The 56,393-nt window shown below is 49.0% G+C and overlaps 1 protein-coding gene across 4 annotated transcripts; it reads right to left on the minus strand.

Moving 5' to 3' along the window:
• Positions 1 to 5,115: 5,115 nt before the first annotated feature.
• Positions 5,116 to 56,001, minus strand: B4GALT1 (beta-1,4-galactosyltransferase 1). 4 transcript variants are annotated; one of them, XM_082843465.1, is made up of 7 exons: positions 55,572 to 56,001; positions 28,643 to 28,878; positions 14,903 to 15,090; positions 12,318 to 12,440; positions 8,307 to 8,411; positions 7,372 to 8,069; positions 5,116 to 7,335 (listed from the first exon to the last, which is right to left on the minus strand). In XM_082843465.1, the coding sequence occupies exons 1-6, from the start codon at positions 55,993 to 55,995 to the stop codon at positions 7,937 to 7,939; spliced, it is 1,209 nt and encodes a 402-aa protein (XP_082699591.1). In that variant the 5' UTR covers positions 55,996 to 56,001; the 3' UTR covers positions 5,116 to 7,335; positions 7,372 to 7,936. The 4 variants fall into 4 exon arrangements, with proteins under 4 accessions (XP_082699591.1, XP_082699590.1, XP_082699593.1 ...); XM_082843464.1 differs by having other exon boundaries at positions 7,368 to 8,069; XM_082843467.1 differs by lacking the exons at positions 5,116 to 7,335; positions 7,372 to 8,069; positions 8,307 to 8,411; positions 12,318 to 12,440; positions 14,903 to 15,090 and adding an exon at positions 26,897 to 26,973.
• Positions 56,002 to 56,393: the final 392 nt, after the last annotated feature.

The raw sequence follows: 56,393 nt of genomic DNA on the forward strand, positions 1-56,393 counted from the left end.
CCCCTGGACACCAAGTGTCAGCCCAGGGAAGGGACAGGGCTGAGCACTGCGATGAAGGAGCTGTACTGTCTGTGAACCAGGGGCTGCTTCTCGCCTCACAGAGCGACGCTTCCACAGGCAAAAAGGAGCCCAGCTTCTTCTTCAGGTCTACGTGGGTCCTCAGCTCTCAGGGGTCTCCCTTCCTCCCTGTACCCATGACTCAGGCCCCCTGCATCCTGGTGGATTATTTCAGCGTTTGCCACTCCCATATGTCTCCCAGATGGAGGCCGCACTAATGTCCCTGGTATAGGGAGCTGCTGCCACAAAGTATGCCAGATTCCCAAGTGCTCTAAACCTGTAAAAGGAAAACCAAAAAAAACCCAAACAACACAAAACAGAAACCAGGTCTTGGTTCTAGCCCCCTGTCTACACTGCACTTCTCTTGGCAATGCTGCTGAGGCCAGGCTTGAAGCGAGGGCCGTGTCTTCTGGCTGAGGCTGGGCACCACTCGGCCTCAGGCCTCCAGCTCTCACACTGTTTTGTGGAGGGAGAGCAGCTGAGGCTGGATGAGTGGCTGGATCATGGTTCTGTGGCCAGAACCCCGGGCTGGGACTCCTGGATCAGACACTAACTCTATGTGACCTTGTGCAAGTCACATGACCTCCCTGAACGTATGATTCTCATGTTGGGGATTACTGTAATGAGCAACGCAGTGCAAAAAGGGCCAGGTGTGCTCATAAGGGGAGAAGCCGTGTGAGGGATCACAGTGGTGCAGCAGTTCGCCAAGTCCTCCTGTTCCCTCCCTCATTACAGACGTGCCTTTGGTGAAGTGGGGAACCAGAGAGCTGGGGCCTGGGAGCTGGCCTGTCTCCTGCGCTGCTGTCATCAGGGGAAAGCAAAGTCGCTGAACACAAAGCAACAGGACATTTCACAGAAAGGGAATACTCTGAAGGCCCCACCAATGGCCCAAGTCCCCGGCTGGATAACCGCTGGTGGCCCACCCTGACCAAGGCTCTCAGTGTAGGAAGCTCCAGCTGTCTGGGCCCCCGTGGAGCTGAGCGAGGGGGTGGGGTGCAGGGCTCGGCACCCAGCTCTTGGCACCCCACCAGAGAGAGCATCAAAGATAGTGGCGTGCACTCTTACTGGTCACAACCTGCTACCCTCCCTCCTGTGGCACATGCCTCCCAGGCAGGGACAAGGTCCAGGAGGACATGCCAATTGTCTGGCACTCACATCTGGCCCGGAAATGAATCTACGATAGCTGCAGGCTTGGGTCTGTGTCAAAATCCAGATGTCAGGGCCTCCCTCAGCAGCAGGACACCTGGATTCCGGGGCCAGAGATCCACAGGCAGTGGGATCGCCCCGGCTTCCTGCTGGGTTCATAGTCCTCCCAGGGCCCTGATCAGGTGCCTCAGGCCAATCTTGCCCCTCCAGAGCCAGGGCACAGTGCCCCCATCCCCGCCATTTTTTCTGTTGGTTAACATTTTTATTACCCAAGTATAACAGGCACGAATATTTAATGGAACTCAGGAAAGAGTGGCAAAACTGTCCTAACTTTATTTTTCTAAATCCGAGAGAATTGCTAGAAGCTCTCCGGCCGGAATTGATCCCGTCCAGCCTCCATGAACATCCCCAGAGCATGCCACGTCCCCCCTCAATGTGAATAGGGCACAGGCCTCCATCATTCCCCCCACAGGAGGAAGCCCCCGTCTCTCTTCCAAGTCTGGGCACTTTCATGGAATGCAACTCCCCTGGGGAGCAACCCAGCTCATTCTCTCAATGGGGCTAGTACTTGTTAAAGGCCTCGGCCCTCAGGCAGCCCCCAAAACACTAAAGGTTGTTACCCCAGAATGGGAGCCTGGCCACACTGTCTGTGCAGAGAAGGGAGATCATCTCTTCATTTTATCGCTTGTGCATCTGCTCCCACAAACAACTGCAGAATAATCTCTGCACTAAATTATTCAGACATTTTCCTGCCATATGTGCAAATACCATTCTGTAGTTTGCTTTTTTCCCTCAGACCTCTTTCTAATCGATAAGTATAGATCCACTTCATCATTCTCAGTGGTCGCCTAGTACTTCATTGTTTGGATGATCCTCATTTTACCCAGCACAGTCCCCCACTGATGGTGGCTTCTAGGTTTTCAGTGTTACGAGGAATGGCAGGGTGAACACTGCTAGCATGCAACAAACGCTCCCTCCTGTGCTTCTCCCTCAGGGCCGATGGGATAATCAGGAAGCCTGAGTTTGGAAAACCTAAGGGGGAGCAGGTAAAAGGAGTCTGCCGGAGCTTGGAGGGGACTGGCAGAAGAGGGAGATGGCGAAGCCACAGCATCTCAGCCTGCCCCACCAGGTAGAGCTTTAGCAGATTATCCTGTTATGCTCAAGGCCTTCCTGGGAAAGGAGGGGGGAAGGCAGGGGTGATCCTGCTATTTTTACAAATGAAGACTCAGATAAAATGACTTTCTTCAAGGCAGTATGAAGGGTGAGCCTCAGGGACAAGGGGAAACCCAAGACCACGACACTTCCTTCTGGCAGGAGAGACCAGAGGTGGATTCATAAAACAGAGGAGCAAACTGAGGCTCAGAGAGGGGAGTGGACTTGCCCAGAGTGACACAGCAAATGGCAAAGCAGAGAGCCAGACATAATGACCATTGTTTGTATGGCTTCTTCTGGCCCTCTTCCCGGGCCCCCTCCCTAGTGACCTGGCACACAACTTGCTCAAGGGCAGCTTTCTTGGCAATGCCACGGTCCTCTGGTTTCTGGTCCATTGACCCTATCACTTCGCATGACATCCATACACCGCCGGTTCCTCTGCCTCCCAGCCTGGGTACAGGTCCTGGAGCCCAGATGAAGGCAGCAGCCACGTTCCCTGCCCAGGGACTGTGCCAGAGAAGGAAATGAGGCTTGTCTGGCACAACCGGCTCAGCCAGGCAAACCTCATTTCCTTTCTGACAGGGGAAGAAGTTCCAGTTCTAAGAAGAAATTAGCCTCTAGGAATGTCCGAACTCCCACCTCCTGGAAGAAACAGGAGGAGAGTGTGTCTGGGAGTGTGGTGGAGACTTGCCAACCTAGAACTCAGTCATCTTCTCATTTCCTCAACCTCTCCCCCATCCTTCCCACACACAGCTTCCCTCTGTCACCAGCAGCAAACGCTCCTGCCTGGGGAGGTTTTACTCATATATCAATACCTGCATGGGCACCCACCCACCTGGACACCACAGCCCTGCTTCCAAAGGACATTAGTGATTAGGCATCCAGGTCACATTCTCCCATGGAAAAGAGATACTATACTGGGTGGGGGGGGGGCTGGTGTCCACCAGATCCACACCCACGGCTACTGGGCTCTGCCTGGCTCAGACTTGGTTTGGTTCTCAGGTGAAGTGGGAGACTAAGGGCACTTCTCAACGAAATGGCAACCCCAAGAGCCTGGCCCTGGCCCCCTTCCTCCCTGGCACCTTGGAGCCCACCAAGGCAGGGTTCAAGTCCCCCTCCATCACCAAGGCCGCCAGTCCAAACACCTTCACTCAGGGGAGGCAGGAAGGGGTGAGGAAGCAGCACTGGTGAGGTCCTGGGTGTCTCCAGAAGAGGAGCGGTCACTTGCCCTGAGATCCACTCACCCATCTGCCACAGACACGTGCCCTAGAAGAGGAAAAAAGGAAGATCCCCAGCACACCTGGTGTGTGCATGTGTATATGTGGGTAATGTGTGCACAGCAGTCTCTATGTATATCCCTGCACTTTTAAAAATTTAACAAATATTTGTAACATGTATAATGCTTATTATGAGCCAGTCTGAGTGCTTTATAAGATTAATTTACTTGACAATCCTACGAAAGAAGTACTGTTATCCCCATTACACAGATGAACAAAGTGAGGCACAGAGAGGCTAAATCACTCACTCAAGGTCGTGGAACCAGGAAGAAGGAGCAATAGGATTTGAACCCGAGCATTCTGGCCTCTCCTAGGCACATGTCAGCATATATGCATCTGCGTGGATATGTGCATCTTTGGGGAGGGAAGGGTGCCCCACTTAACCCGGACCTTACAGTTTGGAAAGCCCTGTAAGGCAGCAGCACTTTGTCCAAAGGAGTCTCCTGGCTGGAAAGTCAGATCTGAGTACCAGCCACCTCTGCTCAAGCCTGAGGCCACTAGGGCTCCTTCCAGCAGCCACAGGGATGGGTGGAGACAGCCAGATGGCCCTGGTGGGGCTACAAGGGGCTGCCCTTCCTGCTCTGTTTCCCAACCGGTCCCACAAGCACAGCTCCATCCCAGCAGGGCCTGCAGCCCCCTCAGCCTGGACGGCGGGAGTGACCTCTCCTGCACACTGGTTTCCTCCGGCCCATGTCTTCCAGATGCCAATTCAATCGAAGCAGCATGTCAGAGGCTGCTGATGCCTGACCCCAGGGGCGCTGCAGAGGAGGAGCAGGTGGTGCCCAGACTTACTGTCTCAAGTCCTTGGATCACAGCTAAGACCTTTGAGAGCGTCTGGTTAAATTTCCTGGGGCTGACAAGAAAGCTTATTTATCTAAGCTACCCTGTGAACACCTTGTGTAAATGGCTCTGAGAACTATCTCAGAACCATGCTGGCGTTGGTGGAAAACAGCAGAATGTGGCCGGAGAACTGCTAGGGAAACTTCTACTCTGAAGTGGCACCAGCTGCTGCATAGTGAGTACCTGTGAGGTGTCAGTCATTGTGTTTCAGACACGTCATCCCTTTGAAGCCTCAAAAAGTCTCTACGTGTTATTACTCCCATTTTACAGATATGAATATGAGGCTCAGATGGGGAAACGGCTGATCCCAGTGAGGTGCGTGCACCCTGTGTGATCCCAGCGAGGTGCGTGCACCCTGCGTGATCCCAGTGAGGTGCGTGCACCCTGCGTGATCCCAGTGACGTGCGTGCATCCTGTGTGATCCCAGTGAGGTGCGTGCACCCTGTGTGATCCCAGGCAGGGCTGTGGAGCGTGGCCAGGTGAGGCGCCACCTCCTCCCCCCACCCAATCCCCCAGCCTCTCACATGAGGCAGGCACAGGAGGCAGACCTCTGCTTTCCTCACATCCTCCCAGCAGGCAGCCCCAGTCACTGCCCTCCAGCTCTGGGAGAACCCAAACCCCTTACATCAGAAGAGAAACCACCTGCCGTTACAAAGATAGGGTCATTTATTCACGTTATATTACTGGCTTTTAAAGGCAAAAATACAGTTCTGTTTTGAACACCAAGGTCAGACATTCCTCCACTTACAATGGTAAATACATACATTTGCATACACGGGAAATCGAAATACACAGCAAAACAGGTCTCTAGGACAGGGACGCTCCCCTCCCAGCCGTGTGGGGTGCCCCACATCCAGCCCTCAGGTCAGCAGAGATCCTGCCCAGGCTGAGTCAGCACCAGCATTTCCTTTACCCTCTTATGCCACCTCTGCCCTCCAATCTTTCCCAAAGGCCACTTTACAGGGTCACCAGCAACAGAATGGACAGAAATAGAGAAAGTCACAGCACATGACAACTTCATGGTGACAACTTCCAGGTGAAGGAAATGGTCCCTGAACCCTCAGCCCTGAACTCCCCAGTGAGGAAACAGGACCTGCAGCATCTCATGAACCAGGCAAGGTCCAGGCCTAACCTTGGGACCCCATTAGCGCACCGGAAGATCAGCAAATGGAGAAGAGGTGCAGCAGGATTTCCCTTGGTCCTGAGAATGAACCACATACTTGACTATTACAATGGAACATGAAAGAAAATGCAATAGGAAAACAAAAAAGAAAAAAAAGTCAGAATTTTGTTTTAAGAGTAAAGTAAGTAACAAAGAGGTTACTACCCAGGATATTTGTCTCCTCTCTTCTAAGGCACTTTGGAAAAGTCAGGATCTGGGGATAGAAAAAGAGGCCTTCATTCTTTGCACTTCCCAAAACTCCCTGTCAGTACATTCCTGGCTTTATCAACATCACTGTTAAGGAGTGGGGAACTGACAGAAGGAACACTCTTTGCATAGCCCAGCTGCTTCTGCAGTGGAAAATAATTTGTAACCAATACAAAGGCTTCTGGAAAAAGAACCACATTAGCATCTGAGATGCTCAAAGTGATAAAGGCACAGGTTCAGACTGGGGCCAGGCATCAGCTCAGCCTCTACACTGAGGGCTGGTTTCCAGGCTGCCACCAGCTGTAAGGTCCACTCTGAGGTTAGAAAGCTGAATTTTAAGCCCTCAGCCCAGGCTGGACCCAGCAAGGGCACCCAGTGGCAGGAACTGCCTTGTGCATCTCAACCCAGGCCGGCTAAAACCTCTGGCAGCAGAGGTGGGCTTGGGGAAGATACCGCTGTGGGTCAGCCTCCCAGAAGTGGGAGCACCTGCTAAAAACCTGAGGGGGAATGGGAGGCTTTAGGCACCAGAGTGGTCGTGGGGGACTGTGGGTGGTTTCAGCCGAACTTCTTTCTAGATCTCTAATGAAAAGGCACATTCACGCTGGAGAATGAATGTTTGACCCTGAGCGCCACAGGCCAGTTTTAGGGAACAGGCAAGAGGCAAAGGAACAAAAAGGGGGAGGGAGGGAAGAGAGAGGCAGCAGAAGGGAGGAAGGAGAAAGAGGAAGGAGAACCGGTCCTGCGAGGTGGGCCAGGCAGAGTGGCCATCAGAGCCCAGGAGGCAGCACCCAGGGGCCAGAGGGAGGCTTCCTCCTCCTGCCTTGGCTAAGGGCCAGTGAACAACCTCACGGCTGTCATTTACAGCTCCACAGCCTAGGGCCCTAGCGGGAGGTCTTGGGGTCAGTCTGAGGAGGTGAGGGTTCCCTCAGCCCTGCCCACCGGGGGGAGGGGAGGGAGGTGGAGAGGTCAGCCAGGCAGGCCGAGGCTTCTGTCTCCCCCAGGAGTCCAGCTCAAGTAGTGCTGATGTGGAGGCCTAGCTCTCATCAAGGGGCCCAAAGATGACTCTGCTCTTCAGAAAACCTGGCCTGCCAGCTACATCAGAGGCCCATGTGTGGCCACTATAGCATACATCATTTTTTCCCTTAAAAAATGCTCAGTCCCCTCCCCACATTTAAAACACCACAATAAAAATACATGGGAAATTCAAGTTTATATAGCATGCTCAGAAAAATAAATTGCCACGGCTAAACACTATGCAATTCTGGATCAACACAAAATCAAGCTAGCTCGTAATTAGAACCTGATTTGTTCTTTCTTTAAAATACTACAAACTGCTATTTAAAAAAAGGATTTACATTCAGGAATCAGACAATCTGGAGAAAGGCCACTGAATGTGAGAACACCCAAGGCTTTTGCTCTGGTGGCTAAAGTCACCTTGGAATTTACACGTTAGCAGGGTGAAAGGTCCAAGGCTCAAGTTTTAAAATTCTTTTGCTAAGGAAAGACACACACACACACACACACACACACACACACACACACACACACACACAGTGATTGTAACAGTTGCATACCACGGAAAGAGGGTGGGGAGAAGGGGATAAAATGAGAATGGTTGAAATCGTGTGGGTTTTTTTGTAATGTGACACCCAAAAAACATCACACCAATCCAATTTCAGCAGCACTCTCCAATTTTTCATAAAGTAATAATACCACAATTTAAAGCAAAATTCTTACCTATATCACAACAAATTAGCAGTTTTTCTCAGGGAATGAGTCCCACAGTCACCAAATTTGGGGCTGTGTATAGCTCTGATTCTTTGGGGTGACACTGTGAACATGTTGAGAACCCCCCAAAGGCTGACAGTTGCTATGCTTACATACACCTCGTGGGGCTAAGAAGTCACATGCCGAGCCAAGTTGGGGGCAGAATATCCCACTCGTCCTGGTCGTCTGGAAAGGCGTCTGAATGATGAGCCGAGAGGGTCTATCACTCTGATTGGTAAGAATGAGAGGGACCAGCCCAGCAGGTTGGCAGAGACACACAGCAGAGGTCCCTGGCCATTTTCAGGTCTCTTATCATTGCACCAAAATGCTAGCTCGGTGTCCCGATGTCCACTGTGATTTTGGTATACAACGGGTATCTCTGCACGTCCAACACCAGGTAGGTGAGTGTGTTCAAACCGTCAGAGAGCATTGTCTCCTTTGTGTGTGCAATTCGGTCGAACCTACAAGGAACAAACGGGCAAAGGGTTGAAGCCAAAACAAAAATCTTAAAAAAAAAAAAAAACTTTAAACATTTGTACTTTTTGGCCCCTCCTCCCCACTCCTACTCCAATCCTGTCCTGTGGATTGAACCCTCAAGGCATGAAGCCCATTCCAGAGCTTCATTCCTACAGCCTGCCCCACCTGAAAGGGGAAAGAAGGAAACACACACAGGGGAGAGAATAAAACACAGAACACACCTCTGAGGATTAGGTTCATTTTTCTTGTCTCTTGAGTGGCGGATCATCCGACACTTGCCGATCACAGCACTTGGGCGAGATACAGACATGCCTTTAAAAGCTAATCTGTAAGGTGTAAAGAGACAAGTCGTCATTACAGAGCTTCCATAAGGCTCGGGTCCCACAGTCCCAGCTGCAAGACTCTTGTCCTGTCCACCATCCTGTCAGCTGTTCTCACCCAGCCCACACCCCAGCCCAGTGTACAGGCATTGCTTAAAACTCACACACCTTTCCCATAACATTTTCACTGGTTCTAGATCGTGTTGGTGACCACCCTGTGCCAAGCACTGGGGGTGTCTGCCCTCACGGACTTTATAATGTGGTTGTGCTTAGCACACAGGGCCATCGGTGCCAGTATGGAGGGGACGAGGGAAGGGTGGCGATGCGCACAACAGAGGGAGAAGCAACCAACTCTACCTGAACAAGACTAGGCACAGCCAAATCTTGAAGATGAGTGGGTGCTTTTGCCGGAGCATTTCGGGCAGTCAGGACAGCACAGGCAAAGGCAGGGAGGCGAGAGCAAGCACAGTGCCCTCAGGGAGTACCACAAGCTTCTGGGGACTGGTGAACAGGGTCTGGGGTAGGAAGTGGCCGGAGATGAAGCCGGAAGGAAGGGCAAAGACGACATCATGGAGGCCTCCTTAGAGCTTTTAGCATCCCCAAGAACAGTGCCAGTGTCGGACAGGGATATAACACAGTCATCCCTCGGTATCCGCGGGGGACTGGTTCCAGGACAACACCCCCCCTTCACAGTGGATGCTCAAGTCCCTTACATAAAATGCTGTAGCATTTGCATATAACCTATGCACATCCTCACCCTCCCATATACTTTTCTTTAAGCCTTATTTATTTATTTAATTTTTATTGGGGTATAGCTCCCATATACTTTAAATCACCTCTAGATTACTTATAATACCTAACACAGGGACTTATCTGGTGGCGCAGTGGTTAAGAATCTGCCTGGCAATGCAGGGGACACGGGTTTGAGCCCTGGTCCGGGAAGATCCCACATGCCGCGTAGCAACTAAGCCCGTGCACCACAACTACTGAGCCTGCACCCTAGAGCCCGTGAGCCACAACTACTGAGCCCACGTGCCACAACTACTGAAATCTGCGCACCTAGAGCCCGTGCTCCACAACAACAGAAGCCACCACAATGAGGAGCCCGTGCACCACAACCAAGAGTAGCCCCTGCTCACTGCAACTAGAGAAAGCCGGCGTGCGGCAACGAAGACCCAACAGAGCCAAAAATAAATAAATAAATTAATTAATTAAAAATAAAACCAAATACTATGTAAATGATATGTAGCTAGTTGTAAATACAATGTAAATGTTATGCGAATCGTCGCCCGTGCACAACAAATCCAAGTTTTGCTTTTTAGAACTTTCTGGAATCTTTTCTCCCAAATATTTTCGATTGAAGGTTGGTTGAATCTGTGGATGTGGAATCCACAGATATGGAGAGGTGACTGTATACAGTGTTTCCCAAAGGTTTTGGGCCAAAGGGAAGTCTCTGATAAGCAGTATCAGAATGGAGAGCTGGGAACAAGACTAGAGGCAGCCAGAACGGGGTGCAAGATTCTGTGTAGGTTCTGGGGGAGAAAGGAATGAGGACCAAAACCAAAGCCTTGACAGCAGGAATACAAAAGTAAGCTAAGAGGCAGGAATGGCCGGTCCTAGGTGACTTCAAGGTTCCCAGCCTGGCCTCCCTCAGTGCTGAACTAGTGCCTGGCACACTGCCAGTCGGTACACAGTAGGAGTTAGGTTCCTTATCTTTCAGGAAAGCTGCTCCACGGGGAGGAGCAAGATAGGGGTAGGGGATTAAGGGGTAGAAACTACTATGTATGAAATAAATAAGCTACAAGGATATACTGTACAGCACAGGGAATATAGCCAATATTTTATAGGAACTACACATGGAGTTTAACCTTTCTTTTTTTATTTATTTTTTATTTTTTTAACATCTTTATTGGGGTATAATTGCTTTACAATGGTGTGTTAGTTTCTGCTTTATAACAAAGTGAATCAGTCATACATAAACATATGTTCCCATATGTCTTCCCTCTTGCGTCTCCCTCCCTCCCACCCTCCCTATCCCACCCCTCCAGGCTGTTACAAAGCAGCGAGCCAATATCCCTGTGCCATGCGGCTGCTTCCCACTAGCTATCTACCTTACTACGTTTGTTAGTGTGCATATGTCCATTGTGAATCAGGGGCTTCCCTGGTGGCGCAGTGGTTGAGAGTCCGCCTGCCGATGCAGGGGACACGGGTTTGTGCCCCGGTCCAGGAAGATACCATGTGCCGCGGAGCGGCTGGGCCCGTGAGCCATGGCCGCTGAGCCTGTGCGTCCGGAGCCTGTGCTCCACAACGGGAGAGGCCCCAGCAGTGAGAGGCCCGCGTACCGCAAAAAAAAAAAAATTGTGAATCACTATGGTACACCTGAAACATATACACTGTACATCAACTATACCTCAACTTAAAAAATAAAAAAAATTGAAAAAGGAAGAGAAGAAAGCTCCCCCACAGACCACTCATCTTCTAGTCCCTCCACCCTCGGAAGTCCGTCCTCGGGGCTCGCTCCTGCCAGCCTTTCTGATCACTCAGGTCTGTGCATCACAGCAGCCCTGTACACCACCATACGGGCCCAGCTGCCAGGTGTGGTGCTGTGAAAGCAGGTTTGTTTCTGTCTGGACTCCCTGCTCAGGGCTTCAGTGTCCTCCTCCTCACTGGGCCTTCCTGGCCCAGTGCTCTGCATACTGGTAACAAATCTGGACACTCTAAAACGTTTTCTTCAAGGCCTGTATTAAAGACTTGGGTTGATGTCAAGTTCCCACACGAAGCTAACCTTAAATGACTTTGGGTGCTGCTCTGACAGACACCTTCCGTTAATTATCCAATTAACATACTCCAATTCAGAAAGGCACTAGGGTGTATTCTGATATCAAACTCAGTGACAAGTTCAGACCGGCTCCCAGAGGGAGAAGGTGCTTTCTGCCTGCAGCCAGCAGGGTTGAAAATTCCATTGCCAGGAAGAAGTGAGCAGAATGTAGTTTCAAATGCCACGGACAAATGGTTTTTTACCATCTGTGATGACAACTCACATGATAAAGGTTTACCAGCTTACAAAGAGGCCCAGGGTGTGGACGGCCATATAGCATGAGTCAAAGTAAATTCACCCCTTCACATGGTTCTTATTGTACATTTTCCAAAAGGGTAATGCAAAAATCACAGAAGCTACTTTTCCTAAAGACACTTTTTCAATTTATTTTGGCTGCGTTGGGTTTTCATTGCTGGGCGTGAGCTTTCTCTAATTGCGGAGAGCGGGGGCTACTCTTCGTTGCGGTGCGCAGGCTTCTCATTGCGGTGGCTTCTCTTGTTGTGGAGCACGGGCTCTAGGCACGCGGGCTTCAGTAGTTGTGGCTCGCAGGCTCTAGAGCGCAGGCTCAATAGTTGTGGCGCACGGGCTTAGTTGCTCCGCGGCATGTGGGATCTTCCCGAACCAAGGCTCGAACCCGTGTTCCCTGCATTGGCAGGCGGATTTTTTTTTTTTTTTTTTTTTTTTGCGGTACGCGGGTCTCTCACTGTTGTGGCCTCTCCCGTCGAGGAGCACAGGCTCCAGACGCGCAGGCTCAGCGGCCATGGCTCACGGGCCCAGCCGCTCTGCGGCATGTGGGATCCTCCCGGACTGGGGCACAAACCCGCGTCCCCTGCATCGGCAGGCGGACTCTCAACCACTGCGCCACCAGGGAAGCCCGGCAGGCAGATTCTTAACCACTGCACCACCAGGGAAGTCCCACCTAAAGACACTCTTTATCACCTATAGCACCTACAGCAGGGCACACCTAAGAATTTGGGCTGGGTGGGAGCTGCATTCCTCCTGAGGGTCAATCCTTGCAGAATAACCAAGCACTGGTAGAGAGACCAGAAGTGAAGGGAGACACGGAAGAAAGAGATCTAATTCGTGACCATTACCTGTTAAAAATGTCATCATCTTCACCTCCCCAGCCCCAGTAGTTATTAGGAAATCCATTGATGGTGAGAAACTGTTGTTTACTTAGAGCAGAGACACCTCCAAAATACTGCACATAAGGTAGGCTGGGGGAAAAAAACAAAAACCAAAACACACACACACACACACACACACACACACACACACACACACACACACACACACGACCAGTGGTTAGTAAGTTTTGACTTTTTGAAATAAAGCTTGTTCAAAATATAAACACTTCTAAAGTTATTTTTATTCTCTGGAACTTTTAGATTAGGGATTTATGGGGGTTCTCCTTGTTTGTTTTGTTTTCAGATCAGACTCAAGATTATCTTAGAGAAGACACAGATACCAGAAAGTAGAATCTTGCTCTTTCTAAGAACACTGTGTTGCCCCTGTGGTTATCTAGAAAATCAGTCTGTGACAAGAACATAAGCCCAGTTCTGTTGCACCACTCAGGAACCTGCTTCCCATGTGTCTTGCTTGCTCCTGCACAGGAAATCCTTGTCCAGAAGGTCCTAGAAACGGCAACTGCTTTAGAGTCTCCTGTGCCCACCCTGCCAACCCCCCCTTTCCACCCCCAGCCCATCTACAGTCTAGCTTTCATTCTTCCAGAGATATACTGGCTTCAACACTGACCCCAACGGTCAAGACAGCATTTCTGAAAATTTGCTAAAATAAAATTTTCTTGGAAAATTCTACCATATCCTGACTTAGCAAAATGTATAATGGTGAATCTATTTTGACACATTTTCAAGGAGTAGGGCATCTGGGCTCTCATCCTTCCAAACCTTTTTGTATTTCAATATTTTAGTGGTTATGAATTGTGGACTCCTGAGGGACGCAGAGGAAGAACTGACGAGAAATGTTAAGAACGTGGACATTCCTAGAGGCCAAGCAAAGGCCTTCCTGTGGGTCTTTTAAAGCTTGCGGTTTTGTGACAACCCTGTGTGCAGCTCCAAACCACACTTGGGCTCTTACTGTAATCCAAAGAGACCAAAACCCATCACACAAATGAAGGAAAACTCTAACTCAGACTTTGAGGGGGAAGTCAGCCAAACCATATAGAACATATGAAAAAAAGATGCAATTATTATTTTCAAATATATTCCGGAATTCTGACTGTAAGCATACACAAGCAAAGATCCCTGGGAGCCTGCTTTAACAAATCAAAAATAATCTACTTGTAAATAGGTGTCATCATTTAAGTGCCGAGTCACCCCCCTTTGGCATACCGCACATTACAGTCTGCACTTGTAATGTGAGGGTTTGAACCAGAGGTAGCCAGGCCATTAAGGCTTCTTCATAATCAGTGTTCTTATAGAAATGGACTCTTAGCCACTTCAAGGGGGAAGTATATGCTATTTTGACAAGATTTGGTTTTCTTGTCTCTGCTGCTTTCTCTTATCTACCTGCCCCATCTCCCAAGCCTAACTAGTTCTGGGTAAAACAAACACGATGCTGTGGTAAAGAATTAGGTAAGCACCACCACGCTTCAAGGGAGGAACTCAGAAGAGCTGGTGTATCTCAAAGGGAAGAAGATACACAAACAGGGAGGGAGAGAGGGAAGATAGGAGGGTACAGAGTGCCGTTTGTAGTCAAATTTCCCCCCTTTAAGACAGTAAGTTTATGGTCTGAATGCCTTTAATTTGGAGGAAGGACTTCAGAGCATCCCTACATTCATCTCACAGCTCTCATGCTCCCAGCAAGGGAGGACAGAAAGGAACGATGAGAATAAATGAGTCTGAAAGAAGTTGTTGTATCTAAACCAAGGCATTGCTGGGCGGCAGAGGCCCGCCACACTGCGGTAGTCAGCCGAGGCCAGGGATGCCTAGCACACGGGTACCCGCAGCGCAGCTTCCCAGAGCTCCTGTGTTGACTCAGAACAGGGAGGGAGAGCTCAGGGTTCTCAACTGAGAGGCGACTTAAAACAATTTTGTGTTGATACAAACGTGGCTAAATTACGGAACAAAACGCAAATTTCTTTTTTAAGATTAAAAAAAAAAATGGACTACCAGGCTATTTTCCACCTGTGACAATGTGCTTTAGATAACACTGCTGCTCCTGGGGACAGGCTTCAGCCAGCTTCCTCACAAGAGGCATTTTGGTGGAGAAGTTTGAGCTCCAGTGTTTGAGCAGAAGCCTGTGCTTTGCAGGGACACAGAACCATGTTCCTTCTTAAAGTGCCAAGGAACATCTACTGAAGTATCCAAGCCCAAGAATTTACTGGGGGAAGATGATTCCAATTTGTTTCCCAAACTGTGTGGGGAAGGGGAGAGAAGAAAGTGAGGTAATACAGCTGCTGTTTGGAGCCTAAAGACGAACACCATCCCAAATATAAAAACTCTTCTTGCCTGGATGTGCAGAGGTATGGGTGTTTCTGGACTCCATTTTCCTCCTTAAATAATAACTGACTATGGGCTTAAAAAGCACCCAGTTCTCAGAGGAGGCATTCTCCTCCAGAGCCTAAGAGGCACTCCATCTGGGCTGGAGGAATTGCATTCCCTAGTTGTCACATAAGAGACAAATATGTTTTCTGCAGATTCCGGTGAACACCTCTTACCTAAATCCAAACTTATCCATTGCTACAGAAATGTGCCGTGGCTGTGAAAAACACCTGTAGGTGTTATGGTCGTTCATTGGAATGAGGTCCACGTCACTAAACACAAAGCAGTTGTAGCCATAGTCCTTCAAGGCCTCTTTAAAGCCAACGTTGAGGAGCTTCGCACGGTTGAACATGGATTCTCCAGCCTGGTGCAGAAACAAAAAAAGTGGTATCAGATGCTATAAGGCCTTTGAGCAGAACACTCATGGGGACTGGTGACTTCTCCACTCCACGTGGTCATTAGACCAATCTTGGGCCTCATTTTCTGCCCTCACTTTACAACTCAATACCGAATGGCATTCCCTGAATCAGCAATCCCACTTCTAGGAGTTATCCTGTAGGACTTGCAAGTGTGCAAGTGACAGGTGAACGTGTTCACTCTGTTCATCACACGTTCACCAACACAAAAGATTGCAAGCAATGACGTAAGCATGACCAGGAAACTGCTTAAATAAACCATGGTACAGCCATACAATGGAATAGAGCTGTTTACAAAAAATAAGGAAGCTCTAAAAGGAAATGATCATCAAGATGGTATTGTTAGGTGAAAGGCATTTAAAGATACATGTCATTTATTCATATAGTACATAGAAGCTAATTGTGGGTCACTCAGGTAACTGGTGACCATGGGACTTTTTCACTTCTACCTGCTTTGTGTGGTTGACTATGGTTTGATCACCACGTTGTGTGCCTTCCAGGTGTCTGTCACTAAACTAGGTACCAGAGAAATACGGCAAACCCAAATCAATCTCTGCCCTCGCAGTGCTCAAAGCGTAGAGTGGGGAGCAGTGTGATCCTCGGCACTATGGACACAGTGTGTACGAGCGAGGAGGACACCTGCTTCAGGGTGCCAACCGTCGGGTCCCCCAGAATCAAGTGTGTTGGTGCAACGGTACTTCACATTTTATTTAGTTCTCTTGCTTATTTCCAGTCTCCCCCCACTAGAACATAAGGTCGATGAAGGCTGGAATTTTTTACTTTTCATTCACCCACTGCCTAGAATACTGCCTGGCATAGAATAATATCTCAGTAAATAACCCCTGGATGGATGGATGGATGGATGGATGGACGGATGGATGAGTAGACCAAAGATGGACTTCAACATACAATGGCAGATGGCAATCCTTTTGGGAGACTCCGACCTAAGGGTCACCACCATGGGTCTGTGCTCTTACCAATTACCAATTCCCATGACCCCAGGTTAGTAAGGATAGTAACAGCATCGACACAGCCAGCCTTACACTTAGTTCACAAGCCCTTCCATACCCATGCTCTCATCCTGGCCAGAATTCTCCCAATGTTGCCATGAAGAAACTAAGGCCACATAAATGACACAGCTGGTGCTGGAGCCCAACACCCTGGAATCCTCACTGAGTGCTCGTTCCCAATATCTCTTGGGATCAACAAGATCAGGGCCCTCTACTTTGGGGAAAAAATGTGCCCCAGAAGGGCCTGCAGTAGCTATATAGTCTCAAAGGTAGAATGCTGAATATCCTCTCTCCAGGACTCCACCAGGCTGCCTGTGTGAGTACGGAGAGCACAGACAGTGCCACAGCCCCCTGTCTCAGGAGGGTGACTCAGGGAAACAAACCACTTGAGAAAGACAAGTACCAGAAAGTCAGAAAAAGCAGCCCAGAAGAGTAAATGAAACATCTTACACAAGAGCTCCTTTCTTCAGTCTGTGACAAAGCTTTCTCACCATGCGTGGTAAAGGGAGAAGGCTGTGCCCTGTGGCACTCAGGGTGTTCTCTGGCTGCCTCACCAGTTAAGAATCATTTAGAATTCTGCCTTCAGCTAATTCTGTGTAAGTCATGAGGTCAAAAAAAAAAAAAAAAAAGCAGCCAAAGTTTAGGAAGTGCATATGAAGAATATGAAGTTGTTGGAATTATTACAATAACACATTGCTAATATTCTCTGGGGGATATGATACACCAGGCACAGGTAAGTACTTTTCAAGCATGCTGCATCACTTAATCATCTCAACGGTCTTGTAACAACCTTCATCCCAAATCAGATTAACTTCATTCCTCCCACACCCTTCTACCTCCCAGTGATGGGAGAGAGGCCTGTACCATCTTCCTCCTCCTGCCCCATAAAGACCCTAAAAGAGACAGCGTTCTCTAACATTGTGAGATAAAATTCAGCCCCACTGAACATTTTTCCAACAAGTGAAAAGGCAATATTCCAACAAAGCCTCTTCCCAGCTGTGTAGTAGGCCCCCAAGGGTGGCTGCCCAACGCTCCCTTCTCTTGGTCCACTCCCCAATAACAGGAGCAGGGTGTTGGTGGCCATGTCTGAACCACAGGACCTGGCCTACTGGCCACGACTGTTCGATCTAAGCAGATGCCTGAATGAGACTACACTAAGCATTCTCCTCTCTCGGGAACTAGAAATATGGAACTATGAGTGGGCACCTCTGGTGCCAAACCCCAAGACCAGTGGAAGCCTGGAAGAGAAACCTAAGGAGCAGACCTGTTCTACCCCTTTCCACGTGTGTTGCGTAACAACTCCTTCAACTCAATGAGGTGCTGCAGTGTCTGGCCCACACTTACAACTAGTGAGGCAGTTTTCCAAAATACCCAAAACTATACATCATTCCTCCCATCCTCCCTCTTAGCCTAGCCTCACCTGTGTGATCCTGGGAGCTGGAAAGGGCAGGGTACACTTTTGCAGGTGTACCTACCAGGGCCCCTAGGAACACCAGAGCAGCAGAATGGTAGATTAGGAAAGTGTGTGTGTGTGTGTGTGTGTGTGTGTTTTTCTCTTCCTCCCCTGGGATTATAGAAAAGTCAGTTCTAGGCTTCTTTGGATGAAATGGTACAACACCTTGGGTAACTTTCTGGATAAGAAAGGCCCTGGGCAGTCTGCCAATCACCACGATTAACAGGAGGTTCTCGTTCCTCTCCAGGGAATAGGAAGACACCCAGCTCTCATTCCTGCCCCTCTTCGTCGGGCACATTCATCCAGTGCATCCACTACTTTATGCACTCAGGGAAACACTGGTCAAGCACCTACTGTCTGGCAAAGCCAAATACACAATTGTGACAGACACATGCACTCTTATCCCAGGAATGCCAGCTTCTTCACTTATTAGCTATATGACTTTGGGACTAGGCCTCCATTTCCTCATTTGGGCACAGGGATGAAAACAGATGAGTTGTGTTCAAAGGGACAATGCATGAAAAGGCTTTAGCACACTGCCTGGCAATGAACGAATGGCAGCTACTCTCATTATCACAGGAGTAGGTTTTCCCATCCATCTTGAACAGTCAGACCTTTTCAGATCCAACCTGGAGACTCCTCCTTCTCTCATGTTTGTATGTGTCCCTCCTAATCAGCTTCAAGATTCCTCCCAAATCCTGCTTCTCTGATGGGGGAATGGGTTTTTAAAAAGGATTAAGGCTCAAGTGAGTTAGCCTGTGGCTCATATGATCAGGACCTCTATAGCAGCAGAAAAAAGTCAGAGAGACCTTGAGAGATGTGTGATAAGCTTGGGAAGTCATACTCAGCATAGAGAAGTTGGTGCACTGGGAGCAGGTGTCCCTCTGAAAGGCCGAGCTTTTTAAGTGCAGGCTTCATCTTACACTGATAGACAAGAGTTAGTTATACTTATCCATTCCTTCTAGGAATGGCCCCGCTTAACAGAGGGAGAGAACAGGGAGAAAGAAGAAAGGCCAAAAAACAATATGATGTTCCCACAGCTGGACAGGGCAACTATCTCACTGACCAAAGCGCGCAGAAAAGCCTGTAAACTGTTTATGACGGGGCATACAATCCTGACAGTGGGTGTATCAGTCAAGCGAAGCCAACAACGATCAATCCAGAGAGGACAGAAGCCTGGGCCTGGTCAGGCGTGCTGGCCTGGGGTAGAGGGAGGAGGCGTGAGGTGGGAAGCCTGGCAGGGTCTACACCCTTAGACACTTCACGCAGCAAACCCAGTGCCCTTCTGGCAGATCTGGGCGGCAGGGACAAATGTCTTAAAAACATCAGATGGGGCTTCCCTATTGGCACAGTGGTTAAGAATCTGCCTGCCAATGCAGGGGACAGGGGTTCGAGCCCTGGTCCAGGAAGATCCACATGCCACGGAGCAACAAAGCCCGTGCGCCACAACCACTGAGCCTGTGCTCTGGAGCCCCTGAGCCACAACTACTGAAGCCCACGCGCCTAGAGCCCGCGCTCTGCAACAAGGGAAGCCACCACAATGAGAAGCCCACACACCGCAACAAAGAGTAGCCCCCCCTCGCCGCAACTAGAGAAAGCCCGTGCGCAGCAACGAAGACCCAACAAAGCCAAAAATAAATAAATAAATAAAATTTTAAAAAGCATCAGATGGCTCTCCAGGGCATTAAAACCTTTTTCTAGAGCCCTCATTTATACTAAACATAAGGGAAGGCAAGTAGTATGTCCACTGAAAACAGAATCCTCATACACTGCTAGTGGGAATATAAAATGGTGCCACCATCTTGGAAAACAGTCCGGAGTTCCTCAGATGGATAAACAAAGAGTCACCATATGATCCAGCAATTCTACTCCCAGGTATATACCCAAGAGAAATGAAAACACATCCACCAAAAAATTTTAAACACCATGCTAAGTGAAAGAAACCAGTCACAAAGGATCACATATAAGATTCCATTTATATGAAATGTCCACAACGGGCAAATCCATAGAGACAGAATGTAGATTAGTGGCCACTAGGGCTGGAAGGAATGGAGGAATTGGTAGCTAAGAAGTACAGGTTGGTTTTTTTTTTTTTTTTTGGCTTAATGAAAATGTTCTAAAACTGATTGTGGTGACAGATGCACAACTCTGAGTATACTAAAAAGCCACTGAGTTATATACTTTAAATAGGTAAATTGTATGGTATATCTCAATTAAGTGATTATCCAAAAAGAAAGAAAAGCCAGCTCCAGAGACAGGAGAGGACCAGAGGGTCCTGTTTCTCCCTCTTTCTCATATATCATTCTTGTCATTTATTGGGTGTCTAGTCCACGCTTAGCAGAAGGGAGACAGAAAAAGAAAAAGACACAAGCCTTGCTTTCGAGGAGTTCCAAGTTAAACAGGCAATTGTTATGGGGCGATGAGCTCTTTAGGGTGGACAGTTACCCGGGAGGGAAGAGAAGGAGCTCTGAAGCCCGGCACATATGGAGAAGTGGAGGTGGAAACACAAACCCAATTCTAGAAAATCAGAGAAGGCCTCGAAGAAGTTAGCCAAGTTTAGTTGGGTGGCATGAGAAGAATATTCCTAGAAGAGCGAGCAGCATTTGTAAAGGCTGTTAGGAAAACAGAGCATTCAAGGAACTACAAGAAATACAGACTGGGAAAGCCAGAATAAGACATGAAGGTGGACGTGGACCAAAACATGGTGGGGGAGAGGGAGGCTGGGAACTCTGCTAAAATACGCAAGGTTTCATCTTTTATTCAGGAGCCCTTGAGGTTTTAAACAAGAATTATGCTTTGTGCGTCAAGGAGGGATTTGTGCCCTACTCCCCAAATGAGGGCAGTTTGGAAGCTGTTGCATGATTCATGTGAGAGACATCGGAGACGAGGCAATGGCATTGGGCAAGCATTGGGCAAGCAGAGAACGCCTCCCCGGAAGGGCTAAGGCAAGGATTCCACTTCCCCATTTCATGCCTCACCTGCTCCCTCGGCCTGTGTACTGCACCTGCAAGCAGCCTTTGTGGGGCTTTCAGAAAAGGTACCAGAATCTGGTCTAATCCCCAGGCAAATCTTGTGGTTACGGCAAGAGCAGCCTTTCCCTGATTGCAACAGGGGACAGATGACCAACTACAGAAAACCACAGCCCCAGTTGTGCAAGTTCTAACAGTCTCTAGAAGATCCACCAAACCACCCTGGCTTCCCTGGATGTCAGGCCCCAGTGTGTACACCAGCACACATATCCCCCGACCATGATGGCTTGGGGGCTGACTATACCTGGCCCCTCCTCCACCAAGAGACACAGCAGCAGTGAGGTTGGAAACATCAACCGGAAGCCCAGGGTCTCAAAGAATCAGAATTTCTATGTGATGGGAGAGACAATTTTGCTGCTGTACACGTGCCCTGCCCATCACAAAGCCACCCCCGCAACACCGACAGTAACCCACAGGCTCTCAAGCCCACAGATCCAGAGGCAGGTCTGCAGGCAGTGCAAATGTTGGCAGAAATACCCTCTTTCATACTTTTCTGTGCCCACTCAGATGCCGAAAGGAAAGACCTAGGCCGAATGGGTGGTAGGAAAGCAGAGGAAGCTCTGGCTGGGCAGCCCTGCGGCAGGACTGACCTGCAGGCCTTGGGATGGTAGACAGGCTGGCTGAGAGGTGATCTCCAGAGAATTACTGGGATTATACAAATGCTGAGTTTGTGGAGGGCAAATATCCACTCACCCAGGATTTCACAACAGTTGGGTCTCTGGCTTTGAACCATAGTAATATGGTAGCCCTGGGCTTGGACAGGGCCCTCAGTAAAACCTGATCTGAGACTTAAGCTCTTCTCCCAGCAAGTGAAGGAAACGGGCCCTTTCAGGTTCAGGGTGCTGAGGGGGTGGTTCTCTGTTTGCCAAAGTAATTAGTCCCAAGAGTGAGCACACCCTTGGCCTCTCCTGGACTAGGACCCACGTCAGAGCCATAAGGTACCTTCAGAGAGAACTGAGCTAATAGAACAGCTTAGCAGGGATTCTGGGCAAGGTAAACACAGAGAACAGTTTTAAAACCCCAGCTCAACAGCAGCCACAGCAGGATGCCTGCCTCTCTCCCAGGGCGCAAGGCACTGAGACGATATTTTCTGCAGAAAAACACTTAGAAAATAAAGACTTCTTTTTCAGAAAGCAATTTGGCCACTTATGTTACAAACCAGAAAAATGTTTAAACCATTTCTGAACCCATAGTCTCGTATCTGAAATCTAGCCTGGGGAAATGAATCTAAATGTGGAAGAAGCAAACACATAATAAGCTGCAGACTGAAAGATGTTCATTACAGTATTATTTATACTAGTGAGAAAGCGGAAATTATCTAAATGTCTTCTAATATAGGAATGTCTATGTTAATTATGGTAGCACTACATGTTCAACTACTATGATGGCATGGAAAGTGATGATTATGAAGACTATGAAATAACATGGGAAGATGCTGATGATATAGAATTTAAGAAAAAGAGCAAGATACAAAAGTATATACACATACAGTATGAGCACAACTGTGGCTTGATTTTAAGGCAAAGTCTCTTCGACCTCTGCACAACAGGCTGGCTCCCACCAGCCTCAGCATTTCTGAGTGAGCCCACAGAGGCCGTGGCCTTGCCCGGGAGACCCCAGGGCTCGAGACGGCATCCTCTCAGGATTATTTACACAGCTTCCCCCTGACCAGCAGGGCCTGGGCTCTGGGTTGGATTTGGGGGTATGTGGACATTACCAGGGTGGCAGCAGTGGTGGCAGCAGCAGCAGCAGTCACAGCAGTAGTTAGGTCGGCATTCCTCTCTTTCTTTCTCTCTCTAGGAGGTGAAGGGCACAGAAGAGGAAGTAGGTGGAGAGCAAGAAGCAGATCACAGAGAGGAGGTCCTCCTTCAGCTTGCTTTGCTACAAACAGGATTAACAAATAAAAGCAAAAGGCCCCCACTAGAAGGAAAAAAAAAGAAAAAGAACAAAGAGACAAAGATGGCTGCAAGGGAGAGACGTAAGGAGGAGAGGCAAACGTCTAGACTGTGACCACCCTTGTTCCAGGGCAAAGGCAAATTCCTAATAAGCTGTCATTCCCTGTCACGAAGTCAACGGTGAACAGAGAAAATGACATTTCCCAGAACAATGCCCAGGGAGGCAGTTCCCCAGCTCTGCGAGTACCTGAAAGTGCTTCTACACATTCCCCAGGAGACTGGAGCGAGCCACACGACAGAGAGAGGGGAAAAAACACAGCAAAGGAAACGACCAATCACTGGGGCAGCACGCAAGCAGGTAGGGTACAGATATCCGCAGCAGGGGGTGCTACAGAACAGGACTGGCCTCACCCCTCCCGAGCCCCACTCCTGCACACATCAATCTGGGTGCTACCAGCTCGGGCAGGAAATGGAAGGGGTGATGGTAAATAGACACAGTCAAGATGAAACCAAACCAGGGGGGCCTCAGGACCAGGCAGCTGTCCTCACGAGCCTGCTTCGCTCTAATTCGTCTTGGCCTCATTTAGGAACCAGCTGCCTGGCCCAGTGACAGAGGTAAGCTGCTGAGGGGTGGTGACAGATGCTCTCACTCACTGAGCGTGCAAAGGGTGGTCTCCAAACCTGCCCAAACCTGGTCTCAGACAAGCAGCCTAGAATCACCTCACGACTGTGCACAGATGAAAAGGAAGAGGGAAAAAATTCCAAAGCTAGACGGAGACTCCTCAGGTGCGAGCTGGGGCTCCCTTTCAGGCCAGGTTTTACCTGTAAGCATGACAATTGCACAAGCCTTCCAGAAGCTGCTACTCCAAAGCTGCTGCCCCCCCTCTCGTGACCCAGTGGCACTCATGGGGGCATTACCAAGTGGATGTGGAGCTGTTCCCCAGTGAGGGGAATACACGTGGCAAGGTGAGGCATTCCTTAGGCCTCGGGTGATTTCTGTCCAAATCTTAGCTCTGCCACCCAGCCGTCACGGGACCCCCAGCAACCTGCTCGCCTCCGAAGCCTTCCCTCAGCAGGGACGGTGGGGGTACTCATTGCCTCACTGAGGGGCTGTTAGGGTCAAAATTCAAAGTGAGACCGTGAAAGAGGTTCAGTCCCAAAGACCACAAAGTTTTATGACCATCAAATACCACGGGGCTTAGAGTAGGTTCTCTGCATTTTTCCTGAAAAGGGAGGTCACCCCTGGTCCACTAGGGACAGGAAGCTTTGGGGAGAGGCCCGGGGGAGGGAGCAGAGGGAGAAGGCTGTGCAGGTTCCCAAGGGTCATGACCCGGCCTGGAGGGGAAAGGAGGCTTGACTTCTAAGAGACACAGACCTCTCCAGAGAACCCAGAGCAAGGGGTCCTGAGAGCAGGTGTAAGTAAAAGGGCAGGAGCCATAGGAAGCAACTCCGTGCTCCAAACCCTGACCCTGCGGTGGACCGTGCATGGAGCTGCGTGGTCAGGGAGACGAGCAAGTCAGACCTGAGGGTCTAGGGGCCGCTGGGCGGGGAGAGCACGCACACAGGGAATCATCCCTCCACTCTCCCCGCCTCACTAGAAAGCACAACGTGGCCTGGGACAGCTCGGATGGAGAAGTCGGCTCCACTCCAGGCCTTCACAGAGCTAATAAGGCTGGGGAGGGCCTCCCATAGTGGCCAGAAAGAGAGCAACCAGAGGAGGGAAGGGGAGGCATGCAGGGAGAAGGTGGACGGTGCAGCATAAGCAAAGGGGCAGGAGGGCAGCTGGGCGTGTCTCGGGGATGGTGGCGAGTCCAGCGTGGCTGTGGCCTAAAGGTGTGAAGGAGGCCTGAGAGGAGGTGGCCGGAGGTCGGTCAGGGTGGGCTGCAGAGGGCCTCCCTCAGATGCCAAGCTCAGGCCTTCAGGCCCTTTAGACCCTCGCCTGTGGACAGCAGGGACATACTAAAGAGTTTAGAGAGGGCATGACACGGCCGGAACTAGAAAAATTGTAGGCAGCTGAGTGAGATCAGAGGCACCAGGGGATATACAAACAGAATCAGAGAGACAGATCCTGGGCACTGCTTCTGGGGCAAAGGGCTGCCATGGTTATTACGAGCCCACCTGGTCAGCTGGCCTGCATTCCTCACCTGTTTGTTAATTCCCATGGCAGCTAATCCCACAAACATCCTGTATTTCTTATTGAGGGCTAGTGCTGCCAGGGTGACAACCTGCCTTCCCCTTACCTTTGGTGGTTTTATGGTTTCCTTTCCCAATTAAAGTATGAAGGAGTGTAGTGTGCACCCCACCTCCCATCTGCTACGACGTCTTGATGTCCTCCTCCGCACCAAGGTCCCAGTGCTGGACCTTGGGCAGGACACCTGTGCCTCAGAGAAGCACCCTTGGCTCCGAGAGGCTGGACCTGCCAGAACGCTAATGGGATGTTCAGATGCCAGCCGGCTAGGGCAGGAAGAGAGCTGGACACAGAACCAACAGCAATGCTGCTGCTTCTCCAGGTTTACTCAACCGGTAAAGCACACCACCCGCCTCTACCCCGCTTATTGTGAGATGGAAGTTATTACGGTGATTGGAGGGGACTAAGCCAAACGAAAGTGGTTAATAGCTTAGTACGGACAGGGTAGAAGCCACAAAAGCCCATGAAAGCTCACCCCTGTGTGTGGAGCTTGAGACACAACCCTTCTCTGAAGAAGCTGGTGGGCTTGCCATGGTCCCTAAGTCCACTATCTGAGCCCACGGAGGCCACACAAGTGGGAGGGAGGGTCTCAACGCTGGTATTGAGTGGGGGTGAAGCAGGAGGCGGGGAGAGAGCAGTAAAGAGTTTATCACCACAGTCCTGGGCAGAGAAAATAGGCAGGAAGAAGGGGACAGGATGGGGCGGGGGGGGGGGGAGAAGGAACTCAAATCAGCTAATGTTTACCAAGGGTTCACTGTGTGCCAGGTACGTCACAGCCCTGTGTGCTAAGGACTAAAACCTTGCCTTCCCACTACTGAGGAAACCAAGGTGTGAAGGACTCAAGCCCAAGGTCACTGAGCTGGCAAGGAGCAGAGCCGGAACCCAGGCAGCCTGAGCCTGGTGCTCACTCCCAGCCCTGGACACCCAGCTTTGAGAAGGAGGGACTAAATGGCCTGGAGGAGGGAGTTAGTGCTGATGCACTGAGAGGGCACTAGGAGACGGGAACTGGCCTCTGAGCTGCAGCCCTACTGTGGCTTATGTGGCTTCCTACCCGTCACTTCCCCTCTCTGAGCCTCAGTTTCCTCACCTGCAAAATAGAACAGTTTTCACACTATCTGGCCTCAGGGGTACACATGAATCCCAGCAAAGACTGAAGGGGAGGTCAGGGGACAGAGATGGGGACATGGCCCCCACTTCAAGTAGAATAGCACCATTGTGACCCACTGTGGATGGGGGCTGTGGAGGATTTTAAAGTGGCAGGAAGAGGTTTTGTTCTTAAAAACCTGTCTGAGAACCCCTGGACTAGATGTCTCAGGGGCCCCTCCTATTTTAAGCACTTTCTCATCTTAAATGGGGTATGTGTTGGGGGTGGTGGTGAATGAAGCATCAAAATGACAGCAGGGTGTCTGAGACAGGAAGATGCTGAGAAGCCTATTTGCTCAACAAATGGTACACAAAGCCCAAGCCAGATGCTATGAACTCCCTTTCCCTTACTATAACAGTAAAACAGAGAACGCAGGAAGGTCCTAATCTGTAGACGGGGCACGCTCCAAATGTTTCCCCTCCCACCTCTTTCTTTTCAAGGCTTAGGTTTCCTATCATCACTTTATTATGGGTTCTTTATACAAAGATATTCTTCACTGGAAAGGCAGAGCAGACTTCAAGTTTCTTTATGACTTGGTTACCTGGAAGTCAGATCATATTTTCCCCAAGAAATAATCAGGGCGGAGCTGGAGCAGAAGAAGTTAGATTAACTGGGGGAGAGGGAGATAAAGAGGAAATTATTCACCAAAGGTGAAAAGTTAACCCTTGGAAGAGAAGGAAAAGATGAAGAAGCAAAAAGACATGCACCGGGGCAGGGGTAGGGGGGATGGGGTGGGGGAGAGATGACAATGCAGACAAGACTAAAGGAAAAAAAGAAGTAAATGTTACAATGCTTTTCTCTTGTAAAAATAAAATACAGTGTGTGTGTGAAAAATAATAATAAAGTTAGATGTTGACAAAACTAAACTCTTTTGTTAGGGATGCATGCAGGTTAAAGGAAATGATTGTCAAGAAGTGAGGATGGTGTTTAACCGGGAAGAGAGAAGGAGCTTGTGATGAGAAAAGGAGATGGGAGATTTTTAAGATGCTGACAAGTATCAATACTTTCAGATTCGAGTAGTGGTTATGTAAGTGTCCTCTTTTTATTTGTTACATTGACAGTTTTGTTCTGTGCACTTCTCAGTAGGCATATCGTATTTTACAATTAAAAACCTGCATAAAGAAGAAGAAAAAAAAAAGACGTAAATGTTTGAAAAACGAAAAATAAAATACTTCCGATGCTGAGATACATGTGGGAAAAGATAGGAATTGGGGGTGTTTCTCAGTATCCTAGGGAAAGTAAGAAGGTGGGAGGGGAGGAGGTGTTAATGTAGGCCTGCTTTCCCCAACGTTCAATTCACGGAACACTCTTCGCTTGAGATGGTTCTTGGAAAACGGCTCTCCAGTCAGATGAGCTCAGGAAACACTATGTGCGGAGTCCTTCTGGAGGCTGTAATGTACACCAGTACTGAAGGCTCTGCAGGAACGAAACCTGCTTCATGTTGTTCAGTCCAGCATTCCTCAGATGCATTTGGCCTCAGATCTCCGTTTCGGAAAGCACACTTTGGGAGAAGCCCCATCTTAGGCAGTGTCCAGTGTCAGCCGGCACAGCGGGGCCACTGGTCCAAGCTGGCTTGCTTAGTTGTTCTGCCAGCTTGGACTGGGGCGGGCAGGAGCAAAGAGCTGGTATAGGACATTTGGAAATCTGTTATTGGAAACGTGGGGAATATCTATATAAGCATGTCATAGGAATTTAAGATAGTGGCTAAATTTCACTGGTCCAATATTTGTTTTGACGTCATAATCGAAGGGAAATCTCACATTCACCTAAAATACAAGCTTTCTATAGATTCGCGTTCTCCCCCCGGGCACCCACACCAAGTCTTCCTTGACCACAATCACCTAAATTCAAAAACTTGGCATCATCACTAACTATCTTTTACACTCTTTACCCAAGTATATATTTTAATCTAGTTTATATGCCATCCAGACCACAGCTGTCTCTCCTCTGCTCAGGCAGATTTGTGGGAGGCCACCAGATGCCTTGATGAATAAGATCTGACACGGTGTCTACAGTGTATCATTCATCTACTGGTAAAACAACTGTCAAAGAGGGAAAGGAGATGCAGCTGGCGTGGCCTGTTCCTCGTAATCTCTACTGGCCCCTGGTGCTGGTGGCTTCCTCTCCCAGGCGCTCACTGCCGTTGCTTTAATAACGGGCTCCTGAATCTTGCCATGGTCAACACGTGCTCACTGGCATCAGACAAGTGTTCCTTGATGGCAGGGTTTTTCTTAAGCAAGTCTTCTGGTCCAAGGAAGGCCCACCAAGTCCCTCAACTTTGATGGAAGCTGTCAACTGCTAGTAATCTTACTACTCAAGCTAACTTACTACAAGCAGACCCAGAGTTTAACTTGAAATGAAATGGACACTGGACCTTTTAGAAATGGAAATGCATCCTGTCTCTTCAGATGAATTTCAAGGTAATTTGGTATATAGATAAGTTAGATGTGTTATTCCAACTGGGAGGTTATAGTCTAAAGATAGGAATTTAGGTATTCAGGATAAACTTGAAACACCAAAGTTATACTCTTGGGAAAAAACAAAACAAAACAACACTGTATGGCATTTAGCTCATTTGCACCAAGATAAGGAGGGGGGTGGGGGTGGTAGTGGAGTTGCAAAATGCCAGATGTCGAAAAAATCACTTCCATTCCTTCACCCCTCATTACTCACATATTTGAGTACACAAGCACGCGCATGCACGCGTGCACACACACACGCACGCACATGCACACACGTGTACTCTCCTTCCCTTCCTCCCTCCACCTTCCCAGACCTCACCTGGTTGATAACATAGATGCCATAGTCCAACTGCTGACGCTGTAGGATTGGGTGCAAATAATACAGCCAGTACTTGAGGTGTTCCTGCCGGTTGCGGAACGGAATGATGATGGCCACCTTGTGAGGAGAGATGCAGTCCTTGGGGGTATAGCGACCACCCACCTTCACCTTCGGGTTCTGTTCCTCCACAAGCTTCAGGTCCACAGCTTTGTTAAACTCAATCAGCATGGGGCCAACTAGAGAGGTGGAGGGAAGGAGAAGATATCAGGCCACGGGACTCTGCAGGTGGCCAGGCCACTACCGCTGGAAGCATCTCCTCCTGGGAGGCAGTGTGGCTGTGGAAAAGGCACTCAGGCCCAGCACTGGGTACCATGTCCAGAACTAGCATGACTGACCATCCCAGGAAACCCTTCAGTATCAGGCAAACCCAGACAGCTGGTCACCCTCTGAAGCACTTCACCTTCCTAGGACCCACTCCTCTCAGACTATGTTGCTCAACTGAAAAATGGAAATGGAGTAATTCCTGCTCAGACTTCCTGACAAGCTGTAGTAAGGATCAGAAAGCATGGCTGAGAAAGCACTTTGTCAGATATCCTGAGGTTGAAACTCTGCCACCTCCCAGCTGTGTGGCCTTGGACAAATGACTTACATCATCTCTCTGAACCTAACCTAGTCAGGGGAAAGTGTGTGTGTGTGTTGGGGAGGTCCCTGTGGAGGAAATGAGCCTGAAATTACAAGGCGGCAGAGAGTGGCATGAGTAACCCATGTCTCAGGAAGGGAAGTGATGCACAGATGAAACAAACTCGACGGGTAGGGACTGGAGGAACTAAGGGGAAGCAGAGAGAAGAAACAGCCAGAACAAACATCAAAGAAGAGTGCTTAGAATAAGCAGGGGGTGAAGAAGGGAGGAAAAGTCAGGGGCAACTCCAAAGTTTCTGGCCTAGAAGAACATGGCTCCAAATGAGAGAACTAAGTTAGTAACAGAGCTCTGGGCTCAGAAGACAAATTGATGAGATGTGGGCCATGGCTTGTGAGGTAGTGGCAGGTTAGGAGTAGAGGAAAAGGCAAGGTTGAAGATCCAGATACAGGCATGAAAGTCCCCGTCTCCCAAGTAGAAACAGGTGGAGCTGAGAGAGGACCTCACTCCTCCAAGTCTGACAACCACCCCTGTCACAGCACACATGGGGAGGGCAGGAGAAAGATGACTAGCCTAGGGACACACAGGGAATTGGGAACAGAGTCAACACTTGAACCCAGGTCCCCAGTATTCCCTGTAGGCCAGACTTTCTCAAAGCGGGTTCCAGGAAACACTAGTCCCAGTGAGATGCTCAATGGAAGAACATATCCCCTGGTCAAATAAGTTTGGGAAACGCTGCATACTAAATCTTGCTTCTGGGAAGTCATAATGCATACCAAAAGCTCTGAGAAGCTGTACAGTCAAGAAGTTCACTTTATCTATCTCACCACTTCCTAAACTTATTTGGCCATAGAATCATTTTATCAGGGAACATACTTTAGGAACCGTTACTCTAGCATAACCAGCTTTACCTATGGAGAACACTATCCACAGGAACGAAGGAAGGAACCTAAACACTACAGAACAGAAGCCAGACCCAGGCCACAAACTCAGAGCAAGTTCACCTGAAACATGCTGGTGAGAACCACCCAGGGTCGCCCTGTTTGTTTGTCAACAGTATGTAGCTCTCCAAGCACCTCTTGTCTTCAGGGATCACTCACCCTCCTGAAATGAGGCAGCCCAAGAAAAGGAAGCTGTGACTCTCGCTCCCCTTGCCTGTCAGCAGGTATGGACCTGCATCTCCTCCTCTTCTCCCCTCTCCTGGATCCCCAGGACTCCTCACACCTTCCCTGCCACTGACGCTGACCCAGTTCTATCATCACAGCACCCGCTCACGTTAGTTCATTTTCTTCTGGGACACAGCTCTGATCCTATCACTTTCCTGCTAAAACCCTCTGATGGCTCTAAGGCTATAGCTTTGGACAAGGTAGGGCTAAGCCTCTTAGCTTGGCAACAAGGCCCTTCAGTCTCAGCTCTACCCTCCTTCCCGTTCCAATAAACTGTGCCTATGCCCACACTTTTCCGTTTGCCAGAAACGCTCTTCCCTCTTCCCTCTAACGTCATTGAGAGACTAGGATCTTAAAATCAAAGCCCCAGCCTGGCCTTGTCCTTTTGCTCTCCTCATTCCCACAGAGCTCAGACGGCAGACCCCGTGCGGCAGGAAGGGGGTCTTCAGGGATCAAAAGCCCTCGTCTCTGCCTGGCCGTGCACCTCGGTCTCTGGAGGAACAGAGGCCTCACAGATCAGTCCCTCACATGACTGCCTGCTGACCCAGCTCCAACCTCCCAGGGTGCCCTCAGGTGAGTAGGTACTATGTCCCAGAACCAAGTAAGGGGTCAGCCTGGCCATTGTCTCTATAGAAAAATGTGAGGAGTGTGAACACATTCTATCATCAGAATCATGTGAAGTCATCAGTAAAAATATGGAATCTCAGGCCTCTCCCCTAGAGAACTTGACTCGGTAGATCTTGGGAAGAACCCACGTAAATAACAAGGATCCCAAGGGATTCTTATTGGGCAAGATGGGCAGAGGGGAGCCGGACCGCCCATCTTCACAAGCCTTGGGGCTTTCATGGAGGGAGCCCTTTCCCACAGGGTCCAGCAGGCCTGGGTTGCTCTACTCCCCAACCTTGGGCAAAGCCTTTTGGGAGACCCTGCTGCACAGGGTGCTTGTGAAAAACATGAAAAGAAGACCTGTCATTGGGCTCTTCTCACTTCAGAAGGCCCCACGACATCTGCACCCCATCCCCAGCCTGCCCCACCTTTGGTTCTGAAGATGCTGCTAAACATAGCTCCATTTTGGGGAACCCAAGAGGCATCTGGACTGTCACCCCACCAAACTTCTCACAACTTCTGAAACCAACCCAGAAAACAGGAATTCACACTTGGTCTGCCCACCCTCCCTGGAGCAGACATCTGCAGGCTAGAAGTGTCTTAATTTCGCCCCTTCAGCAGTTCCAGAAAGATGGTCCTGAGGTAGTTTCCTGGTCAGGAGAAAGGCTGCCTGGGTCCTAGTTCAGCTCTACAAGTGACTTGTTGGATGATCTTCGGGCGACTACCAGCCAGCCACTCTCAGGATACTGGCTTCCGTTTGCAAACTGCAGGGATTGGAACTCACATGAACACTTATTTAACCTCACCACCACCACCACCACCACCACCTATGGCCAATCCGCTTCTGCTCCAGAGTTCCTTCAGCAACTGATAACACTGTCTACCCAATTATGGGAGCTGATAACCTGGGTGGTCCATCTTCTATCCCCCTCCTCTTCCTTCAGCCCCCGCATAGGGGTTAACAGCATGTGACCGTCCATCCACGGGAGCCTACTCAACCATCAAGCCAGAAGAGTTTGTTTAACATAAACGTTTTCTGTGGTGTGTCAAGGCCACTTTCAATTCGTTTCAATCAATACTTTCTGGACACCTACTGTGTGCCAGGTCAGGGAGGTGGGAGGTGATGGGATGGACAGGACAGTTCCTGACTTCAAGGAGCCCCCTGCTGAGCGTGGCAGGACCCACGTGAAAACCACCCTGGTTCAAGGCTGTCCGAGGGACTTGCTGCCCCAGTGGCTCCATGCAGAGCTTGATCACCGAACAGCCTCTTTCTCACTCCCCTACTCCTCCCTGTGCCCTCTCACAACCCTGCCCTGTCTCCCACACATCTAGAGCACCCTGACCCCCATCTTGCCCTTCTGGCCCAATCTGGCAATTCGTTTCCCTGCCTTCTCCCCTTGAAGCTGCCACCGCTCTGAGAACCGCCCCTCCCCGTTCACACCCCTGAGATGGGTCAGCGCTTGGCAGCTGTGGTGGCTCCAGATCCGGGGCTGAATGTTTTCCTGGAGCCGGCGCTAGCCGGGAGGCCTCCCTGCATGCCCAGCACACCTCCTGCCACGAGGCAGGGGACGTCCTTCGTGGCACACCTGGCTTTGCCCTAATTAGAAAGTCCAAAGAGCTCAGACTCCAAGAGGGCAGTGACCAGCTCTGCCTAGAACCACACTGACCTGCCAGCAGGTCTCAGAGCCACCGCAGGGGCCTCGGGAGAGGCGTGGGGGAGGAAGCAGAGGGCTGAGGCTTCCTGACGGTCCTCGGGCCGAGCCAAGGCCCCCTTGCTGTGCAGCGCGTGGCGCATGCTACCACAAGCCCTCGGCCCTGCTGGGCCGGCTTGTGTGTTTTCTTGGCTCTAAGAGCTGGGAAGCAGGGTTACGTAAGCAGATGAGCAGATGTGAGCCTGTCCTCGGCTCCCCCCACTAAAGCCCTGCCACGTGGGCCTCTCAGCTGGGAGTCTAGGTCACAGCCTTGCATGTAAGTCGCTCAATAACTTCAATGTGTGAACTCAACTCAGACAGATTCCACTGCTCCCTCACCCAGCACGGCAAACCCAAACACACATATGCCCCTCCATCAAAAGCCCTGTGAATCCAGAGCCAGCCCAGCACAGACTCCCTGCCTCACTTCCAGGCTGGCTGAACCACTCGTTCATTCCTCTAGCCTCAGCCAAAGAGGCTGGAACGTCTAGCCACTGCTTCCCAACTGACCAGCCAATGGGTCAAGACAGTCCTTGGCCTGTTGTGGAGTGGTGACAATGTTTCATGAGCCTGAGACAAAATGGTCAAAGATAATGTAAGTGGTCCTTCATTAAGCTCAATGTAATCAATATATCAGAATGCCCATTCTTCCAAGATGAAGTGCTTCTTACTCTTTAAATGTTAAAATCCCCTTTCTTTTATGAAATGATCACAGTGGATTTTGATGCTGGATTGATCTTTTTTAATTTTTTTAATTTTTTAAAAAACCCTTACTTGCAGCCATGGGTCAGGCCTCCAAGTTTAAAAACAATTTTTTTCTTGAGCAATGAAATTCACTGATTTGGGAACTAGCTTTGTGGTTCAACAAGCTGAGATGTTGGAATCTCTTCCTTGGTCAAGCCTCAGACCTAACAGTATGGCATAGCCCCCCTTCAAGCCATTCCTCCCACTGCCCACCCCTCAGCCCCACTACAGTGTTGTTCCTCAGGCTCTTGTGGGTGAGCCATTTTTCTCTGTACCAGTCTTCCGGCGGCCAGATGTATGCTGGAAGCCAAGCCAGGCACTACTAAATCCCCAGATTTGGGAATGACAGTTGTCTGCAGTGGTCCCACCAACTCATGATGCCCCTTGTAACCCCTTACACTAAAAATGAGAAGCACTGTCTACTGCATGGGGCTCATTCCAAATCTTCTCCCCAGTTCTTCAGGGAAGAGAAGCTCTCCAGAATTCTCCAAGGACTTCCTTATCACCAATCCAACAGCTGCCTGGCCTCAGCTCAAACATCACCTCCCCTAGGAAGTCTTCTCAGACCACTCAAGGTTGGTTCTTACTTTTCCTCCGCCTTCTTTAAACACTCATAGCACCACATCCATTCAACCATGCACCTGGTTAGCACACACCACATGCCAGTTGGTGCCAGGCATGCAGCAGTGGGGCTGGGTTAAGAAGAGGTCTTTGCCCTTGGCAGGGGGGAGACCAGCAAAGCAAACAATGACGGTGAGGGTGACAGTGGTGAGAACAGCTGAAATGGCACAAAGGAAGGGGAGTCAACTCCGCGGCCAGGGAACAGAGTCAAGAAAAGCTTTGCAGAGAAGCAGTTGACTCCACTGGGCCCCTCAGCTCCTCTCTTGGAGAAGAGTTGTGAGTGTCCACTTGGCTGCCATGGACACGGAGTACGCCAACAACTCTGAGCTGAGTGAATGGTGCACAGCTATTCTCCCTGCCACCAATGCAAGCAACCAAGAGGATTTCAATAAACCTCAAGAAAACCTGATGGAGGAGCACAGGACAGAGAGCCACCAGATGGGACTGCTCAAGGCTCACGTTAATCATGTCTTATTGGGTTTTAAAATCTAAATCACAAAGGCTTCAAAAGTACTGGAAATGATTTATTTCTTAAACCAGATGTTCAGGGTATTTTTCTTTATACCTTTCGGTATATCTTTAAAATTGAACAATAAATATTTAAAAATATAACCCAAGGACAACAATTGTGACCCCTCCTTCATCCCTTTCTCAATAAAGAAGTGTCTTCCAAAATAAAGACTTCAAAACATACAACTCCGTGACCAGAAAACAGGAATAATCTATTCCAAAGGCTGACTTGATATGTCTTGGGCACAGTGCGTGCAGAATACAATTTCAACACCCACTGTTCTTTCTGCCAACTCACCATCCAAGCCACTATTAGACCCTGGGGGGAAAAACACTTTTTCAACAGGAAGCAGAGCACATTTGTGGTCTCAGAACCCTGCATTTGGGGGCACAGAGAAAAACAAAATATTTGTTCAAAAAATAAAAGATCCTGCCAGAGGAAGGCTGCAGAGCAGAACCCAGGTGGCCAAGGGGAAGCTGGGCCAATAGGGCATAGTGGGGCCAGCTGCTCCTTCATCCATCTCTGCGCTGAGGCATGGCCCTGCCATGTGCCTGGACTGCCACACTGTGTAGGTCTTCCAAAATATGACCTGCAAGTGACCCGGCGAGGGATGAACCTCAGGGGAACTGCCTTTTCTTGTGCACTGCTCTCGCTCCCATTAATTTCTCACCCGGCCTTCAAACAAGGGCCAAGCACCCTCACTCGCTTTATTGCATTTGCTTTCAAGATACTGTTGAGGTTTCCATCTATTGCAGAGGTTCTCAAATTGTGCAGTACACAAAGAAGCATCTGGGGAAGCGTGTAAAACTGCAGATTCTTGGATCCTCCTCCCCAGAGCTTTTGACGTGCAAAGTCTGGGGCTGGGGTCCCAGAGAAAACCACGTTAAAACAAGAGCTTACCCAGGGACTTCCCTGGTGGTCCAGTGGTCCAGTGCCTTTTTACAAGTACTCTGTGTAGCTTTAATGCAGGTCCCTAGAGTATATTTTGAGAAACGCTGGTTTACAGGCTCACCTGTTCACCACCACCTCCCTCCCACCCCCATGAAGCTCTTTAAGAGTGAGGCACCAAGAAAAACAACTTACTGTGTATGGCTGCTCTCTGACGATGTTTCACTTTTGGCTTTTGCAAAGGGACAGATGTAATAGCTATTCTGGGCTGCAGAGCCTGAATATCTACATTTTAACTCTTCCCGAATCTTAACTTTTTAAGCCACATTTTCTCTTTCTCTTGTTTTAATTTATTTATATTGACCCTTTTTATGGTGTGTATTCTTATAAGTTACCTCAAAAACCTTTGTGAAGTAGGTAAGGGAACAGTCCTTCAAAGTTCAAACTTTGAACTTCAAAGCTTTCCCCAACTCCCTCAGGCCAACTGGTCCCTGCTCCAGATGCCTACAAACACCCTTTACATACCAACATCACAACCTTCACAAGCACGCATCCAAGTCCCCCCCCAGGGGGCGGGTGCCAGTCTACCTCCCTGCTTCTTCCAGCAGACCCTCGTCTCCTTGAGGGCAGGAGTTGTACACCATTCCTTTTTGTACTTGGGACAGTTTCTGGCAGAACAGGCTGCACAAACGTGTGGTGACCCCACAGCACTTATTCAACTACGAGGTAAGAATGTGAACTAGCAGAGTAGGGAACCATCTTGCCTATGTGATGCTTGAGAATCTAGAGTGCTGTCCTAAGTACACACCTACACCCAAGGCGACCAAGGGCAAGAACACTCTCCTTTCTGGGCTCCAAAGATGCCTTTGGTTTCCAGGTATAGCACCTGATTCATGATCTACAGGCACATCTCCTGCCCTCAATTTTAAATGAGTTTCCTCCAGATTCTAGACCTATAATTTGAGACTGTGTAGCAGTGGACAGCCTAACCTCCTAATGAAAATGTTGCTATTTCCTCACCTAAACCTCACACTGCCAGAGCAAACAGGCATTTCACCAAATACCACTTGTTCCTTGAGAGAATAACCCCAAAGCTCAAAGTCTAATATGGGTCATTAAGATCACCAGAAAAGCCTTGGGTGGTCACTCAGTCCAGGATCCTGTTACCAAGGGTACCAAGGCCTAAACCTAAGGGAGCAAAGTCAAGGTCAGATTCCATCACCTCGAAGGGTCAGGATCCACCTTGAAACAGACCTGTGGATAATCCTGTCAGACCAGGGCTGGAGTGACCTCGAGAATTATATTTCAACCCCAGCATTACACATAAGGGAAACTGAAGGCCAGAGAGACTAACAGCCTTCCTCAAGGACACTCTTGGATTTGCAAAAAAGCCATCCTTATCTTTTCCTTATTAATCCTTTAGGGTTCTGATGTTCATGGATGCATCTACACAGCAGACAACAGATTACAGCTCATGTGCCCCTCCACTCTCCCTCCACTGTGCCCATGGGGATTCTATCTCAGAATCCTAGGGTTCAGAATCCGTGGGGATTCCAGCAAGCCAAGGAGCCTAAAAGTGAACCTGATGTGACATCACTGATCTAAACCCTTCTCAAGTGCATTTCTACACATACATGGTCATGGTTCAGAATTCAAGGGGGCAGTAGAAACAAGGATAGAGCACTGGGAAACCCTGGGAGACCCCAGAACTCGGGGCATAACAGTACACGTCTGTCCTGGGGTGACCCAAGGAGGTTTCCACCAGCAGTGGAACCACTGAGATGCAAGGCCTGAGGTCAAGAAGCAGTGCCCAGGGATCAAGACTTTTAAAGCCCAGTAAACAGGCTTCCCAGTGTTTGTCCTCTGGGGAAAAACTGTCCCAGGAGGAATTTCTGCTTTCTTTGGTTCCGGCCCAAACGCAGATTTCCTCCTCACCCAGCACTTCTCCTGACTGGCTGCCCTCCCTCCACTGGAATTTGTGAAAACTGTGCCTGCCCACAGTTATCACTACCAGGAAAGGCTCGGGAGGCCAACTTGCCTGGAAATTAGCCCCAGGATGATCGTGCTGTATCTCTCGCCCCTTAGAACTAGAGCACTTCTGGAAAGGATGATTTGAGCTTCTCAGGAAGGATTAGATGATACAGGCCTGGGCGTTATTTAAAGACCTTCCTCTGCAGGCTGAGGCAGCCTCCCAGTCTCCTCCGGGTCTTGCACTCTCAGCCTGGGGTCAGTCACCAGCAGGTAGGCCCCGGGCCTGCCAGGCCCAGGATGGCCAGAGCCACATTTACCTCCATTCCTTTCCTGATTTTCCCCTCCTCAGGATGCTGCGGGAGAATACTTTGCTCTGCACCTTCTTAGGCCATTTGTTAGAAAAGATGTAGAAATTTGACACACAGTTCTACAGGAACCAAATGCAATTTGCAAGGGAACCAGCATGGTAGGAAAGGTCACAGACCAGGATTCAAATCCCGCCTCCACCTCTGAAAAGCCACAGGCACGTTTCATAACCTCTAAACCTTGTCTGTAATATAGCACAATGCCTAACACACAGTAGGTCTACAACATGTATTTGCTGAGTAAATATATGAATAATACTTGCGTGCGGGCCTTACACTCTAAGAGGCAAAGTCATTCTTAATAGAATTTAATAGAGGCTAAAAGTCATAAGACAGACTGCTGAGGAGAATCAGCAGAGTTAAATTATACCAGCACATTTAAAATGCAGAGGGACTAAGGGTATTAACATAGTTACAGAAAAAGAGTACTGGTGAGAGAATGCACAAAACAATGGGGAAAAGTCTTCTGTTCAAACAAAAGATAGCGTGGGCAAAGCAAACAGAGAGCTGACAGATTGAGAGAAGAGGTCTGCAGTGTCTGAGACCCGCAAGGGATTAGTATCCAGGATGTATAAGGAAACCTTCCATGTCATCAAGAAAAATATGAGTCCCTGTGAAAAAACAGCCAAAGAATTATTACGAATAAACAATTTACCAAAGAAGAATCCCAAAGGCCATCAAGCATATGAAAAGATGCTCCAGCTCATTTGAAATCAGAGAAAACCACGTTAAAACAAGAGCTTACCCAGGGACTTCCCTGGTGGTCCAGTGGTTAAGAATCTGCCTTCCCATGCAGGGAACACAGGTTTGATCCCTGGTCGGGGAACTAAGGTCCCACATGCCGCTGGGCAACTAAGCCCACGCACTCTAGAGCCCGCGTGCCACAACTAGAGAGAGAGGCCTGCGCACCGCAATGAAAGATCCTGTGTGCTGCAACTAAGACTCAAGGCAGTCAAGTAAATTAATTAATTAATTAATTAATTATTTTAAAAAAGAGCTCACCCATTGTATCTACGCGTTTGGCAAAAATTAGGAAGTTGGTTAATGCCAAGTATTTGTAGAGTTGCTCTTGCTCTGCTGGTGGAAACATAAATGGGGGCAGCCATTCTGGACCCATATCTGGCACCCTCGAAGCAGCATAAATACACACATAGGTCCATAAAGGACATGTAGAAGGCCATTCCTTACAGCATTATGTGTGAAGGCAGTGTTGAAGGCAGTGTGGGAGTCTACCATTAATGGAGAGAGAAAATTGGTATGAACACCACAGACACTAGATTACACACAGCAATGTGGATGGACCTTATAATCAAGGGTGAGCATCTGCAGCCCAGCTCTTAGTTTCTAAATACCATTATCTACTAAAAAGAAATAGTGCTCATCGGAGAAGTGGCTGATTCCAGGGCTGGGTCAGAGAATTAAGAAGAGGAGCCTGGAACATCTTGATTTGCCTAAAAGAAAGGAAATGCTCAAAGAATGAAGGGATATGCCAAAATGACACAGAAGCCAGCTCGAAGGGGATCTCATTGGCCAAAGCTGGGACAGTCCGAGCATCAAAATAAATAATGTTAGAAAAGGATTATGAACTATTGAATAAAGTAAGAATCCACAACTCTGTACTAATATATGAAAATAGGGAAATAGGAAAACTCTTCCTCACAGTAAAATGCCAACTAATAAATGTAGAAGCAATGATAGATCACCAACCACCATGATAATAATAATTCAGGTAAGAATCATCAATAGGCACTAAAAATCAATGGATGAAAGTATGAGGAATAACAAGGTATTTACATAATCTCAAAGTAAATGCCCATAAGACACATTTTAATTAAAAGGGGTAAAATAGGGCTTCCCTGGTGGCGCAGTGGTTGAGAGTCCGCCTGCCGATGCAGGGGACGCGGGTTTATGTCCCGGTCCGGGGGGATCCCGCATGCCGCAGAGCGGCTGGGACCGTGAGCCATGGCCTCTGAGCCTGCGCGTCCGGAGCCTATGCTCTGCAACGAGAGAGGCCACAGCAGTGAGAGGCCCGCGTACCGCAAAAAAAAAAAAAAAAAAAAAAGAAGGGGGGTAAAATAGCAAACTTGATAATGGAGAAACAGCAGGCACCACCATAATGAAATGATCAAAGTTCACATGGCCAGTAAGGAACGAATTAACAGCACGTGCCTCCAGATATTATGTACCGAGAAGAACTCAGCATCGTTCACTGGTATTCTTATTCAAGGCATAACCTGAACCTCATCACAAGGAAACATCAGACAGACTCAGACTGAGGGGCCTTTACAGAACAACTGGCCCACACTCTTCAATATTTTCAGTGTCGTGTAATACAAAGAAGTGTCAGGCATTGTTCCAGATTAAGAGCCGAAAGAGACAGGATGACTGAATAAAATGCGTGCTCTTCAATTTTCTTTTACTACAAGGACATTCTTGGGACAACTGACAAAATCTTCATAAGGTCTGTAGATGAGATAATAGAAAATTTTCAATGTTGATTTCCTGATTTGATCATTATACTATGGTTATATAAAAAATCCTTGTTTTTAGGAAATACATACTGAATAATTAGGGGTAAAGGGGCATGATTTGGAATATCACACAGGCGGGATCCAGGGATATCCAGAAACTCTTTGTATAATTCTAGCAACTTTTCTGTAAGTTTGCAGTTATGTCAAATTTTTAAAAATTGAAAAAAAAGAAAAAGCAGATCTGGGTTAAAAAAATAGAATCAAAATGAGCTATAAAAAATACCATTTAGGGGCTTCCCTGGTGGCGCAGTGGTTGAGAGTCCGCCTGCCGATGCAGGGGACACGGGTTCGTGCCTTGGCCCGGGAGGATCCCACATGCCGCGGAGCGGCTGGGCTCGTGAGCCATGGCCACTGAGCCTGTGCGTCCGGAGGCTGTGCTCCGCAGCGGGAGAGGCCACAACAGTGAGAGGCCTGCGTAACGCAAAAAAAAAAAAAAAAAAAAAAAAAATACCATTTACATAAGTTAAAAATACGTATATACATATACTGTATGATCCATTTATATGGCCTTCTCAAAAAGACAAAACAAAGTAATGATCAGTGGTTAACAGGGGTGAAGGGTGAGAGGAAAATGCGACTACAGGGGGATTTTGGGGGGTGACAGAACTATTCTGCATCTGGATTGTGGCGGTAGTTTTATATATATGTATATATACACACATATATATAAATTCATAGAACCAAAAAAGGGCCAATTTTACTGTATGTTAATCTAAAAAATTGAATTTAAATTAAAAATTGCATATATATGAAGCAGTGGCTCCCATTTAGCAAGAGCAAAAACAGATACACATTAAACACTTTAGAATCGCTGCCCATGGTGGGGTTGGGAAATGGAAGGGGGAATGAGGATAAAATAAAACAAGAAAATAAGGCAAGAGAGTCCTTGATGATAATAGGCATGAAATAAAAAGTTGGATGGCTGGATGGAAAGGAAGAAAAGAAGGAAGAAAGTACACAAGGAAATAAATAGAGGAGTGGTGGAGGCTGGAGCTGGATGTGTCCTTCCAGGGGTGTACGAGGGAGAAAGGAACCCTGACCTCTGGATCAGACCAAGGTCCCTGAAGGAGTTCTGCAACACTGTGGGGATGGGTTCATCAGCCTGACAGCCTGACACCATCCAACATTAGAGTACAACTCACCTCCCTGCTGTGACTTCTGACTTAGCAGCTGCCCTGATTATACTATGGCTTCCCTTATAGTGCTGCCAGCAGCCAGAGAATTCTAAGCCACCTGACAGTTCCAATCTTGCAGTAGTGCAGAGATTTAGCATTCCAGCATGTAAATAAGTTTTATTACTGAGTCAGCTGACCCTGTGATCAGTTTTGGAGCCCTGACTGCATTTCTGGATCTGCAATGCTGGTTCCAAGTACATCCTTCTCTCTCCCACTAGACCCAGACCTTGCACTGTGGAAAGCCTGCTGCCCTATAGGCCACCTGGGCAGTCAGCCAGCCATGCACTCCTAGCAATACCTCTCTGGCAGCAAGACCTCTTTAAATGCAGCCAGTTCCAATTTCTTCCTCTAAGGACTGGAGATAATAATGTGTTCTCTTTACATGGTAAATGAGATAACACATATACATTCCTATCACAGTGCTTAGCACTAACAGATGTTCAAGAAGCATTACGTTGTACTAATAGATGTTCAATAAATATTACTCCGCCTTCTCCCCTGATTCCCTAGAACTTCAAAGCCTACAGATTATTACAACTCTATAATCACAAGCAGCTAAAATTTCACATTTCTATTCTAAGCCACCAGCGTAAGTGATAGATTTGGAAAAAGAGTCCAGGACCTCAAAGGGTCCTGTGGGTATGATACAAGGCTTCTTACAACATATGAGGGTTGAACAGTGATTCTGTTCATATTTTACTGTCAGGGACAAGTACTAAAATGTTAAAGAACCAGCTTAGAAAAGAATACAGGGCTTTCCTGGTGGCGCAGTGGTTAAGAATCTGCCTGCCAACACAGGGGACATGGGTTCGAGCCCTGGTCCGGGAAGATCCCACATGCCATGGAGCAACTAAGCCCGTGCGTCATAACTCCTGAACCTGCGCTCTAGAACCCATGGGCCACAACTACTGAAGCCCGCACGCTTAGAGCCTGTGCTCCACAACAAGAGAAGCTACTGTGATGAGAAGCCCGCACACCACAATGAAGAGTAGCCCCTGCTCACCGCAACTAGAGAAAGCCCGCGCACAGAAACGAAGACCCAACGCAGCCAAAAATAAATAAATTTTTTTTAAAAAAATAAAAGAATATAAAAGAAAATTTTTACAATCTTGGGATGATGAAGACCTTCCTAAGTGCAAAACAACCTGAAGTCATAAAGGAAAAGACAGACTTAAATACATAAAACTTTTGTATGATCGAAGATACCAGAGGTAAAATTAAAAGACACGTGACACATGGAGATCATATTTGCAAATGATATATAATAAGGGAGTAATATCCATAGTATTAAAAACTCCTATAAATTTATTTCAAAAAATAATAGAAAAATGGGTAAAAATATTAACAAGTAATTTACAGAAGAAATACGAATGGCCAACTAACACATGAAATTTGCTCAACACCATCAGTAATCAGAGAAACAAACTAAAAGAAGATGCCACATTTGACCATCATATTGACAAATGTAAAAAGACTGATAACATCCTGTGTGGGAAACAGGCACCTCTCATACACTGCTGATGAGGCTAAATTGGAGGGCAATTTGACAGTATGTATTAAAATGTTAAAAGTATGTGATCTTTAGATCCCAAATCAATAACCTAACCTTCCACCTTAAAAAGGGTTTTAAGAAAAAGAAAAGCAAACTAGACCCAAAGCTAAAGCAAAACAGAAGAAGATAATAAAGATTAGAGCAGAAATTAATGAAATAGAGAACAGAAAAATAATAGAGAAAATCCATGAACCCAAAGTTGGTTCTCTGAAAAGATCAACAAAAATGCCATACTTTTGGCTAGACTGACCAAGAAAAAAAAAAAAGAGAGAAGACCAAATTATCAAAGTTGGGAATGAAAGCAGAAATATTCCTAACAACCTTAGAGTAATAAAAAGGATTATAGGGAATACTATGAATAACTGTATGCCAACAAATTCGATGACTTAGATGAAGTAGACAAATTCCTAGGAAGACACAAACTACCAAAACTGACTTAAGAATAAAAAGAAAATCTGAATAGACCCGTAACAAATAAAGAAATTGAATCAGTAATCAAAAAGCTTCCCACAAATAAAAGCCCAGGCCCAGATGGTCTCACTAGTGAATTCTACCAGAAATTTAAAGAAGAATTAATACAACCCTCACAAACTCTCCCCAAAACTGAAGAGGAGGGAACACATCCCTACTTATTCTGTGAGGCTGTGTTACCTTGATACCAAATTCAGACAAAGACATCATGAGAAGGATGAGAAGGAAAACTACAGATTTATTTGCCAATTATACCTCAATAAAGCCGGAAAAAAATCCCTATAGATCAATGTCTCTTATGAATAAGAATTCTCAACAAAAATATTAGGAAACTGAAGCAAGCAGCATAGAAAAAGGATGACACACCACAACCAAGTGGGATTTATCCCAGGGATCCAAGTGTGATGTATACCTGAGAAACACTGTATCAACAGAATGACAAAAACCACATGACCATCTCAACAGACACAGAAAACCATGTGACAAAACACATCAACACCTATGCATGATAAAAAAAACACTCAACAAACTAGGAACAGAAGGGAACTTCCTCACCTGATAAAGAGCATCTGCAAAACTCCCACTGCTAACATCATACTTAAAGACTGAATGTGAAAGACTGAATGTTTTCCCCCTAAGATCAGAAACAAGACAAGGATGTCCTCTCTTACTGCATCTATTCAACAATGTGCTGGAAGGTCTAACCAGGTCAATTAGGCAAGAAAAAGTGTTGCTGTGAGAGTTACTGAAAATAATGCATATGTAGTATTTTTCCCACACTTGGCATGTCAGTAAGTGCTGAGTAAGCATTACCTGTTGTGGGAGTGGTTGGTATGATTATTGCTGGAGCCTAGAACCCAAGATTCACAGCAGCTCCCACTGATTGGGTTTTCAAGCTGACCAATTTACTTGTGACTTGGGGCCTAGAAACTGGAATTGCTGGAAGGGTCAGCTGGGTGTGGATTTGTCCAGTAACTGACTCAATCCTGGCTCAGGGTGCACTGACAGTCACCCAGCTCTACAGGGCTGGCCCACCTGCGGCCAAGACATTAAGCTGTATTAGGCAGGAGTACAAGGCTACATCAGAATTCCCAGGCAGGAAGAGACTCCGGAGAATATCCAGGCCAACCCCCTCATCTCGTTTTATAGATGCGCAAAGTGAGGCCCAGTGAGAGAACGTGACTTCTTTCAGATCACTCAGTAGGTTGATGTCAAAACTGAACTTCAGGGCTTGGCATCCTGGCTTCCATCACCAGCCCCTGGGTAGAGTAAAGACAGGTGATCTACAGGCCTGTGTCTTAGGTTTTCTAACAACACTGGTATAGGCCACTGGGCAGCCCAGCCTAAGCCCACCTATGTCCAGCCCTCATTTTTTTTTTTTTTTAACACAGCCCTTTTCTTACCCCCTGAGACTCCATCAAATATCCAATGCTCCCTCCAGCTCCTCTCCCCGACCACTCAGATTACATATAATCTGTGATGGCCTCTCCCCAGGACGCTGACGAACAATGGCCACATGGAGAAGGGAAGGCTCTGGACGACCACAGAATCCTGGCATGCCTAAGACACAGCAACCTGCACTCCAAGTTCCCAGTGTTGTGGATTCAACAAGATGGAGGCTTCTCCTTGTGGCCTGGGGTCTGCTCAGATAAGCCAGGCCAATATCTCTACCAAACTATGGCTCCAGGCTAAATCCTGTCCCTAAACTGTGGTTACAGTCTCAGACCTCTTCCTCCTCCTCTTCACTGCCCCAGGGCAGCGGGGAAAAAACTTCATGTGAAAAAACTTTTACCCTGCAGTCTACTGTATTGAATGTATACCTTTGCTGCCCAAGGGGATGCATTGATCAAAAGACAAAGTACTGCCATTACCAAGTACCTCATCTCGTCCGATCCTCTTATCAAACCTCTGAGGTAGGAATTATCTCTCCACTTTACACAGGAAGGAATTCTTACCCTGGGTCCCCCAGGAACAAGATGCTCCTTGACAGCAGCTCTGGCCTAGTTCCAAATGGACCCCTGAGAGTACCCTGTTAAGTCACAGCTGATTGCTGAGGAATGCAGCAGAAGAGAGGACACGTGGAGGGGCTACAAGATGAATGGAGCAGCTGTCACAGGTTGAATGCACTCCGTCTACTGAGTCTGTAAACCTTTGGTCACTGAAATCACTAGCTCTAAAGCCATTCCTACATTTATGCAAGTAGCAGGCTCCTGTGTGTCTACAAAAGAGGCATGTGCATGGGGGGTGGCTACAGGGACAGAAACGGCAATTCATGTTTGCAGACCTTGGGCTACTGATCAACTTATTTATACCCAATATAATTTAAAGGCCTTTCTTCATTTGGGCCCCATGTCTGGATCCCATAAACCAGGGCTGTCAGATCAGAGTTCGTCCGCATGGGGTAAATGGTCAGGTGCCCAGGCTAACCCATTAGAGTCAAACATGGGTTCTGCATGCAGTGTTTCCAGCAACCAACCTGCAAAGTTTTAGATCAACAACATTTTAAAGCCAGGCTTTTAAAGCTAGGATCTGTCCACAATCTACAGGTTTGACTCCACAAATTAAGGAAGAAGGAAAGGTCCTTATGCTGTGTAAATCAACATTTTGGGCAAAGGTGTGTGTGTGAAGTGTAGAAACAGCCACCAGTAAGGCTCCTTTGTGGATACCCAGTAACCTCAGCAGGAACTGCCCAGAAGCAATGGCTTGTAGGAAAAGCCTCATGTCCAGAGCAGGTGCAGTGTCCTACACAGGGAACTTCACACATGCTCACACACAGAGAGCTGAGAGTATAAGGGTGAAACTCCAGATACATCTGACTGTCTCTTGGAATCTACACTCTTTAAAAGCCCATATCCCTGGCCCTGGAATTTACAGTTTAGGGCCTGTGGATTATTCCAGCCCTCCAGGAAAGCAAAGTGGCAGTGTGAACCAGTGTCCTAAAGATGACCATATCCTCTGGCCTGGAAATTCCCCTCTAGGAATTTATCCCCAGGAAATAATTCAACTGAAGCAAGGAGCTACATGCAGCAAAGATGTTCAAGATGATCTGTGACGGTGAAACGTGACGTTGAGCGCTAAGGGAATAGCCATAAGGATTTTAGACAGCAGCTACTAAAGATAATTCTGATAATTATAAGCAACATAACAGTTTATAAGATAATGTTGAACAAATATAGCAGAAGGCAAAATAGTTCACACTATGGTTGCAACAGTGTAAAACATGCATGCATTTGGAAAGTAATGGCAAGTTTTGTTACAGTGATAGATGCATGTTTTGTTACAATGGTAGGGAGTAAAATGATACATTTTTCAACATTTAATGTGGTGACATTGCATTTTCAATGGAAGAAGAAGAAATCCTACAAAGCAAATGCCAAAATCTTCACAAATAAGAACTATTAGTACTACCAATAAAAGACAACATATATTTGGAGCTTATTCTGTGTTAGGCACTGTTTCAGGCCCTTTTGTGCCTATTAACTTCACAACATCTATGAGGTACTTTTATTATCCTCATTTTACAGGTGAGAGCAGTGAGGCACGGGGAGGATAACAGCTTTCCCAAATCACACAGCTAGTCAGCATGATAGAAAGAAACACTACCCACGCCATTTCAAAGGTCACCCACCTAAAAATCTTTATGCCTGCTTAAACAGAGATGACAAAATCTTCAGCAGAAGCCTCACCACGAGACCCCTGAAATGGGTAGTGGGTAACAAGCCTCACAGGAACTCTCAGAGGGCTTTAACGTTGCAGATATGACCAGGATTTCCCTCCACCCCAGCCTAGACTCCAGGAGAAACAAGAGGAAGGGCACTAAAGACCAACAGGTTTAGCATGACTCAAACTTCAGAGAGGGGAGAAGGGACCAAGGCAGTTGGGGTTTGCCCTAAATGATTTAATGAGCTAGAACTAGAATTCAGAATCCTCGCTCCAGAGGCCCTCAAGGCTCGCCCCCATGCTCTGCAGACCACAAGCACCTCCTTCTGACCTCTTCCCTTCTCCTTCCTCCCTTTGGTCCCTCAGTCTAGCTATCCTCGGCCTTCCCTCGTCCAGCACAGTCCCAGCTACACCATCTCTCTCTTTTATCATCTTTCCTTCATGCCGCCTCTACTTCCTGTCCTCTCCTGCCCTGCCGGCAACTGCATGCAACAGCTGGGACTTCTGTTATGGCAGTCCCCCCATGTAACAGCAACTAGAGGAAATGACAGGCAGTAGACCCCTGCCCCTCCCAACCAGGGAGACTGTTCAAACATGCTGAGAGACAGGGATGCTAAAAATCAGTGCTTGGAAGAAAGGCCCTTCATTTTGACTCTGGCCCTGGCCCAGACCACCCATCCAGCTCCCTGTACCTCCTTAGTGCCCTGGGAACACCCACGCTTCGTCCTCTCTTTGCCAGGATCTGCCCACCGCTGAGGGGCTCCCCGAGAGTAGGGGCCAGCCCTTGCTCATGTCTGTCTCCTATGCTTCATATAGTGTAGTTACCAAGAAAAGTTTGCTGAATGAGCAAATGAGTCCCCATTCATCCTCTTCCTCAGGGGCGAGTGCCCTTCTGACTTTGGAGGGAAGATTCAAGTCTACCCATTCTCAGCCAGGGGGGTACCCTGCCCAGGCTGCCTGAAGCAATCATCTGAATGACAGGAGCTACCTAACACCTCCATGCCAAGTGTCTGAGTTCCTATATTGCAAATACCAGTTTCCCTAGGTCCGCCCTAACTGGGAGTCCTTTCCTGTTTTTTCAAGCTGGTGGTGTCCTGAAACACAACGACAGCCCTGCAGTTCAGTTTCAGGAACGTCAAAGGCAAAAGGACATTATGCAAAACAGGAAGAAACTTTTAAAGAAATGTTTAAAGGCATTTTCAGAATGCAACCTGTCATGAGGCCAGGTAGTTACTGAAACCCCTGCCAGGGCCCCTCCCCAGGACCAGGAGACCCACGTGGTGAGGCAGGAAGGAGCCTGACCTCACACCCTACTCGTCACGCTGGTCTGACATACCCTGCCCCTTCCCACAGTGCAGCCTCCCCCTTGACCCACAGCCTCTGGGCCAGTGACCCTCGGCAGAGTCCCAAATCCAAAGTGCCCCTCAGAAGAGGTGAATTTAGCTCCAGTGAGGACAAAGTGGCATAACTTCAAAACAGGCGTCTTGTGAAGAGCCTGAGTGCCAGCTCTGCTGGTCTCTGAGGCTTCTCCTGAAAGGAATTCCCAGAAACCTACAGGTTCTCACCTCCTGGCCCTTCTCCAGATCTCCGGACCCTCTGGAGGTAGGAGAACTGTGCTGTATGTTTCAGAACCTGGTTTGCTAGCTTGTTCCCACACCTCCTGTGGACACGGTCACATCTCAGTCACATCACCAGCACTGGGTTAGCACTGGTGCTCACCCAGCACCATGGCCCCAGGGCCATGCACATAAGCCCGGCCCAGGGACTTGGCTGCTAAGGAGACAAACGGAGCAATTCCTGAGGAAGCTGACTCCTAGGGCATCACCCCCGCTGCACAGTCCGTCCTGCAGCCTGGCCCTCTGCCCCTGCCCCAATCGCTTCCTGCACCTAGTTGTTTTTTTTTTTTTTTTTTTTTTTGGCAGTACGCAGGCCTCTCACCATCGCGGCCTCTCCCGTTGCAGAGCACAGGCTCCGGACGCACAGGCTCAGCGGCCATGGCTCAGGGGCCCAGACGCCCCGTGACACGCGGGATCCCCCCAGACCGGGGCACGAACCCGCGCTCCCCGCGTTGGCAGGCGGACTCCCAACCACTGTGCCACCAGGGAAACCACTGCACCACCAGGGAAGCCCCTGCACCTAGTTTTTAATCAGAATTCTAGACACATCTTTTATTCAGCAATAAATGATGTTCATCTGCCACCACTAAGCAAACCTGAAATTTTCAATAAGTCTATCCTTTAGTAAGACTGGTTTAAAAACCAAGCCCTTCTCAAAAAGCATTCATCCCTTTTCTTCCTTTTTAAAAAACTCTACTACGGAAACAATCCAACAAGTACCTAAAGCTTTAGGCATGAGCCTCACTGGACCACTAACAAGAAAACAAAAACTATCTGTATGTGTTCGGCAACAGCTGAATAATAAAAGTTATACCCTTTGTTGTTTTTAAAGGTGTAGGACCAAGCCTGTGACAGAATCTTAAGGGAAAAATCCTGGACACCAGGCTATCTATATCTATATCTAACTATACCAATCTATCTATCCATTTATAAAGATATCAACTAAATTCTGAAACATGTACAAGAAAAAAGACTAGCAGGAAATTTGCCAACATGCGTCCTCTAGGTGATAGGAATATAGATGTGCTTTTCAACCTCTTTTAACTTCTCAAACGGTTTTCAATGAGCCTGCATTACTTTTTACAAAAAGGAGGAAGAGATTACCCACTCCTTAAAAAAACAGGCAAAAGCAAAGACCCACAACCCTGGCCTCCCTGGCATCCCAGGGAGACAAATCCTCCTCTCTCTCAGGGCTTTGTGAGGGGCTTGGAGAGGCGGCAGGGGGAAAGAGAAGCAGCTACATTACACACCCAGACCAGACATTAAAATCACTGCCCAAGAATTCAGCAACAGCCAATAATACAGCCCCTGGCCTTCATTTGTGTAAGGAAGGGGCGGGCTGAGCCAGGCTGAAAAGTAGAACCTGAAACACTGAGAGTGTGACTCAGCCCTTCTGCCTCCTAAGGACGAATCCCCTTAGGCCACGTTCTCCCAGAACCAGCTCCCCGCCAGACCCTGTCCCCTACCCGCCAAGCCACCACAACCTTCCAACCTGGAGGTCTCTGACCTTTAGAAAAGTATCCAAGATCTCTCCCCCAAGCCGGCGACCTGCGTAGGCCCAGGTAAACACAGAGGGCCTCATAACTGAGGCTTTTGCAATCACAGCCACAGTCTGGCTCTCAGGATCCCTCGCCAAGTTAAGGGACAGGAGGGACCCTGTGGAGATCACCGAATCCAATCTCATGCCTTGCTAACTCCCCAGGAGTCAGGGTCTGTCTTACAGTGACCTCATCACCTGGGCCACATGGGCAGTACCAGAGGCAAAGGTAAAATGGCCACAGCGGAGGCCCTCAAGGGAGTTAGACTATCTGTCCTAAAACAACTGGACTGCTGCTTAACCAGGTAAGAATAACTGGAATTTCCAGGTGGACACGGATTCAAGCAGAATTTCAGTCTCTGCTTCTTATCAAGTACAGGCAAGGAACACTGAGGAGGGAATAAGGCATAGGAGGCACTGGGTAAACGGTCAGTGAAGAAATCACCAGGTTTGGCTTGGCCCCAGGATGCCTGGGCCCCTTTCACACACATCCAGAGCCCAGCTGAGCCCGAAGGGTATGAGCCTCCTGGCCCTGCCCCCAAAGTCTGGAAGGTCCCCAGGGTGGAATCCACGGAAGGGCTGGGACTACCTGGGCATTAACTGTCCCGTCTTTCCCAAACCATAAATTAGTCTAGCCCCAGCCTGGAAACCCCTACTCTGCTGCTATCCAAAGACCGTAATACCCAACCATATGGCTGCTGATGTATCATTATAGTCATTATAAAGCAGCAAGTTAAAGATTACCCCCAGAGCTAATGCACGGCTTCAGAAATTAGAGGAACATTTTCACACAATCAGATAAAACCGGAACTGGAGAACTTTAACACCAACTCTGGGTTTCTGAATAAGGGAAAGAAAGAAGGAAGAAAGGAAGGGAAGGGGATGGCTAGGGAGGCAGAGACTAAACATACACACACACACACACACACACTCTGGCTTCCCTAAACGACATCGGCATGGTTTAATTATGCCTCCTCTGCCTAAACTGTGAGTTCCAAAAGAGAAGGCATTTTGTCATCTCCCTCTCTGTAGCTCTAGCGCCCAGACTAGGACAGGCATATTGTTGAATCCAGGAAAGCTGTCACCTTATCAGACCTCTCAGATGGACCCACAGACACACCTAGCAGGGATCTTCCCAAACTCAGTGCCACATTAGGCCACCCTGAGCCTCTGCACTAAGTGTCTACTGGGCAATAACTTTAAGGAAAAGCATTAGACTGGGAAGCAGGAGACCTGGTTTTTCCAGCCCCAGCTGGCTACTGCCTGGCCGTATGGCCTGAGGCAAGACCCTTCCCCTCTAGCACAATGTGGGATGGGGGCCAGGGAACTGCAGAGACCCATCCTGGGATGCTGCGGTTCCAAGATGCTGCAGTTTGAGTCCAATCTCACATGTGGCTCTTGCAACCTGTAACCCAAGGAACTTGCACCTGGTTCATCAGGTGGAGGCCCCCGTGCTTGCTCAGAGTCTGGGACAAATTACAACAGGCAGGAGACACTTCTGCGACCATCAGGCCGAGTGGAAAAAAGTGAGCCAAACAGTCACGGAGGGTATTTCTCCACCTCAGACTGTTAGACAAGAAGGCATGTCAGTGTGTAGGTCAAGAAATTATCTTCCCCAGGAAAAGCAACAGGACAAAACTGGTTTAAAAAACTAGTTACCTAACGTCCCAAAGCTTAAAGATCTGGACACAGGGGAGGCTCCTGGTGCCTCCCCAACCCCCAGGATGAGGCTCCACCGCAAGCCAGAAGGTGATGAGGCTCTAGGACTCATCCCAAAGAAGAGTGAGAGCCCCTTCCGGAGCTGAGGCCAAGACAGATGTCCTCAAAGTACACTATGTCCCAGGCAGCGTGCTTGTGTCCACATGTGTGCATATGGGGGAAGGGGGAGAAGCGGGAACAGTGTGCTGGTGGAGAAACACCTGACAGCCGAGAGCCCGGCAGACTCCCAGCAAGTGCTCTGTCTTGCCAAGGGTACAAACCATGGCAGAGGCTCGGCTGACACCCCCCATGAAACCTGGGGAAAACGGCTCACGGATAAGTGCTCTCCCAGGGCCCTGGCTACCTGTGGCTGTTTGCTGGCCCAGGTGCCCATGACTCTCTAGTGCCCGTGACTCTCTGGTGTCCACCTCTAGATCAGAGTCCTTTTCTGAACAAAGGAAGAGGCTCTCTTCAAAGCATAGCTGGGCAAGAGCGGCCTCAGGTTTAGGCAGTCTTATACTCACCACCACCCGCCTCCCACCCATAGACTGTACCAACTGTCCAGGTCAGCCCAGCCTCCCCTAACCAGTCCTACCTGAGGTACTGACCCCGCCCCGCCCCCAGCCAGCCCCTCTCTGGGCGGGCAGCGCCAGTGCTAGTCAAGTCACGTGGAGCTGCCGCCAAATCTAAGCACAGATAAACATTCATTCCGGGAAAAGTAACTCAACGCAAGGCTGCTGCTCCTCCCAGGCTGACTACATCTCAGGCAAACACCCAGGCTGCCAGAAAGGGAGCCTCACTGCCATGGTCAGTGAGATGCCGCACAGCCCAAGGGCCAAGACGACAGCGCCTACAGGCCTGGACTCCCCGGGAGAACTCCCTGGGGAACTTGCAGGAATCCTCAGGAAAGACCCATCTTTCCCCTGCAGCCCTCACTCCTGAAAGCCTCACAGCAGCCCAGCAGGTGTCCCGGGGCAGAGCCTACTATGGCTCCAAACACTGCAACCTGCCCTAATGCACAGTATAGACACAGGCAGGATTCAAACCCAAGTCTATCTGAAGTCTATCCTGAGGCTCTAACAACCCAGGACAGATCCAACAGTGACCCGTCGGCAGCCCAGTCTGGTGCCTGGCTCCTGCAGGGAAGGGCATGCCCGTTACCCACCACCTACCAGCCCGGAGGGATCACAGCATCTGGCATAGACCCTTGGACACCAGAAAGTACAGCCCAGTTGTGGAAAGGAACTGCAAGTAGTGAAAAAGCCACAGCTTTAAACCCCACGGATGCTTTCTCCCACCAACCTCGAAACCAACACGTAATGGCTTTGGCTGACACCTGCCCAGCTGAACAGATGGGCTTGACTCCCCCAGCCCACACACTCCCCGGGAGACTTTCAGCTTTCTCAAGGCTCTCTTCTACCCAGGAGCCTCCACTTAGAGAGCACCCAAACCTCAAACCCAAGGGCTCAATAAAAGTGAAGAAAAACACTCCACCCTCACCTTCCAGGGCTACCTCCGCAGCAGCTGAAACGTCACGGTCCCATGCATGTCACACAAAGGCGGACAAGCTACAGAAAGCCTAGGGCCTCTCCCCTTACCCTCCAAAACTGTATCTCTCAGGAAGTCTGTTCGTGCCGCCAGTTCAGAGTCAACGCAGAAACAGCAGTAACTCGTCACCCAGTCACTGGGCAACACCAAGGTGGGTCACCACTGCCTCTCATGATTCATTGGGAAGATCCTACACCTCAAACACCAATCTAATGAACTTTGGGGTACTTTCCTTTAACTTGCTAATTAATTTCTCTTTCCTTCTACATAATATCCAGGCAACAATTAAAAACAAAAGATCAAAATCTGGCCTCTCTGGGGTCTGAGAACTCACCAACCCTCTTCCTCCTTCTCTGCTGTTCACAGCCATCTCCAGAGTCTGAGAAAAATGAAACTTCAAGTCCCAGGTCCTATTTGCCATGTACTTAACATACACAATCTCATTTAGTCCTGAAAATAACTCTGTGAGTTAAGCATGGACAACCCCATTTTACACAAGAGAAAGAGACTCTGAGGAACTCAGAGTCTGAGTTCCAACATGCCTGAGGTCAGACACTTAGCAGTATGGCAAAGATTCCATTTCATTTTACAGGACCAGTCTGCTTCCCAGACTAACCATCAAGTCCAAAAGAATTCAAGTTTCTGCTTTAAAAAAAAAAAAAGTCCCCTTTATTACCACAATTCATGTCTGACCAGTTCCAGGAGCATCCTCCCAAACTTGATATGAAAATATTGAAGTAATTATTGGAGAAATTGAGCAAGAGTGGGTAGGAGGCCTGCTCTGTCTGGGCTCTGTGAAAAAGTGACAGAGTTCCCACTGGCAGGATGCCTGCTCTCCTGCCAGGGCCCCTCACTCAGAACAACATTCTCTACACCCTGGCATCGAAACTGAGCAGCCACCTGTCTGGTAACCTTGGGAGCAACCTGTGGCTGCCTTGGGCCTGACTGCCTGTGGATTACAGGTCAAGGGGAGGTCCCGGTGGGCATGGGCTCAGCCTCCTCGTGACATAAGGAATGCAAACCCACCGACCCAAGCTCTCTGCTTGTGCTGAAACAGAGGCTGGAGTTCCGGTTCAAAACATCTGGGCAAGATACCTGAGACTCCAGGCTGCTGCTATCAGGAAGGGACAACTTGGTGCTAACTAATTATATTTTAGCCCTCCAGCCCCCAGGGTACACACATTATACTGGTACAAATACCCTCAGGCCCCTGGGAGGGCCCTACTCTTGGGAAGCTACAAGGGCAGGAAGCAGGGTAGGAGGGCCCCAGGGCAGGGATCTAAGCAGAGGAGGAACTGAACACAATAGTGACAATTTACTGAGGGGTTACCCTCCTCCTTGTAAATGCTTGTTTACACTGTTTGGTCTAATCTTCCAAAACACCCCCCGCAAACAAGTACCACTTATTATTCCCATTTAATAGATAAAAAACCAGAGGTTTAGGGACAAGTCACTTGCCCAAAAGCTTAGGAAAAGGGTTAACCCACACTCAGGAGACAGTGGTTCTATGTGAAGACAGGAGATGTGACCTGGGAGGTCTGCTCCCTTCCCTCCTGGAGGCCTCATCATCAGCGTTCCAAACTAGAGAGAGCGGGTTACTCTGAGCTGCCTCGTAGTCCCTACCAGAGTTAGCAGAGCGAAGGCTGCTCCGAGTTCTAAGCAGACTCAAACTCCCAAAACTTCTTGAGGCTTGGGCCAGAGCAGGGAAGTCTCCAAGGCCTTCTCTGGTTCTGGGATCGGGGGTGGGTGGGTGGCGGTGGCTACGGCTTACTTAAACCGTCCCCGACCCAGTCTCCAGCATGAATCCGAAGGGACTCACCTCCCAACCTCTCACCCCCATCCAGCCCGGAACCTGTTTGGGATTAGGGGCTCTGATCCGGAATAGGGAGACTGACTGGCTGTCGAGGAAGAGGGCATGGGCGAACGCGCATGGTACCTTACCGAGCAGCGGGGACTCCTCAGGGCATGCGGGCAGCGACAGTGCTGTGGCGGGGGGCACTGGGGCCGAAGTCAAGTTGCTCCCGAGGCCGGGGCCGGGGCCGGGGCGAGAGTCCGCGTCGGGGTTGGAGGCGCCACCCAAGCGCGGCTTGGAAGAGGTGCGCGAAGGCGGTAGCGGTGCGGCCCCTCGGGGCTGGAGCTCCCCAGAGGGCTGCCCGATGGCGGCGGCGCCGTTAGAGCTGCCCTGCAGCGGTGTGGGGACTCCGACCAGCTGAGGCAAGCGGCTCAGGTCGCGGCCGACCAGGTAGTAGACGAGGGTGACGCCAAGATGCAGCGCGCAGACAGCCACGAGCAGGCGGCAGGCCCGTTGCAGGGACGCGCCCGGCATCGCGGCGCTGCCGCCCAAGAGCGGCTCCCGAAACCTCATCTTCCCGCCGCCGCTTTAAGAGGGGGGGTGGGCTACCGCGGGGAGGGCGGCCCGCCCGCGGGCCTCCGGCCAGACACTGCCACAAGACTGCGACTGGGGGAGGGATCGGGGGAGGGGGCGAGGGAGCGGCGCCGGCGGGCAGGCGGCGGAACTCAGACTCTGGCCGACTCAGCAGCCCAGCAAGCAAAGTGCAGACTAGGGGCTGGCGCGGACGGGGGCGGGGCCGAGGCCGAGGCCGCCGGCGGAGCGGGGGCAGGGCCGCCCGTAGGAGCCTCGTTTTCGGGACAGGAGCTGGGGGCGGGGCCGGTATGGGGCGTGGCCGAGTGCGGGGCGGGGCCTGTGGAGGGTGGGCCGCAGGGGCGGAGCCGTTCGGGGCGGCAGTTGGCAGCCCGCAGCCT

Source organism: Leucopleurus acutus (assembly GCF_964270905.1).
Source record: "Leucopleurus acutus genome assembly, chromosome: 7".
NCBI lineage: Eukaryota > Metazoa > Chordata > Mammalia > Artiodactyla > Delphinidae > Leucopleurus > Leucopleurus acutus.

What these genes read in the sequence shown, in the direction of transcription:
- B4GALT1 (XM_082843465.1), bottom strand. Translation starts at nt 55,995, where the DNA reads ATGAGGTTTCGGGAGCCGCTCTTGGGCGGCAGCGCCGCGATGCCGGGC. An exon ending in ATGGATAAGTTTGGATTTAG is followed by an intron (nt 12,441 to 14,902) that starts GTAAGAGGTGTT and finishes TTTTTCCCCCAG; the next exon opens with CCTACCTTATGTGCAGTATT. An exon ending in AATGAACCTAATCCTCAGAG is followed by an intron (nt 8,070 to 8,306) that starts GTGTGTTCTGTG and finishes TGTTCCTTGTAG; the next exon opens with GTTCGACCGAATTGCACACA.